A 72,089-nucleotide genomic window follows, 5' to 3' on the forward strand; every position below is an offset into this window, starting at 1 on the left:
ACTCTAATTATCACAGTAAATCACAGTAGGATCCACCTGTTGACCAAACAAACCAACTAGGATCTTCCTCATCCAGATAGCCTCACATGTTGTCTGACTTGCATCCATGTACTCTGCCTCTACCGAACTGAGTGCAACCTATCTTTGTTTCATGTTGTACCAAGAGACTGCCATTGACCCAATACTGAAGATCCCTCCAAATGTGCTCTTCCTGTCGGATGGACTCCCTGCCCAATCTGCATCAATGAAGCCTTGAATCTTCACTCCATCTATCCGTCTATACCATAAAAAAACTAAGTAGTGCCTCTCAGGTATCTCAATACATGCTTTCATGCCTTCCAATAGAACTTAGTAGGCCTAACCATCGCTTGACTAAGTTGGTTAACTACATAGCACATATTCGGTCATGTGTTGACTAAGTACATGAGTGAACTCACAAGCTGCTTGTAAATAGTAGCTTCCATTACTTCCCCTAAAGTAGCATCCTCCTTCCTCCAGTTACCAGCTAGAGGAGTCTCCATGGGCTTATTGCTCTCCATGCAGAATCTCATTTGTATCTCATTGGCATACTTTCCCCGAGATACAAACAACTCCTCATCTCCCTGCCATACCTCCATGCCAAGAAAGTAATGTATGAGCCCCATGTCCTTCATCTCAAACTCTCTTGCAAGGTCCTCCTTGCAAGATTTGTTGAGCTTCTCATCACCTGTCAGTATGAGGTCATTGACATAAAGTACAATGATCAAAAACTTACCTTCCACCATGATGTGGTATAGGTTCGCATCTGCTTCACTCTTTGTGAATCCCAACCCAGTGAAGTAGCTATCTATCCTAGTGTACCAAGCACGGGGTGATTTCTTTAGCCCATATTATGCTCTCTTGAGTTGGCACACGTGACTCACGATCAAAGGTTTCAAAACCTTTGGGTTGATCTATGTACACCACCTCCTCAATCATGCCATTGAGGAATGCAGTCTTCACATCCATCTAGTGGATCTTCCAACCCATTTGTGCTGATAGTGCCAATATAGATCTGATTGACAAGTACCTTGCAACAGGAGAAAAGGTCTCATCATAGTCAATCCCCTCTACCTGTGAAAAGCCCTAGGCCACAAATCTGGCCTTATGCTTCTCCACACTACCATTTTCATCTCACTATTGACTTGTCCTTTGGCCTCGGGACCACATCCTAAACACTGTTTCAAACTATGGAGTCATACTCCTCCACCATCGCATCAGCCAAACCAGCTGTTGCACCGCTTCCTGAAAGAATATGGCTCGGTCTCAACACATGCACCCATAAGTGCCATGTATCCAATGTACCTCTCTGGTGACCTCCTCTGTCTGCGCTGAGCAGTGGGCTCTCCCACATTCTCCCGTACATCCTCCAAGAGTCTCTCAGCCTCTCTAGTGTGTTTTCTTCCCTCTCTGGAAGACTCTCCACTCCCAGAACCTCTGCATGTGGCTTCTCCACATCAATTTGAGGCTCCTCAACCTTAGGAGCTAATATCTCCTCATCTGCATGTAGCTCAAGCTCCCTCTCAAGGGAAACTCCCATGGCCTTCTCTTCATCGAATCTGATATCCCTGCGAACCATTGTCATCCGAATGGTCGACATGTACACCCAATAGTTGTGGGGTGTATTAGTATACCCCACAAATATCCCCAACTCTACTATTGGGTCAAGCTTCTTCCATGCATCTTTGGTCACATGGAAATATACCGATGACCCAAAAATCCTGAAGTGACCAACATCTGGCCTCTTACCAGAATAAACCTCCTCTGGTGTCTTGATCTCAAGTATCCAATGTGGACTATGGTTATGAACATAAACCACTGTGTTGCATGCCTCAACTCATGAGTGTAATGGTAGGCCCTGATCATGTAACATTACCCTCGCTGCCCCTACTATCCTTATGTTCTTCCTCTCAACCACCCCATTCTGTTGAGGGTTATGGGGTGCTGTCAACTCTCATTTAATCCCTTTCGTTGCAAAAAAGTTATTAAACTCATTTGAGACATAATCACCACCGTTATCACTTCGTAGAGCTTTAACCTTCTTTTTTGGCTCTTTCTCCACCAATGCTTTGAACTCACAAAACTTTGTGCAAATTTGATCCTTTTTTTGCATTAAAAATATCTAGCATTTACGAGAATAGTAATCAACAAATATAACATAATACCTATGTTTGGTCGTGGATGCTGTCAAGAATGGTCCAAACAAATCTAAATGGACTCTCTCTATAATAGACTCTGCTCAATTATCTCTATCTCCAAAAGAAGACTTGGTGTGTTTTCTCAAAGTACACCCCTTTCATGTAGATATTTGTTGCAATATCTTCAAAGCCCGATGATGCAAGTGGCCTAATCATCTGTGCCACAACCCGCCAATGTCTCGGCTTTGCATCTTTCCTGCTTTTGAACTCAAAGCAGCACACTCCTCTACCTCCAACTTATAGATATTCTTAACTCGAACCCATATCTTATTTACTTGATGTATGGCTATGTGTCAAAGGAACGCCTTTCCTTTCGAGAAGATCTCATCATAGCCTCTATCCTCAAGCATGGCAAAGGATACCAAGTTCTTCTTCAACCCGAGTACATACATATCATTCTTCAAGGTGAGTGGAGTCCCATGCTCCCTCTGAAAAGAAATCGTGCCCAATCTAGAAACATTATACTTCCCGTCATCACCCATCTCAATATGCATTTGGAGATCTTTCTCCTCTAGGTCACTGAATAACTCTTTGTCACCAGTCATGTGGAATGAAGCTCCACTGTCTATGTACCATACACTTCCCAACATAGATGACACCATGCATGCAATGAGCAAAAAATCCAATTCGAATTGAGAGATCAAAGCATCACCTGCCGCTCCTCCTTAGGACTTCTCCTTGGACTTCTTGAGTGGACAATTTGTAGCAAAATGTCTCACCTTGTGACAATGAAAGCATTTAAATTTCGTCATATCTTTCTTCTTACCTCCATGATAAGAATCTGATTTGGAATGAGAGGCTTTCCCTTTCCCCTTCCTCACCTTAATCACTAAGGCACAATTATCTTCATCATTAGTCTTTGATGAAGAGCCATCCCTAATGTTCCTCTTGATCTCCTCCTGCATCAAATCCGACCACAGTCATTCCCAAATCGGCATATTCTCCCTACCATTGACAAAGTCCTGATAACTATGCCAACTCTTTGGGAGTCTATTGTAGTGGCTAAAAGCACCCTCCAAAATGTTTCCTTAGCTTCGTTTTGGAGCCTCCCTACCAACCATCCTCAGTAACATGCTGTGCATCGTCAAGCACATAGGCTTCAGTTGTTTCATAGAGTCTTGTGGGTCTGTGCATGCAAGTTTGTTCCACCTCTTTCACGGGCTTCTTTCCAGACTTAGTGTCAGTTGCTGGTTGAGCAGATCACTCCAGGAATTGTGCAATTCTGGAGGGGAACAAGCCTTCCCTCCAGAAATTGCACAAACCCAACTGGGCTTGAGAATTGCACAATTCTTCCCTTCCTCTCAAAAATTGCGCAATTCATCCCAGGACAGCTGATTAGCCCAGAAATTGCGTAATCCTAGGAGACAGTCACCTGTCGCTCCTAGAAATTGTGCAATCCCTTTGGGACAGCTAGCCTAGCAGCTAGCAGAAATTGTGTAAATCAATCATGCAGCCTGCTAGGCTCAAAACTTGCGCAATGCAATCAGACTGGCTTCCTTGAGAAAATTGCGCAATCTCACCCAGGATAGCTTCTCATCCTAGAAATTGCGCAATCATGGGAGCCATTCACCTGTTCCTCCCAGAAATTGTGCAATCCCTCTGGGACACCCAGCTCTACTCAACCCAAGAACAACATAGATTTTCATCCCAGGCTCATAGACCGATGCATGTGCCTTCAGGTTGATCGGTTCCCTCCGGGACCAAGAAAAACTGATTTGCATGTATGGATTACTTTTCCCAAGGCAACATTGAAATGCATCCCTAGATTTAGGGATCTATTTTTAGCAGTTGGAGGTTACATGCAAGGATTATTACTGAAACCTCCCGCCAAGTGTCGCTTTTCCTATATTTGTGGCATGCGCGTCATAACATCAATTTTTATCAAAAATTATGAACCAAATGTTGTAGAACTCTTTCCTCACATCGATCTTGCAACTTTGACATCCCACATCACATCTAGGATTCGTAGGCACATTCAGCTCAGCAGTTTCGGAGTAAGCCCACTTTGCATGTCTTACATTGCTTATCTGACACTTTTTGTGTTTTCTATTGTGTGAATGTTGTCTTCTTGATTTCTATGAACGCTTGTTGTCATTTGTTTGCATGTTAGGTTGTATAAGCGTTGTTTCATTTTTCGTTCACATCTCACTGATGTCGCATGCATGATGTTGTTTTTGCACTGACGATCGTCGTTGCGACGACTCGCTTCATACATATGCATGCTTTCCCATTTTCTAAATCCTGCACTTACTGTTTGCATGCATGATCATTCGTTCTTGTTTACACTCAGTTTCACCATGGATTCAAACTTACCATGTTTTCAGTCGCCCGTTGGCAGGTTTGCACTGCCTTGGCCCGAACCGTGCCTTGTCCGGCTAGCACTGAACATTTCCAGAAGCGCAAGCTCTGCCTTCCCTCCAGAAATTGTGCAAGTTTGGCCTAGCACTGACCTCCAGGTTTGCATTACGCAATTCTTGGAGGCAGTGTCCTACTGGCCTCAGAAAATGTGCAATGCAGTTTGCTAGTTGCATGTCACTGCTGACTAAAATTGCGCATTGCGTAGTTTCAATCCTCAACAGACGAGGCTGCACTGTCCATTGTGAAGTTCCAATAGTCAATCAGCCTCTCGACGGCCTGAACTGTGTCGTTCATAGTATTGGCAATCAGTCTCCCAGCCTCCTAGTGAAAATTGTGCAATCTTCACAGATAGTCACATAGGTATGTTGTATGTCAGTCCTCCAGTTTGTTTTGGTTTTCAACTGACACATTTCTTACCATGAGTGTTGCTATGTCTCTAGGTATCACAGGTGTCATCCGGCTCCCAGTAGCACAGGTACAATGGCTTCTGAGAGAGAAAAGTCAAAGACACCTTTAAGAGCGCAATTGGGGATGCATTCGATCAAGGGTGTAAGAAATTGCCTATCCACAAAGACATCAAGTTGTTCATGGACAAGGATATCAAGATGAATGGAAATGACATCACAGTGAGCAGCACCATCAACAACAGCAGAAGGCAGCACACATGCACGCGATGAATACAAGAGGAAGGTTGTTGACAATGTAGAGGCATTGCAAAGCTGCAAGATCAAAGCATATCCACTCATGTCGAAAGCATCTTTGGAGATTGAGGCTATGAGGTGATGGTGTGGCACGAAGATCTTGCGAAGGCAGAGAGAGAAATAGAGAAGGAGTTGCATGTGCTGCAACAACAACTCAAGGAAGAACATGAGCTGCATAGATGAGAGAATGAGTTGCAGCAAAAACAAGTACAACAGGGGGTGCAACATGCACAGACGGATGAAACTGTGCCCATACAAGTTATAGATCCATCTCAACTATTGAAATTTGGCAGCAAGAATATTCCAATTTTAATTTGTCCTTGAATTAAAATTGAGAATTAAAATTCGAATTTAGTCTCACCAGCTGCTTGGAGAATAATTAATTAATTCATCTTGAGTTAATTAGTTGGATAAATTCAAGATAGAAGTCTTTGTGAAGTCATGCAACAGTTATTCCTTTGATTAAGGAGATAAGGATGAGTCGTATTTGAGTTGTAAATAGTTAGCTCAATTAACTGAGTTAAGTCCAGTTAAATTAGTTCCACACTGTTGGAGGAACTAATTGTGAGTTCAATAAGTTAATGCATGCATGCATGAAACTAGTGTACTCCAGATAACTGAATATTCTCTCATAAATAACTCATGCATGTCAGTTCAGACAAAGACCTAGTTGAGATTAAAGGCATGGACAGTGTACTATTAGTTGCATGAATTTTCCTATAATAAAATCTCTTGCATGCAAAAGGAATTCATTCCTTGAGATTTGAGCATTTTTATAGTGTGTTGGAGCAGTGTGTGAGATCAATGTCACACAAGGTTACAGCAAGAACACCCATGGAAAATTGCGCAAGGAAATATGAGGCTTGGAGGGCAAAGGAAAGGCATATGAGTTGTCTATTCTGTCTTTGAGCAGCAGTGAGGGATTGTACTCAGAGATGGATAGCTGTGAGAGCTAAAGCTGTGTGTAATCCTGAGATATTTCCACTTGTATGATAATACAGATAGTGGGGTTTTTAGCTGAGGCTTTCCCCAGAGTATTTTTCTATGTTTCATGTGTATTGATTCTTCTTCTCGATTAAGCTTCCGCAAGTTTAATAGTAGACGTAGATTAAGTATTTTTCTTTAGTATATTGCATTATCAGTTAATCTACAATGAAAATTTCTACATGGTATCGGAGCAAAGGTGATTGAAGCAGTAAACAGTATACTGAAGAAGGGAAATTTGAAGATTTGAAGTTCTTGGTTGGAGGAGTTAAAATTGAATTCTTATCATACCTCTAAGTTCACCAATGGCGTTCAATGGATTGAGAATCGAGTATGCACTAGATGGCAACGTGAATTACATAGCATGGAAGGATCACATGGAAGCGGTATTAGAAGACAATGGTTTGAAGGACTTCATTGATCAAGAAATCCCCAAGCCAACTGCAATTAATGCACAAGAATTGGATGAATGGAAGAAGTGTGTGGTGAAGGTGAGGCAGATTCTTCTGAAGGGAGTTTGAGACCATATTGTCTCGAGTCTCCATGGGAAGGAGACTTCATTTTCAATGTGGAAGACATTGAAGGATCTATACCAGAACAACACCGACTAGATGAAACTGGCGCTCAAGGATAAGCTTCAGAAAATGAAGATGGAAAAGGGCGATATTATTTCTACATATCTGAACAAGATAACCACCTACAGAGATGAGCTTGGTAGTGTAGGAATAACTACAACCGATGATGATATGGTGAGTCTTTCTCTCCTCGGTCTTCCTAAGAGCTGGCATAGCTACTAGGACTCTGTGAATGGAAGAGAGAAACTACTGAATTGGGAACGACTATGGTCGGATTTGATGCAGGAGGAGATCAGGAGAAGCACTAGAGATGGTTCTTCATCTAAGCATGATGATGAAGAAAATCTAGCCTTAGGATGTAAGGCAAGAAAGGGAAAGGGAAGGCTTCCCATTCCAAATCGAATTTCTTCTCATGGAGGGAAGAAGATTAACAAATCTAAAGTGAGATGCTTTAATTGACACGAGGTGGGTCATTATGCAACTAATTGCCCATTGAAGAAATCCAAGAAGGGATCCTCGAAAGGATCAGAAGGTGAGGCATTAGCCTCTCAGTTCGAATTGGATTTTACCCTCATCGCATGCATGGTTTCATCGATGGTGGGTTGTGTTTGGTACCTTGACAGTGGAGCCTCATTCCACATGACCGGCGATAAGAGTTTGTTCAGTACCTTGGAGGAGAAAGACCTCAAGATGCGCATAGAGATGGGTGACGATGGGAAGTACAGTGTTTCAGGAGTGGGCACGGTTACTTTTCAGAGGAAGCAAGGAGCTCCTCTCACCTTGACAGATGTGAAGTATGTGCCTAGAGTGATGAAGAACTTAGTATCGGTCGTGATGGTGGAAGACAAGGGATACGATGTTGTCTTCAGTAAAGGAAAGGTGTTCATGAGACACATAGCCACGGGTTAGACCAAGAGGATTGGGATTCGAGTGAAGAATCTCTACAAACTAGAGGTAGTTGACTGTGTTGCATTGAGTTTGAAAGTAGAATTGGTGCAAAGCCAAGACATTGGTGAGTTATGGCATAGATGATTGGGCCACTTGCATCATGGGGCCTTGAAGATAATGTAGCAGATCTCTACCGGACTTCCCAAAGGTAAACTTGAGCAAGTGGACACATGCAAAGGTTGTACCTTGGGAAAGTACACCAAGTCTTCCTTTCATAATCGAGACAGTCGAGCTGAGGCGATCTTAGAGCGAGTTCATACTGATGTGTTTGGACCATTCTTGACAACATCCACCGCAAAGCAAAGGTATTATGTGATTTTCATTGATGATTTTTCTCGTAAATGCTGGATTTATTTCATGCAGAAGAAGGATCAAACATTCTCAAATTTTTGTGATTTCAAAGCTTTGGTTGAGAAAGAATCAGGGAAGAAGATCAAGGCCTTGAGAAGCAACAATGGTGGAGAGTATGTCTCTCAAGAGTTTAAATAATTTTGTGTAGCGGAAGGAATTAAATGAGAATTGACGGCACCTCATAACCCATAGCAGAATGGGGTGGCCGAGAGGAAGAACAGAACGATTGTGGGGGCAACGCAGGTGATGCTGCATGACCAAGGCCTACCACTTCATTTGTCGGCTGAGGCATGCAACACAACAGTCTATTTGCATAATGGAAGCCCACATTGCATACTTGGGATGAAGACACCAAAAGAAGCTTTCTCTGGGAAGAGACCAAATGTGAATCACTTCAGGATCTTTGACTCATTGGTATTTTTCCATGTGACCAAGGATGCCCGGAAGAAACTTGAGCTGAAAACTGAGTTGGGGATACTTGTGGGGCACACTGATACATGTCATAACTATCGAGTGTACTTTCCTACTAGTTGGAGGACAGTGGTACACAGAGATCTAAAGTTTGATGAGCAGAAGGCCATGCGAGTTTCCCTTGAGAGGGAGCTCCAACTACAAGCTGTGGAGGAACTTTTGGTTCCTGAGGAGGAGGAGCCCCGGACTAATGCAGAGCAGCCGCATGCAGAGGTTCCAGGAGTGGAGGCATCCACTCAAGAAGATTCTTCAAGAGATGGGCGGAAGCGCTCAAGAGAAGCTGAAAGATTGTTGTCGAATGTGAGAGAGAATGTGGGAGAACCATCTTCTCAACGCAGACAGAGGAGGTCACCTGATAGGTACACTGGATACATGGCCCTTGTTGGGTAATGTATTGAGACTGAGCCATCTTCCTTTGAGGAAGTAGTGCAACAACTAATTTGGGTTGATGCTATGGTGGAGGAGTATGACTCCATAGTTCAGAACAGTGTTTGGGATGTGGTCCCAAGACCGGAGAACAAGTCATTTGTGAGTTCGGTTGGCTTTACAAGGTAAAGCAAGCTGTTAATGGTAGTGTGGAGAAACATAAGGCAAGATTTGTTGCCCGTGGTTTCTCATAGGTCGAGGGGATTAATTATGATGAGACTTTTTCTCCTGTGGAAAGGTACTCATTTATCAAATTGATGTTGGCACTATCAGCACAGATGGGTTGGAAGATCCATCAGATGGATGTGAAGACTACATTCCTCAATGGAAAGATTGAGGAGGAGGTGTATATAGAGCAGCCGTAAGGTTTTGAGACCTTCGATCATGAGTCACATGTGTGCCAACTCAAGAAAGCTTTGTACGGGCTGAAGAAAGAACCTCGTGCTTGGTACACCAGGATCGGCAACTACTTCACCAGGTTGAGCTTCACAAAGAGTGAAGCAGATGTGAACCTATACTACATCATGGTGGAAGGTAAGTAGTTGATCATTGTTCTTTATGATCTCATATTGACAGGTGATGATCATTTGATCATGTCTTGCAAGGAGGACCTTGCAAGAGAATTCGAGATGAAAGACATGGGTGTCATGCACTACTTCCTTGGCATGGAAGTATGGCAAAAGGATGGGGAGTTTTTTGTGTCTCAGGGCAAGTATGCTAATGAGATACTCAGAGGATTCCACATGGAGAAGTGCAAGCCCATGCAGACTCCTCTAGCAGGTAACTAGAGGAAGGAGGATGCTACTTCAGGAGAAGTAGTAGAAGCTACTGTGTAAAGGCAGCTTGTGGGTTCACTAATGTACTTAGTGAACACACGACCAAATTTGTGCTATGCAGTGAACCAGTTGAGTCAAGCTATGGTTCGGCCTACCAAGCTGTTTTGGAAGGCAGCTAAGCATGTTTTCAGATACCTCAGAGGCACATCTCGGTATGGATTATGGTACAGACGGATAGAGGGAGTGAAGCTACAGGGCTTCACTGATGCAGATTGGGCAGGGAGTCCATCAGATCGAAAGAGCACATCAGGAGGAATTTTCAACCTTGGGTCAGCCGTAGTTTCTTAGTATAGCAGGAAACAGAGGTCAGTTGTACTCAACTCGGTAGAGGCTGAATACATGGCTGCAAGTCAGGCAGCATGTGAGGCCATCTGGATACAAAAAATTCTAGTTGGTTTGTTTTATCAGAGGATGGATCCAAGTGTGATCTATTGTGATAATTAGAGTTGTATCAAGCTCTCTGAGAATCCAGTATTTCATGATAGGTCCAAGCATATCAAAATTCGGTATCATCATCTCAGGGACTGTGTGGCGAGGAGGATCATGTTGTTGTAGTATATTTCGATCGAGGAGCAAGATGCTGACATTTTGACTAAGGCATTGTCAAAGTGTAAATTCGAGTTCCATAGAGACAGGATCGGGGTGGTAGATAATCCCTTTCTTGTTGAGAGGGAGTGTTGAAATGTGGAAACAAGAATATTCCAATTTTAATTTGTCCTTGAATTAAAATTCGAATTTAGTCTCACCAGTTGCTTGGAAAATAATTAATTAATTCACCTTGAGTTAATTAGTTGGAGAAATTCAAGTTAGAAGTCTTTGTGAAGTCATGCAACAATTATTCCTTTGATTGAGGAGATTATCCCTTAATTAAGGAGATAAGGATGAGTTGTATTTGAGTTGTAATTAGTTAGCTCAGTTAACTAAGTTAAGTCCAGTTAAATTAGTTCCAAACTGTTGGAGGAACTAATTGTGAGTTCAGTCAGTTAATGCATGCATGCATGAAACTAGTGTACTCCAGATAACTGAATATTCTCTCATAAATAACTCATGCATGTTAGTTCAGACAAAGACCCAGTTGAGATTAAAGGTAGGGACAGTGTACTATCAATTGCAAGAATTTTCCTATAATAAAATCTCTTGCATGCAGAAGGAATTCATTCCTTGAGATTTCGTAGTTTTATAGTGTGTTGGAGCAGTGTGTGAGATCAATGTCACACAAGGTTACAACAGGAACACCCAGGGAAAACTGCGCAAGGAAATAAGAGGCTTGGAGGGCAGAGGAAAGGCATATGAGCTATCTATTCTATCTATGAGCAGTAGTGAGGGATTGTACTAAGAGCTGGATAGCTGTGAGAGCTAAATCTGTGTGTAATCCTCACATATTTCCACTTGTATGATAATACAGATAGCGGGGTTTTTAGCTGAGGCTTTCCCCAGAGTATTCTTATGTGTGTCATGTGTATTGATTCTTCTTCTCTATTATATGTGTTCTATTTGATCTTGCTCAAATCGATTAAGCTTCCACAAGTTTGATTGTAGAAGTAGATTAAGTATTTTGCTTTAGTATATTGCATTATCAGGTAATCTATAGTGATAATTTCCACATCAGTAGCTGCCACGAAGAAGACAAGGTGAGAAGTGTTGTTGATCGCATGCAAGGGAATTCAGCAGCATGCATGTCATTGTGTGCACGCATGCGATCCCACCCATTTGGCACACTCACCAAGGTGAAGACAGGAAGCGAGTCTGACTGGAGCTGAACATGTACTTCGACAAGTTGATGTGCGTGGTCACTAACACACACTTGGAGATCAACACAGAAACTATGCATCAATATGTTGCTGGTCCAGCCACACTCAATACGATGATGCACATGCTATCAAACGAGTTGGATAGAGGGGCCATATCAGTGTACCCAGATGCAAAATAGGAAAGAGTTCGCTTTCAGCGGGATGTCACCATTGAGCGCACAGACACCATCATGGACAACCAAGCTTGGCATCAGTTCACCACCGACGATCATCGCAAGTATTTTTAATCTAGGTTGTCATTGATGTCAATATAGCAGTGTTTGTGATTGAAAATTCTTTGATACATGATTTCCCATTGATGCCCATTGATCATAATGCTCATAGTGATGAAAGTTTGATATATGATGATATGATGAGATGGAGGACCCAAGATTGAATATGTATATAGATATAGATATATAGATATATATACAGACAAAATAGAAGCAGTAGATCCATGAAGAAACAGGAGCAAGAAGCCAAAGAGGAGAAGCCATCATGATGCCAAAGAGTAAGATGAAGAGTTTATTAAAAGCCATCAAAGAAGCAAGTCATTGGAGGAAGAGAAGTAGGTTATCGCATATGCCCAAGGGTAAGTGTTATCGAAAGAACAAAGAGAAACAGCGATAACATAGGAGTAAAGAAGAAAACATCAAAGGAGCCATATCAGAAGTATCACATGTAATATATGCCCAAGAAGAACCGATAGGAAGAAAACAACAGAGGAGCATAAACAGAGTTATAAGAGGTCACATAAAGAGAAGTCACAGGAGAAACAGCTATCAGAAGAGCGGGGGTAGGAGTGTATAGATGTTCAAACTCTTACATCACAGTCAACGCTTACATCGATCTCATTTTCAAATCCTAGCCATTGATCTTTGTTTTTAACCCGTGTGCTAGTTGAAGACCCGCAAGCCGTAGATTTGATGACCTTGTATATCCAATGGATATCGGGTCATAAAGTGATCGGATGTTAAATCTCAAAACACACCCGAACTTTTATAGATCAAGGATTTATAATCCTTATCGGCTCGGTAAGGGCGGTTAAGCATCGCGCAAGTTCCCTGGCTGATATCATTGTGAACCATTGGATCCAGTCCACCTTGATCAAATGGTGGAGGATCGGCGATTGGGTTTGTTTATCGAGTGGATCAACAACCGTCAGATTAATGATGAGATCAACGGTGGAGAATTAATCCGATGAGACTTGGGACTAAGTGGACCTGATAAGTTTATGGACATGGTTTTATTTTATTTGGGGTCTACTCTTGTGCATTTAGGTGGGATTGGTGTTTGTTTGCAGGATTAAAGGAATAACTCCAATTTTTTCATGAAGTTGCGATTGCAATTAAAGTTGATGACGTGGCATGTGGGACCTCCCTGTGCGTATAGCAGCTCTTATATGGTTTCTGTGAATAATCAAGTCTATGGATAAAAGACTCTTCGATATATATTTTTAATATACAAGTCGGCCTCCCTCCAATAGACGTGTCCTTTGGTCATTGGTGAAACTCATATAAAAATGAGTTAAAACGCTTCAGTTTTGAGTATCTATCTTGGGAACAAAAATAGAGCATAAAGAAGTTCACAACTCGTGAACTTGAAGAGACAGAGGAAGCCAAAGGAACAGTAGAAAGAAAGCCAAAGGTCGAGCAAACAAAAGTGGAAGCTGAAGGTCAAGCGAGTGAAGAAGGAAGTTGAAAGGTCCAGCAGAAGAATAAGGAAGTCGAAGGTCAAACATTCTGTTGACTGGGTTATTTATTGAAAAGATCGAACCTATGTTTGTGTATGATTCAGATAACAGTTCAAAAGGATTCTTTGCAGATCTAAGAAGATTATCTGAGTATGAACAGGGTTGTCTTTAATTGAACACACAATATGAAACTGCGATAGTCACTCCTCTAAAGAAGTCACTCCTGAAGAAGTTACTCTTGAAGCAGTCACTCCTAAAGCATTTACCGTGATAGTGAAAACAGAGGCTTGAAACAGAGAGTTGTTTTTATGCAGAGCTCAGTGCAATTCATTGTAGACACATTGAAGTTGTCCGGAGACTATCGAAGACCATGATGTATTAGTCATCATGATGTGACTTGGAGATTTTTCTTGGGTATAATGAAGAGAAATGGTGATACCTTCTATGAGACAAGGTTTTCATTAATGTAGCAGTGAAGCTGTAGATTGATAGAAGTCAGTGAAGAAAATTTTGGGAGCAGAGAATTACTGTCAAACATATCTAGAAAAAATATAGCAGTGAGTTGGAGCCCAGAGGGTTGGTGCCCTGAAGGTTGGAGCCTCGAACAAACAAGGTAGGTGCCTTGACAAGATAGGGTTGAAGCCCTTGAGGTTGGTGCCTCATAATTGGAAGGATTGGTGCCCTTGGAGTTGGTGCTCCTAAACACAAGGTTGGTGCCTTGAGAAGATAGGTTTGGTGCCCTAGAGGTTGGAGACTCACAAAAGACCAAGTTGGTGCTTGGCAACAGGTTGGAGCCTGTGAGATTCAAGATCAGTGTCTTCATCAAGGGTTGGAGCCCTATATATATTGTACCTGATTTATTGTAAAGATTATATTAATAAAATAATTTATTCCTATTGTTCATTTTGTGTTCTAAATATAAATGATTTAACTGGTAAAAATAACAATTGAAAAGGAACATTGATTCACCCCCTCCCCCCAAGTATTTCCAACAATTGGTATGAGAGCCAGTACCTTCACTCAAAGCCTAATAGCTTGAAGGTTGATCATTAGAACACAAATGGCGAAGCCAAGGAAGAAAGTCTCCAATCCTCCTAAAGATGTGTCTCCCTCTACCACTAAAATAGAAGTCAATCAATTTGTGAAGGCTCCATGGTTCAATGAAAACTTTGATATATGGGAAGAAAGAATGAGGAATTTCTTAAAGACTCAAGGCATTGAAATCTGGAAATTAGTGATTGTTGCTAGCATGATGGATGGAGATTCCAAGGAGTATAATGCAAAAGCAATGAAGGCAATCTTGAATGGGCTACTAGATTCTATAAAGAACAATTTAGGAAAATGTTCGTCAGCGAAGGGTATATGGGACAAACTTCATGACCTTCACTCAAAAGGAGCATTGACCATGACCAGTAGTCAAGAAGATGATGGAAACCAAGAAGGAAATCCAGAACCCGTCATAGAAGCTGAAAATGAGAATGATGACATCAAGGTGAAAGAAGACCTAGAAGATGAAGAGAATGAAAAATATTTTGAAGAAGATCTCCTCACTAAAATTATGGCTGCCATGGAAGAGATTATCAATTTGAAAAAGGAAAATGAGGAACTTAATAAGAAATCACTAGCTGGTGACCAAGACCAAACAAGGAAGAAATTTGACCTTGTCAAGCTTCAAGTACAAGAAAGGGATGAAGAGCTTGCCAAGCTTAAGAAGGAATTTCATCAAAATAAAAGCATCATGAAGAAGTCATATCCATGAAAAATCAATTGGATAAGGTAAAGAAACGGCAAGATATCTTTTCAAGTCAGCTTGAACAAAGGCGCAAGATCTTGAACAAACTTGAAGAAGAGATTGGTCAGTATAAGGTAGATGTCTCCTCTCTCAAATCTCAACTACAAGAAGCAAGAAATTTAGCACAAGGAGCTGAGAAGACAATGGAAGCATTGGTAATCATAGAAGGATAGGTTGATGAAGCAGAAAAGGAGAGAAACACCATGATATACCAACTAAAAGCAAAGGATGAAGAGATATTCAAACTAAAATCTGACCTCAACCTTCTCAAGGCCAAAACATGTAAAGCTACAAGAATCAAGGAAGAAATGGAGAGAAGTCTAGCAAAATAAAATGAAGAAATATTCAAAATGAAGTCAGATATCATCTCCCTTAAAATAGAAGCAAATGAAGCTACTCGTATCAAGGAAGAAACTGAGAAACAACTTGTTAAGAAGAATAATGATTGCGAAAGATTGGAAGAAGAGATTGACTCCCTCAGGAAAAAGGTTGAAGGGATGGACAAAATCTTGAAGAGCTCTCAAGCCTTGGATGACATGCTCAGCCATCAAAGATATCAATTTTATAAATCAGGTCTTTGTTGGAAATAATACTGAGAGGGGGGGTGAATCAGTATTATCAAGTTCTTTTAATAAATCTTCCTTATTTATACTTTGAATTATTCTTACATGTCAGTACCATAAAATAATGAGCATGAACAAAGAAAACAGATAGTCACACCAAAGAACACCAGATGTAAGGTGGAAACCCAATGTGGGTGAAAACCACCTGCTGCAATATGTCTCTATCTTCTTTCAAATTAGAAACTCCTTTTACAATGGTTTTGTACTGGTGCAGTCCTTTACCAGTACGCAGGCTGCAACCTGCAGAGAGCTACAACTCTCTCTCGTTTTCCAGTCTCTCCTGGAAGGGAGCTACAACCCCCTACTTCTTTTCTTTCAAGGACCACTTTTCATAAATTTTCAAACTGGATCCATAAACATCAAGAGATCATCAAGTACAAGTAAATCACCCAGTCAACTGCAATAACCAGATCAACAATAATAGTAAACTAAACCCAGAACACCTTATCAACAGAAAAATTCAGCCAACAAAAGGTCTTAAGACAGATCCGCAGTTTTTCTTTATCTGGCCTGCGTGGCTCCGCACTTCACCTTCTGCTCCCCTGCGTATACCCGCAGAGACCCTTCTGCTGCACCGCGTACCCACGCATTGTTTCTTCAATCACGCCGCGTACTGTTACTGTAGGTACGCACCCACAGATGTTATCGCGCCGCGTACTGTTACTGTAGCCACGCACCCATAGATGCTATCGCGCTGCGTACCTACGCACCTGCGGCTTCTGAAGCGCCGCGTACTTTCATTGTGCCTACGCACCTGAACCTCTGTTGCGCTGCGTACCCACGCACTGCTCCTTCTTCTGCTCTGCGTACCCACGCACTGCTCCTTCTTCTGCTCTGCGTACCCACGCACTTGCACCGTTAATCACCTGCGTACCTCTGATTAGGGCCGAATTGGCAATCCCCCAGTGTGCCACAGATAGTCAGATGTTCAGATCTGATCATGCGCTCGAGAGATCACCCTTCATAGATTCGCTTTCAACTTCACTTTTATATAGATCCAGCTTTTAAAATAATAACCCAATATTTCAGATCTTAAGATATTCAATTTGCAAAAGATGCATTAGCCAAGTGATCTCCTTCCCTATTTATAGTCAAGCCCTTATTCACACCATGGGGCAAAACCATCAATAACCAATACAAGGGATCCAAACCGGGGCTAAAATAGATCCTATACCACGGGCCAAAACCATAGAATCAAGAACGGCGGGCTAAATACCACGGGCCAAACATAGGAAACCCCACGTGAACGCGCTTCTCTGCCTTGAAGTAAGTGAACTGGGGGTACGCACCTTCTGAATGGGTGACCTGCGTGTGTGGCCGCAGTCCCTTCACGGCGTACCTGCGGGTACGCACCTTTTGAACTATTCTCCTGCGTACCTCTTAATTTCCAACATTTTGAGAGCCTGATCAGAGCATTGCCACTTGAGGGTGTTGCCATCAAGTACAACATCTGTATCATAGAGCCATACCAGAATCATAATGCCAACAATATCCCCCTTTGGACTTGATGGCAACCTCAAAATCTTCAACGTCATTCTCCCCCTTTGACATCAAGGGCAAAGGGTTATGCTCCCCCTAAGAACATGCTCCTCCTGAATATAAACCAGATCTGCAAAGAAGAACCATAATCCATCAAACACCATAAATGACCATGAAAGAGATAGAGACATATTGCAGCAATATTCAGACCAGCATCCATGATCTCCTTCTGCACGTCCTCCATAATGCCAACAATGCATTATATGCTCCCCCTGAACCTGTGCCATTCGATCTTCAACCAATCCACAACCCAGCACATGTACGCATATGCCCCAGATGAGCCTTGCGTACAACCAACCATCAGAAGAGATTCAACACGATGATGCATCAACAACCCCCAGCTTTTGCCTGAGGTATTCATAGGTCTCCCTGGGCAATGGTTTGGTGAGTATATCAGCAACTTGTTCCTTAGAAGGAACATACTCCAACTTGACCTTTTGTTCAAGTACTTGTTCCCGGAGAAAATGACACTTTATCGGTATGTGCTTGGTCTTTGAATGCATGACTGGGTTCTTTGAAATGCTGATTGCACTTGTGTTATCACATAAGATGGAGATAGGTGGTGTACACGTGATTTGAAAGTCCTGCAAGGTCTGCATCATCCAAAAGAGTTGAGTGCAGCAAGATGCAGCAGCAACATATTCTGCTTCAGCTGTAGACAAGGCAATCGAACTATGTTTCTTGCTGAACCAAGATACTAATCTGGAACCCATAAAGAACGCACCACCACTTGTGCTCTTCCTGTCATCCACGCTTCCTGCCCAATCTGCATCTGTATAAGCATGAAGTGAAAGATCTGTATCTCTAGGATACCATAAGCCATAGTTTTGAGTCCCTTGAAGATATTTAAAGATTCTCTTCACTGCCTGAAGATGAGTTTCCTTCGGATTTGCTTGAAATCTTCCAACTATTCCCACTGCATGCATGATGTCTGGTCGGGTACCTTTCAAATAAAGTAGACTTCCAATCATAGATCTGTAGGTTGGTTGATGCACTGCTGCTGATTCATCATTTGCACTGAGGCTACATCCTGTGACCATGGGTGTACATACTGGTTTTTCATCTTCCATGCCATATTTCTTCAAAATCTGCTTGAGATACTTGGTTTGAGACAAAAAGATCCCTCCTTCTTTTTGTTGGATTTGCAAACCAAGAAAATATGTCAGTTCTCCCAGCAAGGACATTTCGAATTCTTTCTGCATCACCAAGGCAAAGCTTTGACTCATAGCTTCTTCATTGCTGCCAAAGATAATGTCATCTACATACACAACAAGTATTAGCAATTTGTCATTTTCAACTTTTATATAAAGATTGTTGTCTGCTGATCCTTTTGAAAAACCTTGTTGATGAAGATATTTGTCCAAACGATAGTACCAAGCCCTTGGAGCTTGTTTGAGACCATAGAGAGCCTTTTTCAATCTGCATACAAGATTTGGATCATTTCCAAGAATGAAACCATCTGGCTGCTCAATGTATACTTCTTCTTCCAAGTCTCCATTCAGAAAGGTTGATTTCACGTCCATTTGAAATACTTTGAAGTTTTGAAAGCTTGAGAGAGCAAGGAACATTCAGATGGCCTCAAGTCTTGCAACAGGAGCAAAGGTTTCTTCAAAATCTATTCCTTCTTGCTGCGCATACCCTTTACAAACAAGTCTGACCTTGTTTCTAATTACTTCTCCATTTTCATTCAATTTATTTTTGAAGACCCATTTTGTCCCTATAACATTCTTATCCTTTGGTCTAGGAACCAGCTCCCAAGTGTTGTTCTTTTCGATCTACTCAAGTTCTTCATCCATTGCTTTCACCCAACATTCATCTTTGCATGCCTCTTTCACATTTTGTGGTTCAATGCAAGAGAGTAATGCCAAATAGCTTGAAGCTTCTGCAACTGTTCTTCTTGTTTGTACACCTGCTTCTTTCTGCCCCAAAATCTGAGATTCTGGATGATTCTTCTGAACATATCTGGATGGAGTCTTCTCTTCTATCCTTATCTGCTCCTCTGGTTCTTCTTGAGGTTCTTCTTCTTCATCATTCTGTCTTTGAGGGTAGTCTTCATCTTCTTCGATATCTTCATGATTTACTTGCCTAGGAATGTACCCCTTCTCATCAACCACTACATCAATGCTGTCAACAATTCTTCCAAGTCTTTTATTGTAGCACTTGTATGCTTTGCTGTGTGGAGAATAACCAAGAAGAATGCCTTCATCTGCTCTAGGTTCAAGTTTGCCAAGTTGCTCATCAGTATTCTTAATATAGCATTTGCTCCCAAAGATTTTGAAGTGCTTTACCGAAGGAGTCTCACCATACCAGAGCTCATGAGGAGTTTGAGTGCTGTTCACCCGAACATTTGTTTTGTTGAGAATAACAACCGCAGCATATGCAGCTTCACCCCAGAAAGTTGCGGGAGTTCTAGACTCATCAAGCATAGCACGAGCCATTTGTTGGACTGTTCTGTTCATTCTTTCCACTACTCCATTTTGCTGAGGAGTTCTAGCTGTAGAGAATTCTCTTCTTATCCCATGTTCTTCACAGAAATCGAAAAATTCATTTGAGGTAAACTCCCCACCTCTGTCGGATCTGAGGCACTTAATTTTGTATCCTGATTCATTTTCAACCAAGGCTTTAAAGGATTTGAATTTTTCGAATGCTTCATCTTTGTGCTTCATAAGTCCTAACCAGACAAACCTGGAGAAATCGTCAATGAATAATATCAAGTATTCTTCTCCTCGAGGTGTCCTTTTCCTGAATGGTCCACATACATCTGTATGTACAAGCTCAAGAGGCATGCTAGCTGATCCTTCCTTCTCTGGAAAGTTAGTTCTGGTTTGCTTTCCAAACTGACATGATTTGCATATGGTGTTGTCTGGAATTTTGATATCTGGAAGACCGCGAACTGCCTGATATTTGCATGCTTTCCTTATTTGTGAAAAGCTTAGATGCCCCAACCTCCGGTGCCATAACCAGTGTTCATCATCCTTGCTTAGATAGCATTGTTGTTGTCCTTCTTCAAATATGTATAGATTATTTGGAGTTATTTTACCTTTGATCACGGTTTTACCTGTATCAAGATCACGAACAAGACATCCATTTGTTCTAAATATCACCTCGGTTCCTTGATCACACATCTGGCTGACACTTAGAAGATTATGTTTCAATCCATCAACATACAAAACATTTCCAGCTTTGACCTTTTCTTTTAACTGAGTAGTGCCTTTTGCTTTTATAGCTGCAGGAGTATCATTTCCAAAAGAAACTTTCTTTCCCTTTTCTAGAGCAGAATATGATTCAAGTTTTTCTTTATCACCTGTCATATGCTTCGAACATCCACTGTCAATGTACCATAGATTTTCCTGTCCCTCTGCATAAAATTCCATCCCACATCTTTCTGTTTGTGGTTCCTTTATTCTCCATGTTTTGGTGCTTGAGGCTTGTTCCTTTGTCTGCTGAAACCTGCTCCTGCATTCAGAATCTTCATGACCAAAATTATTGCAAATAGAACATTCAACTTCATTTTCAAGAACCGAAAAGTTGTTATAGGTCCTTTTTGTAATCCCGGTCATACTTCTTTGTTTTTGAGCTTCTCTAGTCATGATCGTTTTATATGCAACACATTGAGCTGCTTTGTGACCAAAGTTATGGCAAGAGAAGCATTGTCCATTGAAGAAACTTCTGCGGTTATCAAATCTTCCGGCCAAACGATTGTAATTTCTATTGTCATTCATTCTTGAAGCAAATTGAGAGGATTTTACCTGTGGTTGGTTGTAGCTTTTGTTCATCCTTAAGATGGATTGCCCCTGGTTTGCCTGATAGTCTTTGTTTGTAATTGGTCCCTGCTTTACCTGGTGATCTCCATTGTGCTTTTGCTCATTCCTTCTTGTTGCATCAAGATAAATCTTTGAGGTGGATGCTTGAGAAGTTTCTCCATTATAACTCAGACCTGTCTTGTTTAGTGGAGAACGTTGTACATTGATGATCTCATCCAGAGCTTCAGATCCTTTGACAAACTTAAGATTAATAGCCTTTGTTTTCTCAATCTCTTTTCTAAGACCAACAATTTCACCTTCTAACTTTTCAAGATATTTTTCTTTTTCATCAATCTGAAATTGTAGAGTATCAATGATCATATTCTTTTCTTCTATACATGTCTTGAGTCTAGTAATTTCTTCATGAAAGCTATCCACATCTATAACATCCATGTAATCATCATCTTCAAATGCCATTAAAAGTTTATAGTCATTACCTCGTTCATCTTCATCGCTATTTGATAGACCATCACTATCTTCATGAGTGTAGTAGATTTTCTTATTTGCATTCTGTTTCTTGCTCCATCTAGCAGGTTCCTTTCCTTTGTCAATCTTATCCTTATGAGGACATTTCACAGCATAATGACCTACTCTTCCGCAAGCAAAACATTTAAAAGGTAACTTACCTCTGAACCTTCCAGTACCCCGTTGAAGATTTCTGACAAAATTTGATTCTTCTTCTTCTTCTGGCACGTGACTTGCTTCATAGTAGTCTCCTTTGCCTGAAGCCTTGAAAGCAGCTTCTCTCCTGTCTGAAGGACCTCCCTTTCTCATTTCATAAGCAGTAATAATTCCGTGTAGCTGAGACATAGTAAGAATTCGTAGATTTTCCTTTTCTTCTATTGCAGATACTTTAGATTCAAACTTGGGGGACAATGATCTTAAAACTTTTTCAACCACAATAGCCTCTTTTATTTCTTCACCCAAGTTTTTCATGCAATTAACAATCTCGTCTACCTGAAGAAAATAGTTAGCCACACTTTCACCATTATACATTCTGAGATTCTCATACTGAATCCTGAGGGTTTGAAGTTTAGCACGCTTTACCTGTTCATCTCCTCCGTAGCTCAAGACAATCTTGTCCCATATTTCCTTTGCGGATTTATATTTCATAACCTTTACGAATTCTGTTTGAGATAAGCATCCTAGCAGAGTATTGACTGCTTTAGCATTTGTTTCATATTTCTTCTTCTCGGCCGAATCTGTAGGAGTAGCTGAAGGAAAACTGTAGCCCGTATCTATGATATCCCAAACTTCTGTACCAAGAGATTGAATATAGGCAGTAACTCTTACCTTCCAATAATTGAAGTTTGTCCCATCGAAGATTGGTGGCCTGATTGATGCTTCCCTCTCGTAGTTGCTCATGATGAATGATCTTCCTTCAAGCGATCAAGCTTCTCCGAAGGACCTGCTCTGATACCAATTGTTGGAAATAATACTGAGAGGGGGGGTGAATCAGTATTATCAAGTTCTTTTAATAAATCTTCCTTATTTATACTTTGAATTATTCTTACATGTCAGTACCATAAAATAATGAGCATGAACAAAGAAAACAGATAGTCACACCAAAGAACACCAGATGTAAGGTGGAAACCCAATGTGGGTGAAAACCACCTGCTGCAATATGTCTCTATATTCTTTCAAATTAGAAACTCCTTTTACAATGGTTTTGTATTGGTGCAGTCCTTTACCAGTACGCAGGCTGCAACCTGCAGAGAGCTACAACTCTCTCTCGTTTTCCAGTCTCTCCTGGAAGGGAGCTACAACCCCCTACTTCTTTTCTTTCAAGGACCACTTTTCATAAATTTCCAAACTAGATCCATAAACATCAAGAGATCATCAAGTACAAGTAAATCACCCAGTCAACTGCAGTAACCAGATCAACAATAATAGTAAACTAAACCCAGAACACCTTATCAACAGAAAAATTCAGCCAACAAAAGGTCTTAAGACAGATCCGCAGTTTTTCTTTATCTGGCCTGCGTGGCTCCGCACTTCACCTTCTGCTCCCCTGCGTATACCCGCAGAGACCCTTCTGCTGCACCGCGTACCCACGCACTGTTTCTTCAATCACGCCGCGTACTTTTACTGTAGGTACACACCCACAGATGCTATCGCGTCGCGTACTGCTACTGTAGCCACGCACCCACAGATGTTATCGCGTTGCGTACCTACGCACCTGCGGCTTCTGAAGCACCGCGTACTTTCACTGTGCCTACGCACCTGAACCTCTGTCGCGCTGCGTACCCACGCACTGCGCCTTCTTCTGCTCTGCGTACCCACGCACTGCTCCTTCTTCTGCTCTACGTACCCACGCACTTGCACCGTTAATCACCTGCGTACCTCTGATTAGGGCTGAATTGGCAGTCCACAAGTGTGCCACAGATAGTCAGATGTTCAGATCTGATCATGCGCTCGAGAGATCACCCTTCATAGATTCGCTTTCAACTTCACTTTTATATAGATCAAGCTTTTAAAATAATAACCCAATATTTCAGATCTTAAGATATTCAATTTGCAAAAGATGCATTAGCCAAGTGATCTCCTTCCCTATTTATAGTCAAGCCCTTATTCACACCATGGGGCAAAACCATCAATAACCAATACAAGGGATCCAAACCGGGGCTAAAATAGATCCTATACCACGGGCCAAAACCATAGAATCAAGAACGGTGGGCTAAATACCACGGGCCAAACATAGGAAACCCCACGTGAACGCGCTTCTCTGCCTTGAAGTAAGTGAACTGGGGGTACGCACCTTCTGAATGGGTGACCTGCATGTGTGGCCGCAGTCCCTTCACGGCGTACCTGCGGGTACGCACCTTTTGAACTATTCTCCTGCATACCTCTTAATTTCCAACATTTTGAGAGCCTGATCAGAGCATTGCCACTTGAGGGTGTTGCCATCAAGTACAACATCTGTATCATAGAGCCATACCAGAATCATAATGCCAACAGTCTTGGCTATGAAGGATAATCCTCAAGCAAGAATGATAATGCTTCAAACAAAAAGGATGTGAGGAAGCCAGAAAGAAATGTTGATGCTCCAAGTTCCAGCAAAGGCAAGGATAAGAGTCAAGGCAACAATGAAGGAAATCCTATTTCAAGAACAAACACAGATGATGTCAAGGACGCAAGAAGAAATGGTTACAATCAAAGGATCTCAAGGTAGAAAGAATTTAAAAGTACATCAAGGAAACCTTCTTCTCCTAGGTACCAAAGTATATTTATTGGTTATTGTTATTCTTGTACAAACTTTGGACACATGGCAAAAGATTGTACGGCATACCACCAAGATAGATACTATGGTCCCTGACAATATCCGAGAAGCAATTCTGCAGGAAGAAATCATGAATTCTTATTCATGAAAAACATAGAATTCTTCAAGTGTCATAACATTGGTCATATGGCACGTGATTGTAACTTAACTTGGACTCCTACACAAGCTAGAACCATACCGGAAAAGAAAGTTACACAAGTATGGAGAAGAAATCAAATACAATCTTAAAATCTCCTAAACTCTCCAGCCAACAACACATGTTGTTGACTTGATAAAGATATTCTTGATATTCGGAGTGTTTGATGATAGGTTTCTGCTAAAAGCATATAGTTAGGGGGAGCTTATGTTGATTAGGCTTTCTTGCAAAAGTTATTCATGAATGTATCCCTATGAAATCCTTGATGAGCTATATAGATAATCATTCTTTGATAAGATCATTTCTTAGTAACACTCCATTGAAAAACATTATCTCCTAACTATCCAATGGACTGTTGTTGAAGATGTTTTCCACTTGATCACTAAGAAGAAATTGGAGCAACAGAGAAGGCCATCTAATACTAATAAGGCAAATAACTATGTTGTTGTTATTACAGATTTTAAATGTCTCGACTCAGGGATTTGATGTGAGAACAGGTAAATTATGGACACAAATAGAGGCAACCTTCAAACAAACAGATACATCTAGGAATGGAGCTTGAAGCAAGAGCAGTTGACAGCATCTAAAAAAACTGAAGCGTTGCAAAAATATGCCAATCAGTAAAAATAATTTAAAAGACAATCATAAATTGATATCAAAATCTTCTAGTGGAGATAACTTGCAGAGATTTTTACAAGAACACAAGGAAAAGATGGCTCATCAAAAGGACTATAGAAAGGAGAATGTTGTGCAGTTGAATATAGCTCAGTAACTTAAGGAGAATCACAAAGATACAAAGGAACTTGGATATGAAGAAAGATATCAATTTCAATGGCGTCTTCTCCTTATTCAGACTATAAAAACTCCTTAATTATGACTGTGAAGACAACAAAATTCGGATTGCAGAAGCATAAAAACTTGGACTTGAACATTTGGTGTATGGCTATTTGGAGTCTATTTGGAAGCATTGAAATGGAGCATCTTTAAGCATTGTTGAAGCCATGATAAAGTAGTTTTTGAGACATAAAGAAGGGATAATGTGCTAGCTGATGATGAGGCAACAATCCTTCCATCTTGAGTTAAAAGAAGAGCACCATGACAGGGGGGTAACATACCCATGAAGATCTACTATTCATAAAGAACAGAAGCAGTTTGACAGGGGGAATCCTTGTGCACTCCTTTGCCATTGATGTCAAAGGGGGAGAGAAGAAGAATATTTCCATCAATGAAAAAGGGGGAGATTGTTAATCTAGGTTGTCATTGATGTCAATATAGCAACGTTTGTGATGGCAAATTCTTTGATACATGATTGCCCATTGATGCCCATTGATCATAATGGTCATAGTGATGAAAGTTTGATATATGATGATATGATGAGATGGAGGACCCAAGTGGATTGAATATATATATATATATATATATACAGATAGAATAAAAGTAGTAGATCCATAAATCAACAGGAGCAAGAAGCCAAAGAGGAGAAGCCATCATGAAGCCAAAGAGTAAGATGAAGAGTTTATCGAAAGCCATCAAAGAAGCAAATCATCGAAGCAAGAGAAGCAAGTTATTGCATATGCCCAAGGATAAGTGTTATCGAAAGAACAAAGAGAAACAACGATAACAAAAGAGTAAAGAAGAAAACATTGGAGGAGCCATATCAGAAGTATCACATGTAATATATGCCCAAGAAGAACTGATAGCAAGAAAACAACGAAGGAGCATAGACAGAGTTATAAGAGGTCATGTGAAGAGAAGTCACAAGAGCAACAGCTATCGGAAGAGCGGGGGTAGGATTGTACGGATGTTCAAATGCTTACATCACAGTCAACGCTTACGTTAATATCATTTTCAAATCCTAGTCGTCGATCTCTGTTTTTAACCCGTGTGCTAGTTGAAGACCCATAAGCCATAGATTTGATGACCTCGTATATCCAATGGATATTGAGTCATAAAGTGATTGGACGTTAAATCTCAAAACAGAACCGAACTTTTATAGATAAAGGATTTATAATCCTTATCAGCTCCGTAAGGGCGATTAAGCATCACGCAAGTTCCCCGGCCGATATTGTTGTGAACCATTGGATCCAACGCGCCTTGATCAAATGGTGGAGGATTGGCGATTGGGTTTGTTGATCGGGTGGATCAACAACCGTCGTATTAATGATGAGATCAACAATGGAGAATTAATCCGATAAGACTTGGGACTAAGTGGACCCGAGAAGTTTATGGTATTTGGGGTCTGATATTGTGCATTCAAGTGGTACCAGCGTTTGTTTGCGGGATTAAAGGAATAACTCCGATTTTTTCATGAAGTTGCGATTGCAATTAAAGGTGATGATATGGCATGTGGGACCTCCCTATGGGTATAGCAGCTCTTATATGGTTTCCATGAATAATCAAGTCTATGGATAAAATAATCTCTTATATATATTTTTAATATATAAGTCGGCCTCCCTCCAATAGACGTGTCCTTTGGTCATTGGTGAAACTCATATAAAAATGGGTTAAAATGCTTCCGTTTTGAGTATCTATCTCGGGCACAAAAATAGAGCATAAATAAGTTCACAACTCGTGAACTTGAAGAGATAAAGGAAGTCGAAGGAACAATAGAAAGAAAGCCAAAGGTCGAGTGAACAAAAGTGGAAGTTGAAGGTCGAGCGAGTGAAGAAGGAAGCTAAAAGGTCCAGCGGAAGAAGAAGGAAGCCGAAGGTCGAACATTCTGTTGCCTCGGTTATTTATTGAAAAGCTTGGACCTATGTTCGTGTGTGATTCATATAACAGTTCAAAAGGATTCTCTGCAAATCTAAGAAGATTATCTGAGTATTAACAGGGTTGTCTTTAATTGAACACACAATATGAAACTACGAGATTCACTCCTCTAAGGAAGTCACTCCTGAAGCATTTACCGTGACAATGAGAACAAAGGATTGAAACAGAGAGTTGTTTTTGTGCAGATCTTAGTGCAGTTCATTGTAGACACATTGAAGTTGTGTGGAGACTATCGAAGACCATGATATATTAGTCATCATGATTTGACTTGGAGATTTTGCTTGGGTATAATGAAGAACAATGGTGATACATTCTATGAGAAAAGGTTGTCATTAATGTAGCAGTGAAGTTGTAGATTAACAGAAGTCAGTGAAGAACATTTTTGGAGCAGAGAATTACTATCAAACATATCTAGAAAAAATATAGCAGTGGGTTGGAGCCCAGAGGGTTGGTGCCCTGAAGGATGGAGCCTTGAACAAACAAGGTACGTGCCTTGACAAGATAGGGTCGAAGCCCTTGGGATTGGTGCCTCAGAATTGGAAGGATTGGTGCCCTTGGAGTTGGTTCTCCTAAACACAAGGTTGGTGCCTTGAGAAGATAGGGTTGGTGCCATAGAGGTTGGAGCCTCACAAAAGACCAAGTTGGTGCTTGGCAACAGGTTGGAGCCTGTGAGATTGAAGATCAGTTTCTTCATCGAGGGTTGGAGCCCTATATATATTGTACCTGATTTATTGTGAATATTATATTAATAAAGCATTTATTCCTATTGTTCATTTTGTGTTCTAAATATAAATGATTGAACTGGTAAAAATAACAGTTGAAAAGGAATACTGATTCACCCCCCCTCTCAGTATTTCCAACAAGGATGTTGAAGAGTTTGTCTTACCACAACGGTCTGAGTGTTAGTGATGTCTTGCATGGCTTGCTCAAGCCTATTTTGTCTCACATGGATACATGTGCATATTGTATGTAACATCTTGTCAAGTGGAAGTTCAAGTGTCGATAGTTGAATATAACAATCATGGAGTAGTTGAAGAGTCATGAGGGTAGGTGAATAGTCACAAAGGGGAATGTCAAGGGCCACCCCATTGTTGGGTGCTAAAAGGTGTCTTTTAAAACTCCTAATTACCTCACATTAATCATCAACCTGGGCAAGTCCTTTTATTCCAAGAGTGTACACAATATGTGCATGCTATGAATCGAGAGTAATGTTTCTTCAAAATGAAATATAAAGCTTTGATACAAGAGTAAACGGATGCATTTATAAAAACTCAAATTGCAACTATTAAAGGAAATATTACATCTAAGCATCAAGACTTAATCCTCTTTTGAAATCATAATCAAATCTCAAACAAGCAATTCAATTGACATTAGCATCACCTGAGAGCGTAGTAGCATTAACCAATCTCTTCTAGCTGATTCTATATAAATCACACTCAATCTCAATTAAGCAGTTCAAATGAAAATGATGTTAACCGAGAGTTCAGTAGCACTAACCAATCTCTTTCAGTTGATTCTATAATAACCACACTCTTACAAAATTCAATGCCTTAACTGATAATCAATTTAATCTACAGTAAGCATGAATAGAATCAAATGACAATGTTGCGAAGCATGTAAAGAAAATGTACCAACTTCAATATAGGAAATCAGTAAACAAAAAATAAGATAAACTCACAAAAAATGGGAAAAATATCAAACCACACAAACTTGCATGAATTAGAAATATATAACACAAAGGATAGCAGTTCGATCCACCAGAGGCCGGGCCCTTAGCCACCAGCGAATACTGTTGAGCTACTTCAGAGAATACGAATGAACAACAACGTAAATTATATATTAACCATTGAACTCAAGTCTCATTACAATACGGTCGTGTTCCTCCAACAGCACAAGTCTGTAAATTAAAATTACAATTTGAAATAAACAGAGATCGATCCCCTTTCCTCCTACAGTCTTTTGCTTTTATAGTCAGAAAGAGGTAAAAGATAAATGTGATCCCTTAGGATTGGGAGATCCTGAGGGATTTGCAACTGAATGCTATCTTCTGACACCCTTCATATTTAGCGTTGATCCTCTTGATTTGTCCTCCGACCTGACCGCAACCGACGCGCCCCATTCTTCCTTTGTTGGTTTATGTTGTTCCGTCTCTAGGGAACAACAACTGTTCCTTTCGTCATTTCTCTGCATAAAAAGGAATAAGAGTTAGTTATGGTGGCTAAATCTTAATCGAGAGTAGTTCATCCATTTCTTATCATAATCCATCAATATGTTAGCGTATCAAGATATGAAAGAGATAAGAAAAGAGGAAAAAGGTGATGGAATTAAGAGTAAATACATACCCATTTCGTAACTCAACATACTCCCCTGCTTACCCTGTTTCATGTCCTCATGAAAAGTAAATAGTTCTTATGCAGTGCAGTTAAAGAGTAGGCTGGAGAGAAAGCGTCAAAAATTGGTCTAAAACCATGATGTTGAGCCAGGAGCGCAAAGGCGGGCCCTTCCTTTCCTTTAGGCAATTTGTAGTCAACTTGATACCCTTCAGGGGGATACCAAATAATGGGGCTCTGAAACCGACATCCTAACCAATAAGGTCCTTCTCTCAAAATAATATTGCTATATGTAACCATACGGGCTGCAGCAACTTTAATTTTTTTTAATTAAATGGTTCCCTGTCTTTCACATTATTAGTGGAGATCATCCATCTAAGCTTAGATGCAGCCAGAGATCTTTCTTGAATGGAGAGGAAATATGATATTCCTTTCTGCACAATCTCCTTATGTATGGGCCCTAAAGTTTTAATCACCCCTTCTCATTTCATCAGACTCTTATGGTTGGAAAACATTTGCAAGGGATGCTTAGGTTCACTTCTCACCCAAAGATCCAATCCATGTTCCTGTCTTTGAAATGCATTATAAACTTTGAACCATTTGAGTTGGTTAAATGCAAACGGAATAAAAGCCCGGAATTGAACATCTCCTACAAAAGGGTTAGGGTTCTTTTCCACCTCGTTCTCTAATATAAAATAATGCAGATAAAACTCACAAAGAAGCCTTTGGACCTTTACACCATGTTTCTTGCAAAAATTTATAAAATCTTCAATTGTTCCTAATTCAATTGGTTTAATAGCTCTTACAGCTTTGATTTTCAATAACTAGTACCGTTCTAATAAAAACAATGCATAATTGGTGGCAGGAGACCTGCATGCCAGGACATCCGAATACAGTGAGCAGATGGTGTTTTTCTGACTTATGCCTTTTTCTAGCTTGAACTTGATCTTCTCCATTTTTTCTTCTGCCTTTATACACCTGTCAAAATTCTCGCTCTCTGTTATAGTCATTTCTCGAAGCTGTTTCTGCAGCTCTTGATATTTTTGTCGGGAAATAGTTTCTTGTTCAAATCGTTCCAACACGAGCCAGGCTTGTGCTAATTGCTCCTAAAGATTTAGTAGAACGGGGTCATGTTGCGTCATAATTTCTTTGTCTTGTCTGTCCGTCTGAGTGCCTATGCTATAAGAGGCGATATCTTCTGTCTGTACTTCTTTATTATAGGAGGTCCAAACCTCCGTCTAAGTAGCTACATCTACTAAATTTGCATGCGGTCCTTCTTGAGTGATGATTGTTTGAGTAGGTATGAGCTCAGTTTGAGTTCCTGTAGCCCTACCTTCATATAATTCTGTTTGCACAGCCACATTTACTACCTCAGGGGTATTGTTCGGAACCTTTCCCATTGTGATTTCTTTTATTTTTCTTCGGAGCCTCTTGACCGTCTTACGAAGCTTCTGGTGTTCTTTTCTTAGCTTCTTCAATTTCATTTTGGCTCTGTACCTTTTCTGAGGAGTAACTGGTCTGCTAATAGTCTCGTTAATAGCTTTTGTCTCTAAAGAGCCCAGTTGTTCACCCTGGCTTTGTTCCAATAAGATCGTGTCTCCAGATTGATTATCAGACTCCCGAATAACCTCTGTCTCTACTTCCTCTTCTTGGCCTATGTTTTCTATGTCTAGACCTTCATGATTGTTTTCCACTGGGAGCGTGTCACCAGATTGGTTCTCTAATTCCTGAATAGCCTCTGTATCTATTTTCGCTTCATGGTTTGTATCTTTTGAGGAAGACAGAATTCTGGTATAGCCAAAATTCCCTGGAGATTGGGTTTCTCCTAAGTTAAGATTAAGTGGTTCTTCAGGTTGCATGTAGACATTCATGTTGGCCAAGACTTGGGCCATCCCTACCTCGAAATCGTGCAAAAGATCGTCTTGAGAACTCATATTTGGTGTTGGAGGAGGCCCCACTTCATTTCTTTGTTCATCATCAGGATTCCCTGCTCCTTCCTCAAGTTCTGGTTCAGGGTTATCTTTTCCTCCTGACTCTAGTTGCAAGTCTTGTACATTTACCAGGGTGGATAATTCTATGGGTTGACTAGCGCTGCCTTGAGGATTTTCAAACGTTCCCTGGTTTGACTTCAACCTTGTAGATTGTCTGTGTTTGTGAGGTATGCTTCCTGAAAGGGCAATCCTTTTTCTTTTTGGAACAGGGTTAGGTGCTGGCAGGTTTTCACCTCTTTCGAGGGCCAATATGAGATCATCCCAGGTTGATTGTTGTTGGGAAAGGTTGTGACTAACTATTAACCTGATCAGACAATGGTGGCTAACCATTGTTTCTGGATGTTTAGACCATCTAAGCCTCTTGGCAGTGTCACGCAATAATGAATTCAACAGTGCAGGAAAATTAACAGAGCATTTTTGTTTTAAAACTACTAAAATTTTGAGTTGTCGCAGCCTTACCATGTCTCTACGCCCATTGAAGGTAATATAGTTCTAGACAATTCATGCCAATTCTCTCCATGGCTCTTCGAGAGAATATGGCTGAATGCCTTTACCCTTCTTGATTATCTATTTTCATTCATCCCTAAAAACCTCCATAACGTCATGCAATCTTAATCACTTGTCAACCCATATTGGTCCTTCTTCCGGCAACCCAGACACTTCTGTTATCACAACATCTGTTGCATTGATTTGTCTACCTCTTACCAAGGGTTGTCCATTCTATAGATGCTGTAAAAATTCGATGGCAATTTCCTCATTGGGGGGTTGAAATCTTGTAAAATATGTTGTCAATCCTGCGCGAGCTAGAATTTCCCTAGCTTCATCAGAGACAGACAGTGTTAAAGGTTCTCGGCGCACTGTTCTTCCTCCCATGATGCTTGACTTCTGCAAACGATTAGTGCAGTGGAGAAAGCACAACAACGAGCAGAGCCGAGAGATGGAACAACAAATGGTTGTAATGGCTCTATCAGGTGATGTTTTATAAACATAAATACCATTATTGAGGACTGTTATAATGCCACACACTCTGTGATTATGGGATGTCGTATTATTCTACAAAATCAAATGAAAAGATGACAGCGCATGCATGAGTATACTGGAGGTCCTCGCCCCCTCTCAAAATGATAGGTTGCTTACAACCGAATGGATGAAAAGATGACGCGCTGATGGCAAAGTACAGGGGTGATGGATTGGGTAATGAAAGCGACAGGGTACATACATTAATGAAAGGATCATAAAAGGATATTGGAGTAATGAAAACAAGGCGTGTAACGAGAACTATCAATAAGTGATAAGATGATGTGAGGTGATGCGATAAAGAAAAAGGACAGCATACGCAGGAGATGATACTTTACCGCCGTTATTCCACTTGAAAATGTTGTGATTGATTTTAAAAGATTAACTCATGCATAAAGGTTCAAGGTAAGTTAGGGAAATAATATCTCCGTAGAAAAAAATAGAAACATAAGAAGAGGGCATTGTAATAATTATTGATGTAGAAAATAAAACTTCAATACCATAAGTAGAGTTTTTGTTGCCTATAGGGATCCATAGCCTCGATAGAGTTGATTTCTAACCCTTGGGAGCCATGGTCCTCTATGTATAATTGGGGAAGTGCATTATGATTCCATAGTAGAGACCAAAGTGCTGGCGTGGTAACCATATGAACACATTTCCATTCACTGGGAAGTAGCGAAAGTGGTTAGTCTGGCTTGTGATGAGACCTCTTGTTCCAAGGACTTTGTTTCTTAATGCATCCATTGGATCATATCCTTAGTGTGGTGGCCATAATGGGAATGCAACTTCGCTCCCTCCTTATGATCATGGTAGGTTGGCTCGTGATGAGACCCCTTGTTATCACCAAAATACAACCCTGATAGGCTGCTCATCAAGTCAATCTCAATGTAACTATTTCAAACCAATCTCTTGGCTGAGGCTTAGCCTCCTCAGCCTAAGAGGGCTCTCTCAAGCATTAATGATATTGATTAAAGATATAAATAGATGGCTAACTCTATGGTTTGTGATTTTATATGTTTATAGGTTGAAAGATGGAGACTTGCTACCATTGGGCTATGGAGTCAGTGACAGAGATAAATATAACAAATAACTCTTCTTATAAAACTGAGGCTTATATATACTTCAATGAAAGAGTAACAAATTCAGGAAAGTCTCAATAAATTGAAGTTCATAGAAGTCAGAGCACGTGGGCATGAATTCTGAGTAATGATACATCAAGGTATTCAAAAGGAAAGTATTAAAAATGATTCATCAAAGTTTAATACTTAAAGGAAGTTAGAGCATGAATAACCATGAATTCTGAGTAATAAGTATTAAAACATTGAAGAAAAACATCCAAATATAGGACCCAAGAACACCATAGTTTAAAACTTAAAGGAAGTCAGAATATGTTCCTCCATGAATTCTAAGTAATAGGCGTTAAGACAATGGAAGTAAAACATTTCAAAGATAAAATATAAAGCTCATTGAAGTACAGTAAGAATCTCAGATTCAAAAAAGTTAAACTGCTTCTGTATATATCAGTCCCATCACAGCATTTACAAAAGTAGTCCTTTTCTATAACATTTTCCAACCCTGTGTACATCGAAGTTTACATTACTTATAGGCATATAGCCTTTACAACAATTCTGCCAAGTGGCTAGACCATTAGACTTTATAACTGAAACCAAATCTAACTATACTAGATTCATAAAACTAGGACTGACACCTATTCGAATTAAGAGTTAGAGTCCTACTATGACTCAAACACCTAATTATTACATTTAAACCAAACTGATCCAAATCTTCCTCGAAAGGAATCCTATCTTTTAACCATGCTGACCATCAACCAAACATTAATATTCTGACTACCTTCGTGAAGTTACTCTGCCTATCATTAAGGAGATATCAGTTTGATGACCTGGCACATGTAGACTAGTGTCTTCAAACTCTTCCTTTAACTGAATATCTCCACTTGTCAAATGACTGATCTGATACTCTTTGTCTGCTGATGTGGAACTGCTTTAAGTATGTTTTACCTTTCTCCCTCTACCCAACATTAATGATGAAATCTAACCTTGTTGTCAAAACTCTGTTTTGAGCTACGAAAATAGCCTGTTCTCGTAGCGCAACTTTTATACCACTGTAAAACACTTCTTTGACCATTCTTTCTTCTGCTTTTCAATCTGAGTCTTCATCTATGATCTTAATCTTTCCATCAACAACACCAAAATTTGAAAACCAGTAGTCTTTACCTCCTAAATACATGCATAAAATGCCCAAAATTCACCTTCAGCAGTTTCGTAGCTGCTGTGTGTGCTCATTTTAACACAGTTTTCAGAAATTTACAGTTTGAAGATATTTAACATTCTTCAAGGATTTTTGTCAACATCAAAAAGCATAACAGCTTGACCTTTAAAAGTGTTTTTCCTCAAAATTCGGTCTTCACCTTAATGAAAGACTGACCTATAAATTTATCATTTTCTGCACTGTTTTTATCTGAAAAATAGGTGTTGAGACAGAGCTTATATCTTTTGATCCCTGATAGTTGTTACAAAAATGGAGGAGGTTTTTGTAGATAATAATGTTTATAAGAAAAAATTCTCTCATTTTTTTGAAAACTAGCTTCAGTTGTCCGGAATCTGCATTATAAAATCATGTATAAAACAGGAAAAATTCAGAATTCTGAAAATAGGTCTCAAAGGAAACTTCGAATCTCCAAACTGGTAGCACCTGGGAGAAATTTGAAAGAGATTTTTGTTCCTTGTTATGTTCTTAGAAAAAACCTCCTTCATATTTTTGAAACTCATCTTCATTTTCCTGAAAATTCCTTTTGAAACCAACAGCTCAAAACAGTCCAAGAAACACACAAATCCCCTTGCAGCTCCTGGTAGAAATACATGTAACTTGTCTGGATGAAAGCTTGTGTGAAGCTGAGGTCATCCATGATCAGTTAAAGCTCTATAGGCTCCTATCCAAACACATAGCCTTCTTTTTATGCTTTCATATTCATGGCAATTTCCCTTTATAACCCAAACTGCCCTCTTAAAAATATGACAGTTGTAAAGGACTATTTGGACAGCAAGCTGTTTATCACAAAGTTAACTTTTCAAAGGTGACAGTTGACTGATCTTGTGTCATTTCTTTAACTTCAACTATCTTTTCCTTTGTAGATTGAGGAGTCTCAAGAATAACCATTGATGTTTTACTCGCTCTTTCACCTACTTTCTAGGTTTCAGCGTAACAAATCTTTTTGACCTGGTCATTTTAGGCTTACTCATTTCTACTGGTGGAGTTTCTTTAGCCTTAGGGTTAATGCCTGTATCTTGATTTTCCATTCCAAAACCACATAAAAACAAAAATGAAGACCATTCTTTGTTGATCCTTTTGAGTTCATGTAAAACTATCAGTTTAATTAGACCATGATGAAAAAGGGAGGTTTCATATCCTTGAGATTTCATTTGCACTTTATCTACCATCTTAGCTATACTTCGATACAGGAAGAAAGGCAAATCTAAAGAAATCATACTAGTAAAATGCAACAGGAGTTTAAAATGATATGAATATACTTTATGATATCTTCCCTCACAGGTAAAATACCTTTGAATGTTGAAGAGCAAGTTGGCATAGATGTCTTTGATGTAGTTCCTTGGAATTGCCTTGGTTAAGTCTGTTTCTGCAAACTCTGGCTTCAGAAACACTTTACATGGTTCCATGTCAAATATGAAGTTTTTGAACCATATATCTTGTCCCCTAGGAATCTTTGTCACCAAAGCTATGATCTCAAGAGTAATTGGCAAGTTTAGGATTCCAATTTTTGTGTTTCAGCCAATGAAATGTAAGGCAAACTCCTTTGTCACCTGAGTGTGTCCTCCCTGCAATTTTTCACAAAATTTCCAACATCCTGTTTTCTTGAAGGCTTCCATTACTGATTTAGCTCTGGCTAAGACCTCGGTTCTTTTAGGCTTTGTTCTTAAACAATGACCTGACCTGTGGTTTTTCCTTTCTTCTGTCATCTTTGCCTTTGAATTCCTGTAACAAATCAGCCTCGCTTGAATTTTTGTTTATCAGCCTTGCTTGCTTATAGATGAGAGAAGCTTTGGTAAGAGATTACCATAAGCTTATCATTTGAAAACGGTCTGTTTGAGTGTTTGCATGCAAACTGCAATAAGAAACCAGCCAGCCCTTTCGAATTTGAAATTACCTATCATGATGACCCCTACATTTGAAATGATGGATTTGGATGGTTGCATGCTTAAGAATTGACTCCTAGCTGACACCTAATAATGAAAAATTAACGAAATTTGAACGAATTGATGTTTTGACAAGACTACCTACGAATTTCGTAGTGCACTTAGTGTATTTTTTGGGAAAAGTGCTACGAAAAGAGTAGCGTTTTCGTAGCGCAAAACAGACCTTTTACATTGTCTACGCTACGAAACTATGGTTTCGGGGCTAATTCAAAAAAAATAAATCAAAATGGTTTAAGATATGAGTTCTAAACAGAATGTGAGACTTCTAAGACATGGAATAAGGTTGTTAAAATTTAGTTGGATATGAAAATGATACTTTTGAGACTCTTAACCCATCACCTACCCTTTTATCAAGACTAAAATGACTTTTATACCTCCTTGAAATCATGACCAAAAGCAGAGTTGACACAATGATGTTTTGAGAATTTTTGAGTGATAACAGTGGCTCCACTAAGGATAGTGTGCCCCAGTGGTACACTAAGAACCGATAGCTCCAATGCTGCTATCCATCCTTTAGAATAAAATTCTGAAATTCTGCCCAATCTGCTCCCAAGCTTTAATGATTTTTGCAAGAGGGACTCAAACTGCACCTACTAAAAAATTCCCAGTCAACCTACCCTGAGCTTATTTGCACATTCCTACCTACCCTATCAGCTGCAATTTCCACTTTAGGTCGGGCAACATGATATTTCCAATAAAGCCAATCAATTGTCTTTTCTGATATTTGAGGCTCTTGACTGCATTCGACCTCAAAATAACCATAATAGTGAGATGACCAAATCAACTTATAATGTATCTGATCTTCATAATGCAAATGAAAATGAAATACTAGTGTGCAAAGCTTTGCCATGTATTTAGTTATAGGGTTAAAGAGGACATGGTTAGTTTAAAGATCATCATAACATTCTATATCTCCAGACAACTGATTCTCAACCACACAAGATTCCTTTGATATGCTATCCAGCTGCTTTTCTGAATGATTCCCACAAACAATGTAATTTTCCTCATTATTATGATCATTCTTTGATGTAAGTTGCTGCAAAGTATGACATAAAAAATCAACCTTTTCCTCTGCCTGAGGGTTATAAAAGCTATCTTCCAGTATTTCTTCTTGGTGTTTGCAATGATTTTCATACTCTTTATGATCAAAAGACTGGCAAGTTTGTTGCATCTTTACATTAATCTCAGAGGATGTAACATGGTTTTCATAAGTAAACCCCCACTGATTTTCATGTTGTATTTTATGGGATGTTATCCTTTCTTCTTGGTGTTGAAATGTATTATTATGAAGAGCCTCTAAAATTTCTTCATCCATGAATTCATCATCATCACAAAAATCCTCCAAATATTGAACAAAACTCATAGAATGTTTACAGCAATCTTTGACCAGCAATAAGGAGGGATGACACTCTTTATACATCTCATGGAAATTAGCAAGAGAATATAATGAACCATTTCCAAGCCTTTATACCAAGACCATGCTTTTCCTTTTAAAGTGGTCATAAACATCTTGATAAGACAATCTTCAGGGAACTGAACCTTAAGACTGTGTAAATGCATATGGAACCTAACCAAATGAAGAGCAACATTATCTTTCTTTTCATCTTTGAATATTGGAAGATCATGTAACCATTCAACCTTTGGCATAGGATTTGGAAAACCAGGGATATGAGACCGATTCATAGGGGCATACCTGGCATTCATTCTTGCAATGGCACTCATCTTGAAACTTCATCAAGCTACTGATCTTCTAGCAGTGGAGTCACCTTCCAATTTGTTATTTGATGTGTGGAGTTGCCAAGGTAGATGTAGCCTCGAACAGCTTCTTGAGCTCCTGCTACCTTTAGAAGTTCAACTTCTTGATTTCGGGAATGAGTAATCTTCAAGCTCCCGGTAGACGCACCAAAATGTTATCACCAAAATACGACCCTGATAGGCTGCTCATCAAGTCAATCTCAGTGTAACTATTTCAAACCAATCTTTTGGCTGAGGCTTAGCCTCCTCAACCTGAGAGGGCTCTCTCAAGGGTTAATAATATTGATTAAAGATATAGATATATGGCTAACTCTATGGTTTGTGATTTTGTATGTTTATAGGTTGAAAGATGGAGACTTTCTACCATTGGGCTATGGAGTCAGTGACAGAGATAAAGATAACAAATAGCTCTTCTTATAAAACTGAGGCTTGTATATACTTCAATGAAAGAGTAACACATTCAGGAAAGTCTCAATAACTTCAAGTTCATAGAAGTCAGAGCATGTGGGCATGAATTCTGAGTCATAAGTATTAAAACATTGAAGAAAAACATCCAAATATAGGACCCAAGAACTCAATTCACCATAGTTTAACACTTAAAGGAAGTCAAAGCATGTTCCTCCATGAATTCTGAGTAATAGGTGTTAAGACTATGGAAGTAAAACATATCAAAGATAAAATATAAAGCTCATTGAAGTACACTAAGAATCTTATATTCATAAAAGTTAAACTACTTATGTATATATCAGTCCTTTCACAGCATTTACAAAAGTAGTCCTTTTCTATAACATTTTCAAACCCTGTGTACATTGAAGTTTACATTACTTATAGGCATCTAGCCTTTACAACAAGTTTGCCAAGTGGCTAGACCATTAGACTTTACAACTAACACCAAATCTAACTACTAACTAGATTCATAAAACTAGGACTGACACCTATTCGAATTAAGAGTTAGAGTCCTACTATGACTCAAACACCTAATTATTACATTTAAACCAAACTGATCCAAATCTTCCTCAAAAGGAATCCTATCTTTTAACCATGTTGGCCATCAACCAAACATTAATATTCTGACTGCCTTCGTGAAGTTACTCTGCCTATCATTAAGGAGATATCAGTTTGATGACCTGGCACATGTAGACTAGTGTCTTCAAACTCTTCCTTTAACTGAATATCTCCACTTGTCAAATGACTGATCTGATACTCTTTGTCATGCTCTGATACTCTTTGTATGCTGATGTGGAACTGCTTTAACTATGCTTTACATTTCTCCCTCTACCCAGCATTAATGATGAAATCTAACTTTGTTTTGAGCTACGAAAATAGCCTGTTCTCGTAGCGCAGCTTTTATACCACTGTAAAACACTTCTTTGACCATTCTTTCTTCTGCTTTTCAATCTGAGTCTTCATCTGTGATCTTAATATTTCCATTAGCAACACCAAAATTTGAAAACCAACAGTATTTACCTCCCAAATACATGCATAAAATGCCGAAAATTCACCTTCAGCAGTTTCGTAGCGCGCTATGAAACTGTTGTGTATGCTCCTTTTAACACAGTTTTTAGAAATTTACAGTTTGAAGATATTTAACATTCTTCAAGGATTGGTGTCAACATCAAAAATCATAACAACTTGACCTTTAAAAGTGTTTTTCCTCAAAATTTGGTCTTCACCTTAATGAAAGACTGACCTATAAATTTATCATTTTCTGCACTGTTTTTATCTGAAAAATAGGTGTTGAGACAGAGCTTATATCTTTTGATCCCTAATAGTTGTTACAAAAATGGAGGAGGTTTTTTTAGATGAGAATGTTTATAAGAAAAACCTCTCTCTGGCTTTTGAAAACCAGCTTCAGTTGTACGGAATCTGCATTATAAAATCATGTATAAAATAGGAAAAATTCATAATTCTGAAAATAGGTCTCAAAGGAAACTTCGAATCTCCAAATTGGTAGCACTTGAGAGAAATTTGAAAGAATTTTTTGTTCCTTGTTATGTTCTTAGAAAAAACCTCCTTCATATTTTTGAAACTCATCTTCATTTTCCTGAAAATTCCTTTTGAAACCGACAGCTCAAAACAGTCCAAGAAACACAGAAATCCCTTACAGCTCCTGGTAGAAATACATGTAACCTATCTGAATGAAAGCTTTTGTGAAGTTGAGGTCATCCATGATCAGTTGAAGATCTATAGGCTCCTATCCAAACACATAGCCTTCTTTTTATGCTTTCATCTTCATGGCAATTTCCCTGTATAACCTAAACTACCCTCTTAAAAATATGACAGTTGTAAAGAACTATTTGGACAACAAGTTGTTTGTCACAAAGTTAACTTTTCAAAGGTGAAAACTAACTGATCTTGTGTCATTTCTTTAACTTCAGCTATCTTTTCCTTTGTAGATTGAGGAGTCTCAAGAATAACCATTGATGCTTTACTCACTTGCTCTTTCACCTGCTTTCTAGGTTTCAGCTTAACAAATCTTTTTGACCTGGTCATTACAAGCTTACTGATTTCCGCTGGTGGAGTTTCTTTAGCCTTAGGGTCAATGCTTGTATCTTGATTTTCGATTCCAAAACCACATAAAAACAAAAAATAAATACCATTCTCTGTTGATCCTTTTGAGTTCATGTAAAACTATCAGTTTAATTAGACCATGATGAAAAAGGGAGGTTTCATATCCTTGAGATTTCATTTTCACTTTAACTACCATCTTAGCTATACTTCGATACAGGAAGAAAGATAAGTCTAAAGAAATCATACCAGTAAATTGCAACAGGTGTTTAAAATGATATGAATATACTTTATGATATCTTCCCTCACAGGTAAAATACCTTTGGATGTTGAAGAGAAAGTTGGCATAGATGTCTTTGATGTAGTTCCTTGGAATTGCCTTGGTTAAGTTTGTTTCTGCAAACTCTGGCTTCAGAAACACTTTACATGGTTCCATGTCAAATCTGAAGTTTTTGAACCATCTATCTTGCCCCCTAGGAATCTCTATCACCAAAGCTATGATCTCAGGAGTAATTGGCAAGTTTAGGATTCCAATTTTTGTGTTTGAGCCAATGAAATGTAAGGCAAACTCCTTTGTCACCTGAGCGTGTCCTCCCTGCAATCTTTCGCAAAATTGCCAACATCCTATTTTCTTCAAGGCTTCCATTACTGATTTATCTCTGGCTAAGACCTCGGTGCTTTCAGGCTTTGTTCTTAAACAATGACCAGACCTGTGGTTTTTCCTTTCTTCTGTCATCTTTGCCTCTAAATTCCTATAACAAATCAGCCTCGCTTGAAGTTTTGTTTATCAGCCTCGCTTGCTTATAGATGAGAGAAGCTTTGGCAAGATATTACCATAAGCTTATCATTTGAAAACGGTCGTTTGAGTGTTTGCATGCAAACTGCAATAAGAAACCAGCCAACCCTTTCGAATTTGAAATTACCTATCATGATGACCCCTACATTTGAAATGATGGATTTGGATGGTTGCATGCTTAAGAACTGATTCCTAGCTGACACCTAATAATGAAAAATTAACGGAATTTGAAAGAATTGATGTTTTGACAAGACTGCCTACAAATCGCGCTTTCGTAGTGCACTTAGTGTATTTTTGCGGAAAAGTGCTATGAAAAGAGCAGCGTTTTCGTAGCGCAAAACAAACCTTTTACACTGTCTGCACTACGAAACTATGGTTTCAGGGCTAAATCAAAAAAAAAAAATCAAAATGGTTTAAGATATGAGTTCTAAATAGAATGTGAGACTTCTAAGACATGGAATAAGGTTGTTAAAATTTATTTGGATATGAAAACGAGACTTTTGAGACTCTTAACCCATCACTTACCATTTTATCAAGACTCAAATGACTTTTATACCTCCTTGAAATCATGACCAAAAGCAGAGTTGACACAATGATGTTTTGAGAATTTTTGAGTGATAATACCCCCTATCCTCCATCTGTGGAAAAAAATCATAAAATTGTTAGTGAATATATATATATATATATATATATATATATATACACTCCTCGTTTTATATATAGAGGGTGGCTTAGTACTCCTTAAGAGTAGGGATGGCGGAAGAAGTTTGAACATATCAATAGAAAGAAAATATACCCATAATCTTATTGATAATAAATAGAGAGAATTATATGAGATGGGGGAGAACCAACATGGTAAAGATAATCAATCAGTTTCATTTATAGTAGAAATGAGGACAGTGAAGTGATATAGATAATTGTGTCCTTTCTTTTTCGATCATCACAAAGCAATCTTGTTAAAGATGATAATATTCAAGATATTTGCCTGCTTCAGTAGACTCCATACTTGTTTTCCTTAGATATGTATTGTACTTTTATGCCATAAAGAGGATCATAAAGAGTGAACTGGGATGGGCTAGGAATGATCATGCAAGGGGGAGAAAGGGTGTTCTAAAAAATACTCACAAGGTGTTGTTCCCTGAAGGGAACAACAAAAGAAAACACACACAAAAAGTGTTGTTCCCTATAGGGAACAACAAATAAAAACACACACGAAAAGTGTTGTTCCCTATAGGGAATAACAGTTGTTCCTTATAGGGAACAACAAAGAAAAACATGCAAAAAGTGTTGTTCCCTATAGGGAATAGTAGTTGTTCCATGTAGGGAACAGCAGCTGTTCCCTGAAGGGAACAAAAAAAAAATACACACGAAAAATGTTCTTCCCTATAGGGAATAACAGCTATTCCGTGTAGGGAACAACAGTTGTTCCCTGTAGGCAACAACAAAGAAAAATACAGACGAAAAGTGTTATTCCCTATAGGGAACAATAGCTGTTCCTTGTAGGGAACAACAAAGAAAAATGTACGTGAAAAGTGTTGTTCCCTGTAGGGAACGACAAAGAAAAATGCACACGAAAAGTGTTGTTCCCTATAGGGAACAGCAGCTATTCCCTATAGGGAACAACAAAGGAAAACAGGAAAAAAACCGACAAACAATCATCTCTACTGTTCTAAGCAAATACAATCGAATAGAAAGAAAACAAAAAAACAATTGTATGTACAGGTTTCAAAAATAAATTCTTTACTGGACTGGTGTTGTCGAAGAGTTGCCTTCTTCAGCGAGAATTTGTATCGTAGAATCTTCACGTATCTGTTGGCAAAAGGATTCCCTTGTAAGCAGTTTGTGGTAGAGGCGTACCCGATGCCCATTTTCTTTAAAAGAGTAGCCAGACCCATCAATGGTCACTAATGTAAGGGTGCCATTATCGTGCACCTCTTTTATCTCGTAGGGACATAACAATCTAGTCTGGAGTTTGCTCGGGAAATCCTGGAACCTGCAATCGTATAGAAGTTCCCAATCACCTTCATGGAATATCTTTTTCTTGATGAGGGTGTCATGCCATTTTGTTCTTTGTTGTTGAATAAGTGTAGTATGTTGAAGAGCTAATAGTCAGATTTCATCCAATTCATTTATTTGTTGTAGTCTGTTAATCTTTGCTTCATTCAAATCTAGCCCTAATTCTTACGCTATCTTCAATGTCTAAATTCCAAATTCTATGGGGAAGATAGGTTCCTTACCAAACACCAGCTGATATGGTGAGTATCCTGTGGTATTCCTCCAAGTCGTGCGATATGCCCACAGGGCTTCTGGCAATCAGGTAGCACAGTCACGTCTATGCGAGGCGACTGTCTTTGTTAGAACGACCTTGATTACTTTGTTGGTACTTTCTACTTGGCCGTTTGCCTACGGGTGGTATGGAGATGTTGATGATTTTTTAGTGTAGTAGTAATATTATGTCCTACAAATTGTGGCCCTCCATCCGTAATTATTTCTCTGGGCAAGCCATATCGCAAGAAAATTTCAAAAAGAAAGTTGATTATTGTGCCCTCTGTTGCTCTTGGTAATGTTACTGCCTCCACCCATTTAGTCACGTATTCCGTTGCAACTAGTATATATGACTTTTGATTAGATGATGGATTTATTGGGCCAATGAAATCTAACACCAAATGTTCAAAAGGTTTGATGACTAATTGTGGATGTAGGGGCATCTCGCCAGACTAGCCAGGGCAGCCCATTCTTTGGTAGCTGTCACATGCATGGACAAATTTCTTGGCATCCTTAAAAATCGTGGGCCAATAATAGCCCATCTATAAGATTTTATGTCCAGTCCCGTGGTCTACAAAGTGTCCCCCGCAAGGTCCATCGTGGCAGCCTTTTAGGATATCATAGATTTCGTCTTCCCTGATACACCTGTGGATATGCATATTGGCTCCTATGTGAAAGAGGTATCCTCCGATCCAGGAGAATTGAGTGTTGCGTTGCACTATTAATTTTCTTTCTCTGGGCATCAGGTGTTTGGGTAGTTTTCCCACTGCTAAGTAATTCGCAACATCTGCGTACCACGGTGTTTTCACGGTCACAACAAACAGGTGCTCATCAGGGAACTAGTCTTCTACCGCCACTACGTCGTCTATTCTTGGCACACGTGAGAGGAAGTCTGCCACCAGATTTTCCTTTCCTAGTCGATCCTTGATCATTATGTCAAATTCCTGCAAAAGGATTAACCATCGTGTCACTCTTCCATTCATAATAGGTTTATTAGCTAAATATTTGATAGCAGAGTGATCAGTATACAGGACCACAGGGTATCCTATTATATAGTGTCTGAATTTGTTAATAGCATAGATTACAGCTAGAAACTCTTTCTCAGTCACTGTGTAATTCAACTCATCAGGAGTTAAATTTTTGTTGATGTAGTATATCGCATAGGGTTTCTTGTCTTCTTCTTGGCCAAGAACTGCTCCAATGGCCGTATCTAATGCATCGGATGAAATTTGGAATGGTAAATCCCAGTTCGGGCCCCGTAGTACTGGGGCTGTTGATACTAGTCATTTTAATTCTGCAAAGGCAATGTCACATTTGTTAGTCCATATAAAATCGATATTTCCTATCAAAGCATATAATGGTGCAGCAATTTGGGAGAAGTTTTTTATAAATCTCCGATAATATCTAGAAAATCCAAAAAAACTATGTACCTCTGTTTGAGTGCAGGGGGTAGGTAGTAAGAGGATTACCTGAATTTTCACTGGATCTACCTGAATTCCAACTGCTAAGATGTAATGACCCAGGATTAGGCCTTCGATCATCATCATGTGGCATTTCTTGTGGCTTAAGCAAAGACTAGTAGCAATGCATCTTTCCAGGATTTTCTCCAGTGTTTGTAATGCCTGCTCGAAGTCATCTCCATAGGGTGTAAAATCATCCATGTACACCTCTAATCCCTCGTTTATCAAGTCTGAAAAAATACTAAGTATGGCTCTCTGGAATGTAGCAGGTGCATTTCACAATCTGAAAGGTAATACCCTGTAAGCAAACGTCCCCCAGAAGCAGGTGAAGGTAGTCTTATCTTGGTCTTCAGGGGCAATTTGGATTTGGTTGTAGCCACTGAAACCGCCCAGGAAAGAGAATAACTTTTTACCTGCCAATGTTAGGCCCCTATACTACTAGTGTAACCCCTTATTGTTATTAGTACAACCCCCTTATTATATTGTTGTACCCATGTAGTCCCCATATTGTTAATATTGTGCCCCATAGAAGCCCACTATTGTTATTATTGTGCCCTTACATTATTATTGTTATGTCGGCTCTGATTATATTATGACTCCTTAGACTCCTATATATAGAAAGGAGGTCTTGTCATTTGTATCATCTAAGAATTGTTCATTTGTGTAATGTAAAGGAGGTTGTCCCCTCGAAGAGGCTGAATTATAAGGCATTCAACTATCTTTTCTATCTTTTTTGTGAGCTGGTTCCATAACATTTGGTATCAGAGCTTTGGATTCTAGGGTTTCGCTGCTCAAAATAGGTCATCGTGGAATTTTTGCTATAACTTTTTTCCGGCGATGTTTCAAAAGCGAAAAAAAACCCATTTGAGATGAAATCGTACTGAACCTTGGTTCCGAATTTTAGAGCTTTTCGTGCTATATTTGTGGAGATACGATCTGAGGAATTTGGTCTTTTTGCAGACTCTTGAATTACATTCCAAACAGGTGACCTGGGGAAAATCGTCATAACTTTCTCTCTGAGCATTGGATTGAAATTTCGTAAGAACATGCAGAAAGAGGATGGACTGTAGTTTCTTGTATATATTTTTCAGAGCCAAAGGTCAAAACAGGGACACGTGGCACATCATACAATTTTGATCTACTGAACTAGTCTATAATCAAGTCACTGTAGGAGATTTGGCATAACTCTCCCTTAGAGAATCCAATTTAGATCAAACTGGTGGCATTGGAAAGAGGACACAGAGGACTATTGCAGGATGCAATTTTAGAACTTGAAGAACTGAAATTAGAGAGTTATAGTCATTTCAAGATCGAGCTCCTAAAATCAAGAAAAGGCGATATGAGGAAGTTTGATGGCAAGGATCCGGTAAATTGGATACTACAGATGGAGAAATATTTTGATCTACATGGTGTACCACTATTAAAAAAGGTATGTATTGCATCTTTATATTTAGAACCAGATCAATTTTTATGGTATAAAGGGCTTTGTTCTCGTAAACCGCTTGTTGCGTGGTCAATTTTCACAGAGGAGATGATAGCACATTATGAGGATACAAAGAGAAACACCTTGCTTAGCCAATTGATAAATCTCAAACAAAAGTGTTAAATGGAAGAACACATTGAGGACTTTCAAAAATTGAATATAAGGGTAAATGATATTCCAGAGAAGCAAAGGATTGATGTCTTCATAGGTACTTTAAAGGATAACATTCAACATGAGCTTCGTCTTTGGGAACCTGATTCATTGGAGAAGGCATTCAAGTGGGCAAGAAAAATTGAAAGAGAAATTATGGAAACAAGGAATCCAACCACTCACAACTATAATTATGGAAGTTTTTCTTCTCCTAGCCTTCCACAACCTACAAGGGTGACACCACAACAATTGGAAGAAAAAAGAGAAAAAGGGCTTTGTTACAATTGTGATAGAAAATGCACTAAAGGTCATAAGTGTGCTGAGAAGAAATTATTTTACATAGATTATGAAGAGGATGAAGAAAATGATCAAGAAACATCAAAAGAAGAGTATATACACCAGGAACTAACCCCAGAGAAAGAAGAAATGAATCCGACATATCTTGTAATGCATTGGCAATAATTACCACTCCTCAAACTCTCAAGATAGAAGGACATATCAAGAAGAAAAGGTTCAATAAGTGAAAGATCACATCGAGAAAGAAGATATGAATCCAACCATATCTTGTAATGCATTGGTCGGAATTACCACTCCTCAAATTATCAAGATAGAAGGACATATCAAGAAGAAAAATGTTCAAGAAGTGAAAGATCACATCAAGCATCAAGAAATGAATCTGACCATATCTTGTAAAGCACTGGAAGAAATTACCACTCCTCAAACCCTAAATCTAGAAGGACATATCAAGAAGAAAAAAGTTCAAGTAGTGAAAATCACATCGAGCATCAACAACAAGTTCTCCAACTTTTAAAGGATAATGCCACTTTTGTGCAGAATCGAATGAAACAACTGGTAGATCAACATCACAGTGAAAATTGTTTTGGTGTAGTTGATTGGGTATTTTTACGGCTACATCTCAAGCAAGTTATTTATGAGAAGGAAATGTTGGCAATACTACATGCACTTAAGAAATGGCGACCTTACCCAATGAGAAGACACTTCAAGGTAAAAATGGATCATGATAGTCTTAAATACTTTTTAGAACAAATATTATCTATAGAAGAACAGAAAAATGGGTCACAAATATATTGGGTTATAAGTTTGACATCATCTATAGAAAAGGGAAGCAAAATTTTGTTGCAGATGCACTCTCAAGAAAGGATGAGGATGTGGAAGCATTGTTTTGTGCTATTTCTATTATCCAACCAGATTGGATAAACAAAGCAAGGGATGAATGGAAGAAGGATGAATAAGTGTGGCCACTCATTCAAAAGTTGCAGAAGATCCCAATTCAAACAATATTGCTAGAACTTGAAGAGGAAGGAAAAATCATATTGGAACCTGGAGTAGTCACAGAAACAAGAACCTGAAAGCTACGAAATCGATCAATTTCAAAGTATCTCATCAAGTGGAAGAACTTACCCGCTGAATATTCCACATGGGAGGACAAGAATATTCTACAGAAGCATCAAGAACTACTCAAGCATTGAGGAAAACACTTTTTGAAGGAAAGGGGCATGTTAGGCCCCTATACTATTAGTGTAACCCCTTATTGTTATTAGTACAACCCCCTTATTATATTGTTGTACCCATGTAGTCCCCATATTGTTAATATTGTGCCCCATAGAAGCCCACTATTGTTATTATTGTGCCCTTACATTATTATTGTTATGTCAGCTCTGATTATATTATGACTCCTTAGACTCCTATATATAGAAAGGAGGTCTTGTAATTTGTATCATCCAAGAATTGTTCATTTGTGTAATGTAAAGGAGGTTGCCCCCTCGAAGAGGCTGAATTCTAAGGCGTTCAACTATCTTTCTATCTTTTTTTGTGAGCTGGTTTCATAACAGCCAATGTGTCTAGAACCTGGTCAATAAATGGAAGGGGAAAATGATCTTTTTGTGTTTCCTTTTTAAGCTCTCTATAATCGACACATATATGCCATTTCTCATTCCTTTTAGGAACCACAACTAATGGAGAAACCCATTTACTATCAGATATAGGATAGATGAAATTTACATCTAACAGTTTCTGTAGTTCGTCTTTAACAACATCCTTTAGGTGAGGGTTTAATCTTCGCTGAGGTTGTCGAATGGGTCTCGCATATTTTTCAGTGTAGATGTGGTGCATACATAATTGGGGGTAAATCCCTTTCATATCTGGGTAATCCCAAGCGAAAGCCCCTTTATATTTCCTAAGGATTTGAGTAAGCTTCTGTTGTTGGTCATCACTCAGGTTTTTTTTAATGTTAAGGACTTTCCCTGGCTCAATTTCAATGGGTTTGCTATTATAGACAGTTGTTGTTGGTATTGTTTGGTCATTGATATCTTTTAAAGGATCTTCTTCAATTTCATTATCAAGGACTGCTTCAATCATGTGACATTTTAGATTAGATACGACAGTTGGGTGATTAATGTAAGTGTTAATAATATCATCTTCTGTTTGATTCTTAAATTCAAGAGCATCTGTTACAGTTAGTGGTGATTGAATATTTTTGGTTAAATATGTTACAGGTTGCTTCCTAGTTTTTATTATGGTTAGGCTTGGCTAAGCTGGAGGATATAAAGCTAGGTTCTTCACATTATTTCCTCTGGCTATAGTCATACTACCTATTCGACAGCTTATATAATCATCTGCAGTTGCTAGCCAAGGTCTTCCTAATATTAGAGGATGTCCATCTAGCCAATTTCTAGGATTAATAATCAAGAAATTTGCTGGGTACTCCCAAGAATCTACAAACACCATTACATCCTATAATGTCCCTTCTGGTTTAATAACTGAATGGTCAGCAAGTTCCAGCAAGGTCGTAGTTGGATCTAAGGCTTTGATGCCAAGTCTATGACAGGTTGTTGTTGTGAGAATATTAATGGCTACCCCTAGATCAACTAATGCATTGGGAAAGGAGCATCCATTTATTTGTACTGTGACAATAGGGTTTCCTGGGTCTTCATATTTCACCAATATCTCTCTGCCTAATAATAAATCAAAAAAAGTTTCGACTACGTGGACAGTTGGTGTTACCTTTATTTTCCTCGTATTCTTTTGGTACACAATTCCTTAATGGCTTTTGCATAGATTGGAATGTCCTGAATAGCCTGGAGGAGGGGTATTTTTACACAAAGATTTTTTAATTCTCCTAGGAGATCGAAGTCAGGATATTCGATTGGGTGAGGTATAATCAATCTTTCTGGGAATGGCGGAGAAGAGGTAATAGTTTGTTCGTGGCTTTTCTGCTTGACTGTATTCTCCCTTTGAGGTGTTTGTTCTACAGGTAGTGGTTCTTCCAATTGTATAATTTTATCATCCTCTGGTGTGATTATTCGTCCAGACCTCAATTTGAGTTCATTACATTCTCTCAACTCAATTTCTGGATCCAAACCTTCAATAATTTGTACCAACTGGACTGGTCTGTTGTTAGGATTTGGGTTGGGCTAGGCTGGGAGTTGCAGTCATAGATTGGGTTGAGGATTCTGTTGCAACGTGTAAGGTGCTGGTAGCGTAGGTTGAGGCAGGGGGACTGTCCCTACTGGTTGGTTTATAGGTCTTTGCCAGCTTGATTGCCAGTTTTGGTTTTGTGAAGTGGAGGGGGACCATTGAGATGGATATGGATTGTTCTGCCAGAATGATGGAAAGTAAGAGGAATTTGGCCAACTATTGTTCGAATTTGACTGATTGGACCAAGGTGGCATAGAAAATGCTTGTGGTGACCAATTAGGAAAAGGTGGTTGGTTCTGCCATGTAGCTCCTGTGTATTGCTGAGAATTATATTGTGAAGGCTGAAAGAATGAAGATGGGTCAGTAGGCATACCTTTTTGTCGTGATTTCCATTGGCGACACTGGTTTAACAAGTAGACTAGTTCCGCTTCTTCCTCTGCCTCCTTGAAGACTACTTTTAATCCTGGGAGCGATGTGCAATTTTCTGTGGCATGTTCTTTAGTGCATATGGCACAGGTCTGTACCATATCTAGTGGGCATTCTTTATGACTATGTTTCTTCCTACATCAAGGGCAAAAAATAACCAAGTTCTGTTCTGCTTCGACCTGCTTCTTCTTGGCTTGCATGATGTCTAAATGTGTTGTTAAGGTTTCGAGGATATCCGTTTTGAAATCTTCTAGCAGGTTTCCGATTTCAGTACGAGTCATGCTTCCGCCAGAGACTTTGTTGTCCCTGGTGATCGCATCGCGTTCAGCTGGTTTTAGTATTGTATTGCCCCTCGAGCACCTGATACACAAATCAATAATGTTAACATAGTCTTATTGATATATATCACCTTTATCCATGATGTTTAGTGTCTATATCCACTGGTCTTTCATCCCCTTAATCAGCGTGGTATTTAGCACATTATCAGGTAGAGGCAGATTTGCGTAGGGATACCTTTGGAGGTTATATTGGAAACGCTCCACATACTCTTCCAAAATTTCGCTAGGCCCTGCTACCATTTGGAATATCTCGTCTTTTAGTTCTCTAGATCTGCAATAATCTTGATATTTTTTAAGGAAGACAGTTTTCATTTGGTCCCAATCATTGATGGTGCCTCCACCCTGTCCCATAAACCAACGCAGGGCTGCTACCTTTGAAGTGGAGGGAAACAACTTTAGTTTCTGGGGGTCGGTGGTGTAATCATAACCCCGACATAGGATGTTGAACTCAAACAAGAACGCATCCGGATCTTTTGAAGTGAGTCCATGAAAGGTGGGAATATTTTGTAGAGGGATAGCTTTCATGGGGGCATTGACAACTATGTCAACAATAGGATACTTTAATGTAGAGGTCTAAGGTTTTTGTGGATTATTTGCCATTTGATCATAGATATGTCAGTACCTTTCGAGGATCTCTGGAGCTAGAGAGTTATCCCTAGGATGTCTAGAAGAGGCGGGAATGATCCTAACAACACTCCCTTGATCTGGGACACTGGGTGTCCTCTGCTTAATTACTACAAGGGATCATGGTTCATCAGATTCCCCTATTTCTCCTTCTCCTTCATGGATGTTGCAAGAATTCCCTTCTTGTGAGGCAATTGATAGCGAATTTTCAATATCTTGAAAACTCTGTTCAATCTCTTCAGTTTTACTGTGGACCTCAGCGTAGGCTACAGATGGTGAGCCTATGGCCCGAAGGGAGATAGTAGGTTGTCTAGAAGCAATGGTTCGAGGACCTACTGATGGCTAAGATTAAGCTTTTCTTAAGATGTCATCGATAAAAGTTGATCGTCCAAGGGTCATCGGTCCCTTAGATTTTTCAGGTTTGGGGTGCGAGATTGTATTGTTTTCTGGTCTTTTCTTCTTAGTCATTCATGCAAAAATTCAAATGTTTATTTCTACCTTAAATTCCTAGCAATTCTGCTGGAAAGCGGGCGGGGGAGCAGGCATTTTACTTGCTCCGTACACAGGTTCTTACCTTCTGTTTTTAATACCCAATTCTCTCTCAGCAGACAAACATCAAACACCTACTTCACTTTTCTATAATTGTGCTGAAAAGCGGGTGCAAGCACTTTACTTGATCGTTACGTAGGTTCTTACCTTCCGTTTTCAATACCCAATTCTTTCCCAACAGCAATTATCAAATATACATCACTCTTTGTAAAATGGCGACACTCTCCCCGACAACGACACCAAAATGTTGGGTGCTAAAAGGTGTCTTTTAAAACTCCTAATTACCTCACATTAATCATCAACCCGGGCAAGTCCTTTTATTCCAAGAGTGTACACAACATGTGCATGCTATGAATCCAGAGAGTAATGTTTCTTCAAAATGAAATATAAAGATTTGATACAAGAGTAAATGGATGCATTTGTAGAACTCAAATTGCAACTGTTAAAGGAAATATTACATCTAAGCATCAAGACTTAATCCTCTGCTGAAATCATAATCAAATCTCAAACCAGCAATTCAATTGACAATTGCATCAACCGAGAGTGTAGTAGCATTTACCAGTCTCTTCTAGCTGATTCTATCTAAATCACACTCAATCTCAATTAAGCAGTTCAAATGGAAATGATGTCAACTGAGAGTTCAATAGCATTAACCAATCTCTTTCAGCTGATTCTATAATAACCACACTATTACAAAATTCAATGCCTTAACTGATAATCAATTTAATCTACAGTAAGCATGAATAGAATCAAATGACAATGCTACGAAGCATGTAAAGAAAATGTACCAACTTCAATATAGGAAATCAGTAAACAGCAAATAAGATAAACTCACAAAAAATGGGAAAAATATCAAACCACACAAACTTGCGTGAATTAGAAATATATAACACAAAGGATAGCAGTTCGATCCCCCAGAGGGTTGGCCCTTAGCCACCAGCGAATACTGCTGAGCTACTTTAGAGAATACGAATGAACAACAATGTAAATTATATATTAACCATTGAACTCAAGTCTCATTACAATACGGTTGTGTTCCTCCAATAGCACGAGTTTGTAGATTAAAATTACAATTTGAAATAAACAGAGATCGATCCCCTTTCCTCCTACAATATTTTTCTTTTATAGTCAGAAAGAGGTAAAAGATAAATACGATCCCTCAGGATCGGGAGATCCTAAGGGATTTGCAACTGAATGCTATCTTCTGACACCCTTCATATTTAGCGTTGATCCTCTTGATTCGTCCTCCGACCTAACTACATTCGACGCGCTCCATTATTCCTTTGTTGGTTTATGTCGTTCTATCTCTAGGGAACATCAACTGTTCCTTTTGTCGTTTCTCTGCACAAAAAGGAATAAGAGTTAGTTACATTGGCTAAATCTTAATCGAGAGTATTTCATCCGTTTCATAATCCATCAATATGTTAGCGTACCAAGATATGAAAGAGATAAGAAAAGAGGAAAAAGGTGATGGAATTAAGAGTAAATGCATACCGATTTCGTAACTCAACACCCACCCTTTGTTATATATAGTACCTCATAACTCATTGTAGAGGAATTTGGTTAGCCAAGCTTCCCATAGGATTATCTTAGAGAAAGCTTGGACATTATTGTAATGAGCCATGGCTTCTCCACTGTGTAGAGCTAGTATATCTCTTTGGAGGAGCATGCATAAGTGATTGTAATGTTCCACTTTTAGAACTAGTGGTTGGTCATGGTTATATAGTATGACTAGAAATTTCACTTCTTAATATAACAGAGACAACATGTTTCATGCATATGTCATATTGTATTTCATCTATCTTGTTTACTTTAAATGATATATGTATATGTTTGCTTATGCATGCATGTGTATCTATTTTCTGTATATGTATGTATGAATGTTACTTTTGTTGTTGGTTTAACCATCACTTTGGATTGCTAGCTTACTTATCTTCCATGTCGTGATGCATCTTTGCTCGTGTGTTCCATTCTTAACTCTGTGCTTTCACAAGTTTCCAAGGGGTGCACTCACCTCACCCTCTGTGTGTTAGAACCACTCATGCACCTTCCTTGACTTGTTGCATATGTCACACCCTTGCTACCAATAGGGACATCTTACTTGCCTTTGTACACAACTGCGTTAAGGCAATACCGTACGACCCACTACTGGGACTCTTACACCAAAGGGTATGAGGTATAGTTGGGACTTCTTACCAGGGAGATCCCCTGACATGTTGGCAGGTCCAACACCATCAACGGAATCCTAGATGAGAAATAATCACCATATCCTCTTCAGAAACTGTGATTCCAACACTTTCAAGTTCATCACAACATTGAGTGAACTTGGTCAAGTATTTGGAAATATTCTCACCTTTCTCCATTTTGATTTTTCGAAGTTTATCCTTCAGTGCCAATTTCCTTTGGTCACTCTTGTTTTTATACAAATTCTTCAATGTTTTCCACATAGCATGCGGAGTTTCCTTACCATGGAGACTCGAGACAATGTGGTCTCGAACTCCCTCTAGGATTATCCGCCTTGCCTTTGCCACACACTTCTTCCATTCGGCCAAGTTTTGTGCATCTGTAGCTACTGTCTTGGGTACTTCTTGATCAATGAATTCCTTCAATCCATTATCTTCTAGCACAACCTCCATCCTGTCCCTCCACGATATAAAATTTGAATTTCCTTCTAAGGCATACTCAAGCCGCAAACCGTAGGACGCCATGTGCCGATCCTGAACTATGAAATGCAAATTCAAATTTCACCTGTAACCTTGAACTCAAAAAACTTTGAAATATCCTCTAGTATATTGTTCTTAGTTCTGATACCATGTAGAAAATCCTATAGATTCACAAGCTCATGCAATGAACTAAAGCAAGAGACAAGGATCTACTTCTAGTGTTTACAACGAAAGGACATAAATATCGAGCAAAATAATAATCGATAGAGGAAGAGAATCAAATACACATAACACAATAAATATCCGATGAAATCGACAGCTCAAAACCCCACTATCTCTATTGTATATATCGGAAAATCAAGATGAGATTACAATGCTTGTTCTCTCAAGAACAATCCCAGCACTAAGTAAAATCAATCTCCAACTCACAAGCAAGCACTAGGCCAACACTTAGCCAATTCACCAGCTCTCCAAGCCCTTATTTCCTTGTGCAATTCCTATGGCTGATTAACCCATCTTAAATGGAAATCAGTGCACTCAAAACTGTGCAATCCCTTCAAGGATTAGTTCCTGATTGCATGCACTATTAGTGCAACTTCTAAAAATCTAAAACAAATAATACATTGTCCCTGCACTCTAGTCTCAACTGGGTCTTTCTCAGAAATGACATGCATGAGTTTCTGATGAGGGAATCTTCAATTAACAGGAGTAGCACTAGTTGAGTGCACTAATCCATGAAATGACTGTTAACTCACTATTAGTTCCTCAAATAGTTTGGAACTAATTTAACTAGACTTAAATCAGTAAAATGAGTTAAATAATTAAAACCCATACCTAACTCATCCTGGACCCCTATAATATAGGGAGAACATATACACGACTTCAGAAAGACTTCCAACTCGAAATTCCTAATCTAATTATGTTAATTAAACTTAATTAACTATTTACAAGTTGCTATGAGAATAGAATTCGATTTAATTCACAGTTTAATTCAGGGACAAATTAAAATAAAATTTCTTGGTGCCATTTCTCAACATGGACTGCTGCCAACCTTGCTCTGCACTGATCAGTCTCTCGTCCCAAGCTACTACATCTGTCCTCCAAACAATCCACTACATCAACTGACACTAAGTCCATATCACTAATGTTGAATCTTGGGCTCCCGTAGCAAGGAATTGATCCAAGAGGTGCACTGCTCAAGGATCCTGCCCACATGTAGTCCTCTTGACTACATGATCTGAAATGTTGGACAAACTTGTTAATGCTATGCAAGCTCCCTCATCAGTTTAAAAAAGTGTTTAGGATCATCTCAAATTAACCAATATGTGAAGGATCATATGTCAAGTATTGAGTGTATCTTATGAGAAATTCATGTGTTTAATTAGTTGTTTAAAACACATATGCATCAAGTAAATTTCAAAAAAATAAAACTTACATAATCATAACACAAATATGATAAAGGAGTTCATCCCTCTTGGGCTACATCTCCTTGGACCTACTTCAATGGCTAGGCCGTCTTTGGATTAATGGTAAATTCTATGATTAAATGCACCTACAATGCTTCAATGGCTTTGGAACCTGATCCATTGGATTCAGAAGACCCAAAAACCCCAAAAATGACCTTCCAAGCTCTGCAATTGGACTTCAACTGATCTAGGCTTGACCTCCTCTCCCAGTGGCCCTAGGCTTCCTTAAAATTCAATGTAGAAAAATCACTTACAAAAGTGCCTCTTTGCCTCTACAACATATTCTATTGTGTTCATAGCATCCAAATCATCTAGGAATGACTCTTTCTGAGCCAAAATTGGTTGAAAAGTGCCAAAGTTATGGCTTCTTTAGTTTTTCCTAGGAAATCTCCACTAAAACTGGAAAAACTTCAGTTAACTCTGCCAAATTTGGAGTTAGCTCCGAATTTTTCGGTTCCACCAAAATCTCACCAAACTAATCCAAAATTAATTAAGGATAAACAAGGATTAATTAGTGTTAATCCCGCTTAGTGCATTAATTTGGCGGTTAGCATAAAATGGTAGCAGTTAAGCTTGGTTTGCGTTCACATGCGGCGGTGAATGCTAGCAGTTTTGGCTGCCTGGCGGTTATCGTTAATGCTCACGTTTAGTATCGTGTTGGTCACATGCTGGCGGTTAGTGTTACATAGCGATAACGTAACCGCTAGCAATTAAGTTTGCAATGTTCGTCGCATGAGCGTTAACCATTAGCGATTAATGCTATTGGTTAATGTAAACTTCAACGTATTTAACTTTAAATACATAATGCGCTCTATGAATGTTAAGAGCCAACTTGTGGCATAGTGGTGGAGACTTTGGGCTTGTGTGGATGAGTTCATAGGCTCAACTCCCTGGCCTACCCAAAAAAATTTAAATGACCTTTTAGAGGCCACGTGGTGGCCTCCATTCTTGCCATGTGTTAGCCTCTCATTGGTCCACCCAATACGCCATTCACCAATCACATGTTGCCAAATTTCAAGACCCCATTGAGCCATCTGTGGGAATATTCCTTGGATTTTATTTTTCTTGATTGCCTAGTCAACATCCTAGTCAGCGTGTACCAAAATTCGCATGTTTTACCAAACGATCAAAATGCTCTAACTTTCTCAGACAAACTCCATTTTGAGTTAAACGAGTTGCATTGGGATCGTATCCCCAAGATGGACATTGTAATTGATGTTTTGATCGATTACGAGCACTTTTATTTTTGAACAAAATTTTTCCCCTAATCCAAATTCTGATCACTCCTTCCCACTAACAAGGTTTTGGACCCACAAAAGCTGGTTATCTGATGAGAGTTGAATAATATTCTCCTTCCCAAGTTCTCTCAATTGATTATACTTGGAAAACTATCCATGACAACCACTTGGGTTCACTGACATGCCTTGCCTTGCAAATGGCTTGGCACTTCAACCAATGTTCTCTTTTTGTTGTTGACCCAATCCAACACTTGATGGATTATTACTAATTAAAAACCCTGTTGTACCAAAGCAATCCCTTGGTGCTTGGAAAGTTGACTGACAACCTTCCCACTGAGAATCATGTTCCTCCTCTACAACACATGCATTCAATGCAAGCTGCTCCTTGGAAACCACTTTTCCAAGTTAAGCCCATCTGAGAAAACTACAGCAATGAGTTCCAATATTAATAATAACAAGAAAATAAATGACCATTTTTTACCTCCATGGTTACAAATTCCACATCTGGAAGAATGCATTCACCATCTCTTTCGCTTCTTGGCGTCAACACATCAAATCACATTGTAGACCATTTTATGTTTTACAAGCGCTGCAATTTTTTTGGGCATTTTTGTCCACTTTTACTTCTTGATTCCATCATCCTCCAGTATTAACATGCTTCTCATGTCATGATTTGAGAATGAAGGTTAATCATGAGCCTCTTTCTCAAGCTTGGACCTTCCAAAATCTTGCGACATCTTGTCACAAGAAACACCATTAACCTTGAAAAACACTCATGCAAGAATATAACTTGATGACCTCTTCCTTTTTCTTCTTCAAAGCAAAAAATGTCACATCATGTGAACATCGCCTTGTACTCTTACATCTTGGTGTATAAACCATATTGGTGTTTAGTCAATGGTTTATTAAACACAAGTCAACAAAACATGCTTCTTCAAAGCAACTGATTCAAGTCAAGCAAAAGCATGTACAACAACTTGATGATTTACAACAAGAATTCCACATTCTCATGAAACAATTTATCATATCTCCCTTTCATCTTTGGAGACAAAATCAACTCTTCCAAGTCGATATAACATACATGTAACAATCAATCGACACATAAGCCAACACTCATGCATGTCCAAATGATCACCATTCTCAAGTTGACAACATGCATGTTAACAAATCAATCAACCAACACAAGTCAATCACTCATGCATGTTCAAGCACAATGAAATTATTAAAAATTCCACTGTTCACACACACAAACTCTCATGCATGTACAAAATTTCTCAACTCTCTCACAAGTACAATCACAAGTACAAGAATCCCATTGGTATGTATGAGTACTTAAAGAGCTGAAATGACCAAATTGGCTACAATAAAGTGAGTCAACATACTCCACTTTCAAACACCTTCCTGGTGTAAACCTGCAAGTTCAAGAATGCAACATGCATGCAAATTTGTAGTTGCAAATTGCCATCTTTGCTGCATCTAAGTTAGTCAACGTATCTCTACTTTTCCAACATCTTGCTTCATGCAATATGCAACATACTTTTAGGATAAAATAAATGCATCTAAACAACAAAAAAATGCATCAATAAGGCAAAATTTGTGTCAATTATCAAAAGAAATACAAGGCCTTAATTGGTTAAGAAATCTAACCATCTCTTTCCAAACTATTTCAATGGCCCTTCTTTTTGTTGCACTCCATTATGTGTATCATCCTAACCCACATCAACTATGGAATCCTCTTTTCCATTTTTGCCAAAATATCTCTCCACCTTCTTTAAATGTCTTGGATGACTTGTTGGATGCAAATTCCAATACTTGTCTACAAGATGACCCTGCTTATGGTAACGAGTGCAAAATAATTGCGTCTTCTTTTCAACATGGTTTCCATTACGCAATAGACCTTTGGCCTTCTGTCTCTTTTGTTTTGAAATTTGCCTGTGTATGGCTATCCTCTTCTAGCACCTCGAAACAATATGGTTATTCAAACCACAAAAAGAGCATGTAAATTTTCTCCAAATATTATGTGAAGAATTACCATGTTTATCATAATCAAAGAAACTTTATTAAAGGCAGATTTATACCTTTCACATTAACCTTTGTCGCCTTCTTGAGGAGGTGAATTTGATGAGGTAGTGGCTCTCTTTGGAATACCAACAATGGTTTCAATGACTTTAGAGATTTAAGCATCCTCTTGTTTGCCATTTCCACTAGTTGCATGCTTATGAGCATCTTCTTGCAAAGTGGGCATAAAACTTTTGCATTCCTCATGAACACAAACTTTACAAACTTGAGGTAATGAACATGTAATGAAATTCCTTCTTGGAACACCTTCATGTGACTCTTTGGCTTTGGAGAATTCTCCATCATGTTGTCCATAACCAAGGCCCAAATACCTAGGCCTTTCCTCAACAAAAATTGGCTCAACTATGCCTTGTGCATGTTTGCCTAACCCTTTACCTTCATAGCCCATCTTCATCAATAATTTGGACCCTATTCCTTTAGTGTGCCTTTCAAAAGACCAAAACATTCATTTTGAGAGGAAATTGAAGATAAACTTCAATTTCATACCTCATTTTCATGCACATACTTATCTAGTGTTTCCTTGGCATCATGGAGTTGAATCTCCATCTCATGCATCTTTTCAAGAAGCTCTTGCTTCTCCTCCTTCATGGCCATCAACTGCTCTTGAAGTATAGTGTTATCCTTCCTATATTCATATAGTTGTTGCACCATATCTCTCATGATGATAAGCTCTTGCAACATCTCTTCATCAAATAATCTTTCTAAGGAAGATGGATTAGAAACATCACTTGTCGAAGCTACCATCACATAAACTTGCACACAGTTAAATTCTCCTTGCACACATGCAAAACCAATAGCTAATTTTCTAGCTAACCTTGGCAAAGCATCTCAGGGTTAAAATGAGATAACAGTGCCCCAATACCAACTTGATCTGAAATGTTGGGCAAACTTGTTAATGCTATGCAAGCTTCCTCATCAGTATTTAAAATGTGTTTAGGATTATCTCAAATTAACAAATATATGAAGGATTATGTGTCAAGTATTGAGTGTATTTTATGTGATATTCATGAGGTTAATTAGTTGTTTAAAAAACATATGCAGCAAATAAATTGCAGAGAAATAAAACACATCAAACTCATAACACAAATCTGATAAAAGAGTTCACCCCTCCTGGGCTACAGCTCCTTGGACCTACTTCAATGGCTAGGCCCTCTTTGGATTAATGGCCAATTCTCTGATTACATGCACCGATAGTGCTCCAGTGGTTTTGAAACCTACTCCATTAGATTCAGAAGACCCAAAAACCCCAAAAATGACCTTCCATGCTAGGCCCCTATACTACTAGTGTAACCCCTTATTGTTATTAGTACAACCCTGATATTATATTGTTGTACCCATGCAATCCCCATATTGTTATTATTGTGCCCCATAGAAGCCCATTGTTATTATTATTATGCCCTTACATTATTATTGTTATGTCGACTCTGATTATATTATGACCCCTTAGACTCCTATAGATAGAAAGGAGGTATTGTCATTTGTATCATCCAAGAATTGTTCATTTATGTAATGTAAAGGAGGTTGCCCCCTCGAAGAGGCTAAATTATAAGGCGTTCAACTATCTTTTCTATCTTTTTGTGAGCTGGTTTCATAACATTTGCTATCAGAGCTTTGAATTCTAGGGTTTCGCTACTCCAAACAGGTCATCGTGGCATTTGCGCTATAACCTTTTTTCTGCAATGTTTCAGACGCTAAAAAAAAACCCATTTGGGTCAAAATCGTTATGAACCTTAGGTTCGAATTTCAGAGATTTTTGCTATATTTGCAGAGATATGATCTAAGGAGGTTTGTCTTTTTTCAGACTCCTGAATTACATTCCAAACAGGTGACCTGGGGAAAATAATCATAACTTTCTCTCTGAGCATCGAATTGAAATTTCGTAAGAAGGTACAGAAAGAGGACAAACTTTAGTTTCTTGTATATATATTTCAGAGCCAAAGGTCGAAACAGTGACACATGGCACTTCATACAAGTTCGCTCTTCTGGAAAGGTCTATAATCAATTCATCTTGGGAGATTGTGCATAACTCTTTCTTGGAGAATCCAATTTAGATCAGACTGGTAGCATTGGAAAGAGGACACAGAGGGCTACTGAATTTTACGATTTCAGAATTGGAAGATCCAAATTTACATAGTTACAATCATTTCAAGATCTAACTCCTAAAATCAAGAAAAGATAAGATGAGGAAGTTTGATGGCAAGGATCCGGTAAATTGGATATTATAGATGGAGAAATATTTTGATCTACATGGTGCACCACTATTGCAAAAGGTATGTATTGCATCTTCATATTTAGAATCAGATAAATTTTTATGGTATAAAGGACTTTGTTCTCGTAAACAACTTGTTACGTCATCAATTTTCATGGAGGAAATGATAACACATTATGAGGATAGAAAGAGCGACACCTTCTTTAGAGAAACACCACAACATTTGGAAGAAAAAAGAGAAAAAGAGCTTTGTTACAAAGTGGAAAGCAAAATTATGGCAACAAGTAAGTCTACCCCTCACAACTATAAAGAGGGAAGTGTTGTTTCTCCTAGCCTTCCGTAACCTACAAGGGTTACACCACAACAATTGGAAGAAAAAAGAGAAAAAGGGCTTTGTTATAATTGTGATAGAAAATGCGTTAAAGGTCGTAAGTGTGCTAAGAAGAAATTATTTTAAATAAAGTATGGAGAGGAGGAAGAAAAGGATCAAGGAACATCAAAAGAAGAGGATATACACGAGGACCCAACCCCAGAGAAAGAAGAAATGAATCCGACCATATATTGTAAAGCATTGTCAAGAATTACCACTCCTCAAACTCTCAAGATAGAAGGACATATCAAGAAGAAAAAGGTTCAAGAAGTGAAAGATCACATCGAGAAAGAAGAAATGAATCCAACCATATATTTTAATGCATTGGATGGAATTACCACTCCTCAAACTATTAAGATAGAAGGACACATCAAGAAGAAAAGTGTTCAAGAAGTGAAAGATCACATCGAGAATCAAGAAATGAATCCAACCATAACTTGTAAAGCATTGGAATAAATTACCACTCCTCAAACTCTCAAGATAGAAGGACATATCAAGAAGAAAAAGGTTCAAGCAGTGAAAGATCACATCGAGCATCAACAACAAGTTCTCCAACTTTTAAAGGATAACACCACTTTGGTGCAGAATCGAATGAAACAATAGGTAGATCAAGATTCAACATCGCAGTGAAAAAAGTTTTGATGTAGGTGATTGGGTATTTTTACGGCTACATCTCAAGCAAGATATTTATGAGAAGGAAATGTTGGCAATACCACATGCACTTAAGAAATGGCGACCTTACCCAATGGGAAGACACTTCAAGGTAAAAATGGATCATGATAGTCTTAAATACTTTGTAGAACAAATATTATCTTTAGAAGAACATAAAAAATGGGTCACAAATATGTTGGGTTATGACTTTGACATCATCTACAGAAAAGGGAAGAAAAACTTTGTTGCAGATGCACTCTCAAGAAAGGATGAGGATGTGGAAGCATTGTTCTGTGTTGTTTCTATTATCCAACCAGATTGGATAAACGAGGCAAGGGATGAATTGAAGAAGGAAAAAGAAGTGTGGCAACTCATTCAAAAGTTGCAGAATATCCTAATTCAAACAATATTGCCAGAACTTGAAGAGGAAGGAAAAATCATATTGGAACCTGGAGTAGTCACAAAAAAAAGAACCCGACAGCGACAGAGTCGATCAATTTCAGAGTATCTCATCAAGTGGAAGAACTTACCCACTGAAGATTCCACATGGGAGGACAATAATTTTATACAGAAGCATCAAGAACTACTCAATCATTGAGGACAACACTTTTTGAAGGAGAGGGGCATGTTAGGCCCCTATACTACTAGTGTAACCCCTTATTGTTATTAGTACAACCCCCTTATGATATTGTTGTACCCATGCAGTCACCACATATTGTTATTATTGTGCCCCATAAAAGCCCACTGTTATTATTATTATGCCCTTACATTATTATTGTTATGTCAGCTCTGATTATATTAAGACCCCTTAGACTCCTATAGATAGAAAGGAGGTCTTGTCATTTGTATCATCCAAGAATTGTTCATTTGTGTAATGTAAAGGAGGTTGCCTCCTCGAAGAGGCTGAATTCTAAGGCGTTCAACTATCTTTTCTATCTTTTTGTGAGCTAGTTTCATAACATTCCAATCTCTCCAATTGGACTTCAGCTGATATAGGCTTGACCTCCTCTTCTAATGACCCCAGGCTTCCTTAAACTTCAACGTAGAAAAATCACATACAGAAGTGTCGTTTTTCCTCTGAAACCTATTCCATTGTGTTCATAGAATCCAAATCATTCAGGAATGGCTCTTTCTGAGCCAAAATTGGTCGAAAACTGCCAAAGTTATGGCTTCTTCAGTTTTTCCTAGGAAATCTCCACTAAAACTGGAAAAACTCAAGTTAACTCTGCCAAATTTGGAGTTAGCTCTGTATTTGTCAACTCCACCAAACTAGTCCGAAATTAATTAAGTATAAACACATATTAATTAGTGTTAATCCCGCTTAGCGCATTAATCTGGCGGTTAACATAAAATACTAGCAGTTAAGCTTAGGTTGTGTTCACATGCGTTGGTGAATGCTAACAGTTTTGGCTGCCTGGCGGTTAACATTAATAATGGCAATTAGCATCATGTTGGTCGCATAAGTGGTTAACCGTTAGCGGTTAATGTTAGTGGTTAATGCTAAACTTCAACGTATTTAACTTTAAATACATAATGCACTCTATGACTATTAAGAACCAATGTGTGGCATAGCGGTGGAGACTTTGGACTTGTGCAGGTGAGGTCATGGGTTCGACTCCCTGGCCTGCCCATAAAATTTTAAATTACCTTTGAGAGGCCATGTGGTGGCCTTCGGGCTTGCCACGTGTCAACCTCCCATTGGTACACCTAATATGCCATTGATCAATCACGTGCTACCAAATGTCAAGACCCCATTGAGCCCCCTATGGGAATATTTTAGGAATATTCCCTAGAATATTCTTTTTTCCTGACTGGGCTATACGAATGCCTAGTCAGCATCCCAGTCAGCCTATACCAAAATTCGCCTATTTGACCAAACAACCAAAATGGGATAAATTTCTCATACGAACTTCGTTTTGAGTGAAATGAGTTACATTGGGATCGTATCGCCGAGACGACACTGTCATTCAGGTTTTGATCGATTCCAAGCACTTTTCTTTTGAGAATATTTTTGCCCCTAATCCAAATTCTGATCACTACAACTCAATATCACCCCATCTCCCCCCTGGAGGTGCATGGGCACTCATGGAACACTCATCCTCATCTATTTTCGTGGCTGCAACCTTAGGGTCATGATTCTCATCCTTATCCTTTTTCTTCAAAAGACACTGAGATGCAAAGTGACCCAACTCGCCACATCTGAAATATTTCACCTTCGAAATGTCATCTTCTGCTTTTGCTTCTATTTTCCCTTCGATGCTAGAGTTGCGTCCTCCTCCTCCTCCTCCGTCTTTGCACCACTCCCGCTGTTACCACTGAGGTTGACCTTTACTAGGCCCCTCCTTAACTCTTCTTGTTAAAGATTCGCCCACATCTCCTCCCATGAAGGTAGTGTCTCCCTGCCCAATATGATTTGGACAAAAACTTGCCATTCATCTGAGACTCCATTTAGGGCTATCCTCACCATCACAGTTGGCCGAGGAGTGGACCCCACTGCAACAAGCTGATCTCTAGTGTCCTAAAGACATTGAAGATAGAGGTTCACCCCTTCTCCTTTTTGCATTAAATTCTGCTGCAACATCTACTCCAAAATTCAAATACATCTTTCGTTGTTTGGAAGAACCTTCATACAAAGAAGACAAGGCTTCCCACATCTCCTGGGTTGTATCCTTGCCCTAAAAGTGTGAGACCACATGATATTGAACTCCATCGAGAATCAACCTCTTTACCTTCCCCTGCTCGGCCTTTTATTTCTTCTTCTGATTGTTGTCAGAAGGAACAACAACAACAATTTTGACATAGGCCTCGAGATCATATTCCTCCAGAACAGCTAAGATTCTGGCCTTCCATATGACATAGTTGGAAGCTCCATCCAACTTGTCATGATCTCTGAGCCCATGCCATATCACCCAACTGTCGAACTGACTCCTCTAGTCACTGCTTAGCACAACTGCCCAGCAAGTGAGAAATTCAAACTTTCTGGCAGAATGTTTTATGAGGAGAAAATTCCCCTACTATTTGTCTTCATTCTTTTCCAGCAGATTTCTGCCCCGACAGAAACTGCGCCCTTATAGCATTGCGTTGAGGCTCTGCGTCACTCCCTATGCCTTTGCAAAATCATGAATTGGAAATTGTACCTCTCTGTCATCTCACTCAGAGAGAGATTTCCTCGGATCTTCTTCCCAACAAGGACTGCGCAATCCCTTCAAGGGGATTCAAATTGTTGCCAAGTGTAGCTTTCGAACTCACTGCTTAGTACTGGATCTACTCTTCCTATTTCAAAATCAATCCTCGAATACCATGTGAAAATTCCTAGACTTTACGAACCCCTACTACAGCAAATCTGAATCTACTTCACCTACTTTATTTTTAAATTACATTCATCAAGTTATTCTTTTGAATACTAAAGCAAATTACTTCTGTAACCTACACTAATTAAATGTTTGATCTCATGAAAAAGAAAAAAAATCAAAGAACAAGATACATAGGACACACTTATTTTTGGACACCCTAGTCCCCGGAAAAACCCAATGCTGGAAAACCGGTGCAACAACTTTGATGGTTTTATTATTATGCAAGAGAAATATCTAAATACAAATATAGGATGCTCATCTTGCAATCCTTTACAGAGAAAACACTGGGGGAAAATCTGAGTGAGTTTTACCTCACTTCACCTGGAAGAATTTCGGCTGATCTGGCACATCACTGGCTACCCCCAACTATTTCTGCATCACCTCTTCTACCCTTCGTGTCATCTTTCTTGGTTGTTCTGTTCTCGGCAGTTCCGATTGTTCCTAGCAGTTCCGGCTTCTGCCCTCTGCGTCAACTTTCCCGGCTGTTCTGGTAGTTCTTGAAAGTTCCGACTATTCCCAACAGTTCTGGCTTCTGCCCTCTGCGTCAACTTTCTTGCTTGTTCCCACAATTCCTATTTTTTCCCTCTACGCTAGTTTTCTCGGTTGTTCCGACAATTCTAGCTGTTCCTGGCAGTTCCAACTTCTGTGTGATAGACAACTTTTCTGTTATGTTGGCTCTCTTCGCCTCTCTTTTTGTATTCTTCATAAAGTCCTTCTCCCATATTCTCATTTCCCCTCTTCTGCAGAATGATCACTTAATTCGAAATCCTTATCAAACCCTGCCCTAGGAATCGAATTCTTGATCAATTTGTTCTCTCCATGTGTGTTTTCAAATGAACCCCAACCCTCCATTTTATACTTTTCCTGTTGAGTCTTCAAAGACCAAGATTAAGTTTCTAATCAATAGCTAATATTAAAACATGACTTGATCTGCCTTCTAGATCATTCTCACCCATATTTGGATTAATACCCATTAATATTTTAATTTTCCTAAGTTTAGACTTTTTTTTTCCAAGGAAAAAAAGCGGTAACCTTTTATTAAAGAATTAATGAAAAGTTACACTAGCAGATGCAGTGAAGCATTCAGTAATTGCCACATGGGCTCAAGTGCTTTCGCACCCTACGCAACGTTAGGAAACTAACGTGCACAAAGAATAAGAGAAGAAAAGAGAAAAGAGAAAGAAAAGGGGTTGAAAAACTGAAATCCGGCTGAGTAAAACTCACGCTTCAAGTTTTTCTCCCCTTTTTCTTTTCGACCTTGCGCCACTCTCCTTGAGTGGGCTCGGTCGAAGCAATGACTAACTGTGTTGATGCATTCGGAGGCCCTGTTTCTTTGTCTGAGTCTGAAGTATCTGAGTGATGCTGCCGTTTGATGCCTCCCATGCTTTGATCCACGCTTATCATCTCTGCCTGATTTTGCTGTGTTTCTGCCTGATTTGAGTGGGACTGTGAAGCCTTGTTGTCTGCTATATTTTCCTTCTGATTTTCTATTTCAACTTCCTCTATGGTGGTATCATCTTCTTCTGCTTCTGTTTCTTCGTCTTCTGTTACCGAAGAGGCTCTCTTCTTTATAACATCATCTATGTTCTGCCATCCTTTGGGCTTCCTTTGTTGGGACTTGCTCTTGTTGAGGCTTTTGCATGCATTGAACAGGTGACCTGTTTGTTGACATCCCCTGCATCTGAATGCTGTATTCTCATAGTCCAAAGGTTGTTTCCACTGAGAATTGTTGAAATTCAGAATGATGCTTTCAGGTAAGCCTTGGCTAAGGTCTACCTCGACACATATCCTAGCAAAAGTAAAGATTCCTTTTAAGTGTCTCTCTGAATCAATCTTTAACATTCTTCCAAGGGTATTCCCTATGGCTGATAAGGTCTTGTAGTGCCAAAAATGTATCGGGAGGTTATGCAACCTTACCCATACTGGCATCCTTGATACCACCATAGTATTTGCATCAAAACCCGGGAACCATGGGGTCACAAACAATCCCGCACTTCCCCAGAACCATGGTCCTTCATTGAGAATTTTTTCCCTTTCTCCTTCTTCTAGGAAGACTACTATGAAAAAACCCTTCGAGCATAGGTGGATCTGGCAGTTTTTTGTCCAGACCGTGTGAATCCATTGGTACAGCGCATCCGTTCTAGGCCAGAAACCGTTAAATCTACAAATAACAGCATTTTTTTGTAGATCTGAAAATATACACTTTACCTCTGGAGTATCCAGCAAGATGGAGGGACTCTCTGGCATTTGATCCACGATATACTGCCCTGGAGGTGTATTGACAGCTGTGGATTCTTTCCCCTTTGGAAATTCTTTCCCTTTGGCTGCTTCGCGATAGTTGCCTGTAGATTGGTTCTGGGGTGCTGATTTCCCCTTGACTCCCCCTGAAGAACTTGGCTGTCCCTGAGGCATAGCCCCTCCTCTCAGCCTCAGGTTTAGAACAATGATTGTTCCTGGGCTGATCTCATAGCTTTTCATGGTTCTACAGTCCTGGAGGGACCACCTACCACTGACCAGATGTTGGATCTGGACTGGATATCCCATCTCTGCCCATATCTGTTGTTTTAACTGCAGGATGGTGCCTCCTGCATGAACCCACACTAATCTGGTTTTCCCCTCAGGGGTTTTAATAAATATCTGAATAAGGGTGGATCTTACCTGCTCTGGCTTTAAACAGTCTTCCAGATCTGGCATCGTATTGGATTGCATGCCTCGTTCTACAACCCCTCTGTTCGATCTGTGCTTTCTGCCATCGATCTGCTGCCTGGGATCTCGAATGTTGACACGATCAGGTAGATCTGGGTCGGATCTGCAAGGTTTTGACCACTGCATTGAGAGAGGGGGGAGATCTGCAGCATGCAGACCCCCCTGCCAATAATTTGTTCGATCTGGGAAATGCGCGCGAAAACCTCTTCATTTAACCATGCACGGAGGTGGTCTACCCTTGAGAGCTTCTCTGCTTGATCCCGTTGGAGTCCATGCCGTAAGGAGCGTTCACGCAAAACAATACCCTCGACATCTTCAGCTAGCCCTTTGTTCGGAAAAGAAACCAGGTCATGGATCTGGCGAGATTTTTTGAGTCGATCTCTGTTTTCGTAGATCCTGGGGATTTCCTGTTGCTTCCAGTTCAAGAAAACGTATATCCTTGAGGCAGACAAAACCACAGATATGGTGTCGTAGTTCTCTGGAAGGATTTGGGATCCTTGTCTGCGCCATTCCACGGCGAGGACCCTTTCAGCACCCTGACGAAAGACGCCCACCGTATCTCCCAAACCTGTAATGCCTGCCGCCTCTGTCGCAGTCTTTGGCCCGGCCGCATCCACCATCAAAACTCTGCAATCGCATCCCCTAGCACTCGCCATCGAATCCCCCTCTCGGATTCAAGATAGAGTCGATGTTGTAACTTATTTTTACCCTATTAATATTTTCTCTTCCTAAGTTTAGACTTAGGAACCTCATTAAAAATATTAATTATTTTAATAAAATATGATTCGGGTGGAATTTCACCAAACGGTTTCTGGGTTTTTTTATAACGTATGTGCCTTAGCTTCCCCACCAATTTTCAAGGCTAGAGCACTTTTGGTGCTACCAAAAGCTAACAACCATTTGTGGCTTCGCACAGAAATTTCACAACAGAGATATGCCAATGGACAGGCAATGCCAACTCCTCCATGTGTTGGGATAATACCCCCAAAAACTGGTGGAATCATCCAACTTATGAGAGCTTGACCTATGCCCAACAAGGACATTTACAGTCCCGACCGCAATGTCGAAATAATTAGAGATGCTTGCATTGGGATCTCCCATTTTAATTTTCAAAGAAAGTGCGACCATAACCACAGTGCAAACACATGCATGGAATATCCTCCGATCTCCATTTAACAAGAGAATCTGATAAGAAATTTAACTGCCATGTATTAAGACATCAAGACTTCCCCTGACCTCGGGAATTTTGCGATGGTTGTTGTTTATAAATCCTCGATAGCCCAGATCTAATATGCAACTTAATTATAGTTTATAAACGATATCACGTTCGTAGCATAATATCGAGACTTTTAAATGACTGCATCTATAAACCTTCAAACACTAATGTACCCTCTTTAGGAACATAACATAACAATCACTAATGTACCCTCTTTGCCTCCATCCCTAAGTCCAACATCACACTTCACACCAGCTGCAAGTCCATCCTCAGCCACTCCTCCTATGGCATTACCACCTAATGGAGTTCTTGTCCCCACTGTAGCATCTGTACCACTTTCGGAAAGCCCTTCTCCATCATTACTAGTTCGCTCTCCTTTTTCATCTCCAACCAGCAACACTCTTGAGCCTCTCTCACAAGTTGGGACAGATGTCAGCAACATATTACCACCTGTCAGTCCAAGTAAAAAAACGGTAAGAAAGCATTGTTATTAATTTATTAGTTTTGGGCTAGCTCTTTTCTATCTAAACTTGCTCTGATCTCAAACTGCAAGGGTTTTCTTTCAACTAAATTTCAAATCAAGCTATATCATGTTATATCATAAGGGAGGAACTCAATGTGTTCGCTATATAACATTATCCTTAAATATAACACAGAAATCCCTTATATATTTCAAGGATTTAGTATCTCTTATACACTGTTTATCTTCTATCTGATGCTATATTTTATTGCTCAATATGTAGAGTACAACAGGGACCTCAGGGGTACAACAGGCCTGGGGATTTGGATTATTTCTCTCAACTATGACATCTGATGCATCTTTAATACTCTTAGTTTAGTTCTTATGCATCATTTCAGGCTCCCTCTGGAGGTCAGAAGTCATGGAGATTTAGATTATTTCTCCCAATAATGACATATTTTGCATCGTTAACGCTCTTGATTTAGTTCTTATGCATCATTTCAAGGTTTCAACCCACGGCCTTCAATGCATTATCATTAATAAATATTTTGTATCAATTATGGATTACTGCAAATTTATCCTCCACCTTGCATTTCTAAATTATCCTAATTGTTTTTCAGATAAAAATTTATGTATGGGACATAATACTTTAATTCTTAATAAAATATCAACGTGTGGATCATATATCCCATAAAGGAATCCAGAATGCTATTACTCAATATGCTGATGCAATCCAGTCCTCCAAAGGAGAGAATCTACATGCATTCAAGGATGTTGTAACTTGTAACATTAACTATATTTATTATCTGAAACCACCCATAATTTTAGGCAAAGGGTCTGTCTAATCTTTGAATCTGTACGAATATCGAGAAGTTGTTTCAATAACTAAAAGAAGCCTTATGTTCCATTCTTTTTTCACATAAGGGGGAATGCTAATCTGAATCTTGGCAAATTACTATAGTGCTTTGTTCAATTGGTTTACAAAGCAGACAAGTTCTGATGGGGACGAGATTCTATGAGCTAAA

This window comes from Pinus tabuliformis, chromosome 5_1 (assembly GCF_031772625.1).
Source record: "Pinus tabuliformis cultivar Carrire ecotype Pingquan chromosome 5_1, CPIR1, whole genome shotgun sequence".
Lineage (NCBI taxonomy): Eukaryota > Viridiplantae > Streptophyta > Pinopsida > Pinales > Pinaceae > Pinus > Pinus tabuliformis.